General features: G+C 53.6%; 1 protein-coding gene across 1 annotated transcript; it reads right to left on the bottom strand.

The window, feature by feature from the left end:
* Positions 1-28751: 28751 nt before the first annotated feature.
* LOC114014129 (BCL-6 corepressor-like protein 1) lies at positions 28752-60552 on the bottom strand. The gene is given in 18 exon segments (XM_055817688.1): positions 28752-29037; positions 29039-29120; positions 31486-31639; positions 36454-36531; positions 37473-37618; positions 37799-37965; positions 38057-38260; positions 38373-38602; positions 43396-43818; positions 43977-44057; positions 44303-44468; positions 44785-47349; positions 47623-47713; positions 50632-50775; positions 55663-55776; positions 56906-57021; positions 57856-58003; positions 60417-60552. Coding segments are annotated over 15 exon segments (4674 nt in total). The 5' UTR covers positions 55671-55776; positions 56906-57021; positions 57856-58003; positions 60417-60552; the 3' UTR covers positions 28752-28902.
* Positions 60553-67879: the final 7327 nt, after the last annotated feature.

The following is a 67879-nucleotide window of genomic DNA, read 5'->3' on the forward strand; positions in this document are numbered from 1 at the left end:
ACTGCGTGCAGAGGGGCTGGCCGTTCCCTGGACACCCCTCCCTGGGGAAAGCCCTCGGTGGTGGGGAGCAGGCAGGACCTTGCCCATTACCTGCCCAGCCCCTTGCCTACAGCTCTCCTTCTTCCACAGGCATCGCCGCCCTGCCGCACACCCCAGCTCGACGGCGACGGCCCTCCCTCTTCCGCAGGGTGCTCAGGGCTCTGCGCAGGGCTTTCTCCTGTACCTGCATCACGGCACAGCGAGAGCAGCAGCGCCCTGCTGCCAGCGGGGCCCATGAAGGTGCCGGCTGCCCCTGAGCCCGTGCTGCATGCGGAAGGTGCAGCGCAGGGAGGCACTGGAGGGATGGCTGCCGGGACTGCGCCTCACGCATTCAGCTGCCCTGAGGACATCGTGGCGCCAGCCTCTGCTGGCCCCTGCATGCTTTCTGAGGCCAATAAAAGCTGACCATTTTCCCCCAGGGCTCATGTGTGCCTGCTCCACCCTGGCAGAAAGACCCGTGCAGGCAAGGCCCACGCCAGCAGGCAGAGCTGGAGAGCCCCTGTGCTCCCTCTTCTCCACGCTGAGCAGAGCCTGTGCCCTCGGCCTCTGCCCATGCCGCTGGCATTCCAGCTCCCAACCAGATGGGGCCTCCGCTGGCCTCGCTCCACGGGGCCCGTGTCTGCCCGTCTTCCTCTTGCTTGCTCTTTGCTCTTGCTGTAGGTGCCCGTTTGCTGCGGTTCTAAGCTCCGGTTCTTCACTTCCTGTTCACTTACTTGTCATTTTTGTGGCTGTCTTAAAGGGACACGACTTTAAGACAAGTCTTTAAAGTCAACTAACGCATCTGCAGTCACGCTGCAGACCCCAAAAAATCCCCCTTTTTGGTTTTGAACAGCTAGTACCAGGTTTGCTGTGTGCTGCAGGGTCCTTTGCAAACACAATGGCAAACAAGGCAATAGCAAACAATCAGTCCTGCCAGTCGAGTGAATCGATGCCAAAAGCCCGACATTTTCTCAGATTTTGGTAACATGTTGCTGCAATGGGGCGCCTACAATCAATGCAGCACATGCCACCAAAATACTCTCAGCCATGTCCCTGAGTCAACAACAAAAAGTCAATAGTTGCTCTGTTTTGTAAAACTGCATGTTGTACTCCTGGCAAATCATCAGCTAACAATCCCAGAACACTAGAGGTTTGACTCACATTCTTAACTACCTAACAAAGAAGGTGATTTAACTCTTTTAATGCTTTCCCTGCTGCTGCTCCGGGTAAGCGAAGAGCTGCTGCAATATGTTCCCATCGGTTCCATAAATCAACTACGTCATTACACGCTTCATCTAAAGCTATATGGCGTTTAAGCGCATTATGCTTATCAACATGTTCACGGGTTGATTTATGCGGGTGTCATGGTCCCATCATGGCCTCCTACTACATTAGCATCTACAGAAAAACAACTGTCGGCATTCAAAGTGCCAACAATATCAACTTCTTGCGGTATAACGTTATACAGAGGTAAACAATTGTCCCTAATATCGGAAGGCTTTCAGTAAGGTCCTTCATTCCCCAAAGTCTTTGTCAAAATCGTACGTTCGCTTTTACGCAATGATGTCTGTTAACACACGTTGCAAGTTTTGAGGAAGGCCACATCAACCAGACATGTGTGGAAAGGTTGACTGCCTTGCACCACAGACACACCAAACCAGGACGGGTTCAGCTGCTGTGCTAAGGAGACCGCACATTAGCTGTTGGGTTGACTGGCGGCAGCGGTGCTCCCACGATCCGGCACGCTAAGCTCAGGCCGCACACAGCCAGCAGGTATCCATCGCGGACCTTCATCTGTAGAAACACAAGCATAACCTCTCCCCCAGGTTAACAATCCATGCGGTCCTGACGAATGCCTTTGTGTACAAAGTACAAGGGTCTTTCAGGCGTACTAAGACGCCTTTGTGCTTTTGCTGCTTAGCACCAACTGACACAAAGTGCCGCACAATGGGAGGCACCGCACGGTCGGCAGAGATTTTCAAAAAGATCAAAACGTAGCGTGCTTTCTCTAAACGTGCCTCTGGGGTCATTCCCTTCATTCCTCCTCCCTGTTTTTCAAGCAGGCGTTTGAGAGTACCATTCATGCGTTCAACGATGGCTTGGCCCGGGAGGAATGGGGAAGAGCAAATTTGGGGGAGATCCCTCACAGGGAAAGGAACTGACTGACGGACTTAGAGTTATAGGCAGGTCCATTGACCGTTTTGATCGCAAGGGGGACGCCGAGCACAGACAAAGCACGTTGCCAGGGCCGAATGACCTCACGAGTGGTCTCACCTGTGCGGGCAGGAGCAATCATTGCAGAAGAATATGTATCTGTTGTAACATGGACATGTTTTTGTCTGCCAAACTCGTTGTAATGAGTTACATCTGTTTGCCAAAGCGGTAAAGCTTGAAGGCCTCTAGGATTAACTCCATAATCGGGCACGGAGGTAACATTTTGACAGTCTGCACAGGCTGCAGCAATACTGCCTGCAGCAGCCTGAGAGAGACCCTTTTGACCAAACTGATGATACAAGGATCGCCAATTCTGATGATAAAATTGGTGGGCTAACACAGCCTGCTGGTGGACATCAGGAACAGGCACCAACAGAGCCACAGAAACCAGAGCATCAACTCTAGCATTGCCTTCAATTACAAAACCGGGTAGGGAAGCATGGCTGTTAACATGCGTAACATAAAATGGAGAATGGCGTTTCCGAATCTCTTCCCAAACTAAAGTCAAAAGTGCAAAAAGCTTGGGATTGTTGACATGGCCAAGGACAGCCATCTCTAACTTGGGAAGGAGGGCTGCCACACAGGCTGAATCAGTAACGAGATTAAGAGGGCCTGGGAAGGATTGAAATGCCAAGGCCGCAGCCCGCAACCCTACAGCTTGCGGGCATCCTTCCCGATACACAATTTGGGAATGCCATTGCCCATTCTGTTTGCAAGCAACTACGGCTTTCCCCGTTTTTTCCAGACCCGTCTGCAAATACTGTGCCACCTTTGACTGGTCGTCTCTGACTCAGTTGCCGTGGCTGCAAAGTTAGATCTACAGTCATTTTCAAAAGTGGGTGAGGTGGATGATGGTACTGAACTTGCCCTTGAATATTGGCAAGAGCCACTTGGAGGGCAGTAGAGTTTGACAGCGCCCATTCAAAAGAGAATTGTTGTACGGGGCTAATCACAGCTGACGCATCAACTCCAGTCCACTCTAAACATCACTTTGGGATTTTTATGATCAAATCGGCAACAAGTTTGTACCATCCAACAGCGGTTTTCTTAGGCTGCAAAGGCAGAACCAACCACTCAAGCACATGCAGTGGATCTTCCCAAGCCTGCTTTCACTGGGCCAGCATAGCATAAGGAGAAGACTGGTCCATTAAAATAAAACCACTTAAAGGAAGCGTGATATCTACACGCCACACATGTCGTGCAGAGATCAACTGTTTGACTTCTTTCACAAGTGCCAAGGCTGCAGGTGTTAAATGCCTTGGGGCTAAAAGATCTGTGTCTCCTTCTAAAAGTTGCCAAAAAGGTGGCCTTTGTTCATTAGTAAGGCCTAAATAATAAGGCCGTAGCCAATTCAGCATTCCTGCAAGCTTTTGGACATCGCTCAAGGTCTTTACGTCCAGTTTCAATTTGATAGGTTGTGGAGACACAGTTCTCTTCAGCACATTCATGCCCAGATATTTCCAGGGCTCTTGCCTCTGAACTTCTTCAGGAGCTACAGTCAATCCAAACTCTGCTAAACTGTGCCTGGCATCCTTCTCAACTGTCTCCAGCAGCTCTTTTGACGGTGCTGCTAGCAAAATGTCATCCATGTAACGATAACAGTAAACATCTTGGTATTTGTCTCTCACTGAGCTCAGGGCTTGGGCTACAAACCATTGACAAATGGTTGGCAGGTTTCTCATGCCTTGAGGCAGCACGGTCCAGTGGTAGCTTTTTGTGGGCTCAGAGCTACTTCTAGTTGGTACTGTAAGGGCCAACTTGGCTTTGTCTTTTGGATCTAAAGGAATGGTAAGAAAACAATCTTTCAGATCAGTAACTAAAATGTCTCACTCCACTGGTGTCACGGTGGCAGACGGCAATCCTGGCTGCAAGGCCCCCATAGAGGCCGTCACTGCATTGACTTTACGCAGGTCACGCAACAATCGCCATTTACCTGATTTCTTTTTTACCACAAATACAGGGGTCTTCCACGGCCTATGGGATTCTTCAGCGTGGCCCGCGTCTAATTGCTCCTTAACTAATCCATGCAGGGCACACAGCTTTTCCTGGGGCAGGGGCCACTGATCTACCCATACTGGTTTATCGGTTAACCAAGTGAGACCAAGGCTAGGCTGTTTCGCTCCCTGTAGAACGTTGGTCCCAGTTAAAAATCCGTGGTGATACAAACTCCCCATTTGACGTGCGGAATTAAACTCTGTAACTCAGCATAGGCTATAAAGCAGGCACGTTTAATTCACCGGCGGGCATCAGGGTGGATAATTCCAAAAGCACCTGCTGCCCCGACCTCTTTGTGCACGTGTGATTTCAAGTATACATTCATACATATTCAATAGATGCCCAAGAAGAGGTTGGGTTAGGATAATGAGTCTACCCAGAAGTCACTAACATAAGTTTCCTCCCATTTGCACTTGCTCACTGCCTCTTGGTGGTGCTCGCGGGGGGTCGTTGAGGATGAAGGCTTAGTAGTCTCCCTCGCTCTGAACTTTTCACCTTCACTCTTCGCGCAGACTCAGTCGTGTCTTGAATTTTTTCCAATCCATAAAACAGGACAGATCCAGTTTTCCTACCTCAAGGCACAGAGGTTCGCATACCGGTGTCTTCTTATCGGCACACAGAGCATCCCAGGTCCACCTTATCAGTACAAAGGGCCCCAGGACTGGGCCTAATTTGCCAAGTCCTACTGTGAAGCTCCTCTTTGTGCAGACAATGAGAATTTTAATTATTCTAAGTTTTCCATCTCCTGTTAATCTAGTTATTTCTAAGCTTTCTGTCACATTGTCCTAAGCAATCTCGGCCCCACAAAGTGAGTGGTGCGGTGGTAACATATGGCCAGACGGAGGCGGTCTGTCCATCTTGTGTTTTGATCTGTATAGGTTTTACAGACAAGCAGCTAGTAGTCATGCCCCCCAGACCTACAACTCCCGCTGCGTTATTTACCAAAGCCCTTTGAGGCGGCAGTCTTTGCTCCATATGACAGTTACGTCTGCTCCGGTATCCAGAAGACCGACCGCTCAACTTCACTTGTGCAGGAGTACCTCCCGATGACGCCACAGTGCAGGTCAGGTTAGGTCGTTGTGGAGATAGTTCTTGCGTCCAACACGCTTGAGGTATTCCTGTGGAGCCGAATCCTTCATCACCCCGCCATGCGGGCTCTGTTCGGGAAACACAACTCACAAAAGGCACAAGTTGAGCAAGGCCTGTATTTTTTGGAATTGTAACAGGAGGCACCCGTGTGGAAACTAAGGCACATATTTAACCTGTGAAGTCTGCATCAATAACACCAACATGGACTTGGATCTTGTGTAAAGTAGTACTAGATCGACCTATTAGTAAGGCACTAAGGCCCTTCCCTGTTGGCCCCTGAGCATTCAGACGGACCTTAAACACTCCATGGCTGGCTAGAGTTACCGATTCACTGGTGCATCCATCCATCCCTGCTGATCCTTGGGTCCTCCCTGATAATTGCTCACATGAGGCTGGCTGGCTGGTTGGTGTGGCAGCCAGAGGTACTTGTGTCATTGCGCGCCTCCTCGCGCTCTTGTGAGCATTTCCCTGGCCCGGTGCGTGGAATCCTTCTCTATCAAAACGAGAATGACATTGCTTTGCAAAACGTCCTTTCTTTCCACAGTGGAAACAAGGAATTTCTGACGTGGACAGTCTAGGTTTTGCCACGCATTGTTTTTTGGAGGGGCAGCCCTGTTTAAGGCGTGCTGACTTACCGCAAGAGTAACATTGCATTTGCACAGCAGCCATTACTGCTATTTTGCGTTCCAAGGCACCTACCTTGGCACAGGCTGATATCACAGTTTCTAAGCTGGGTCCTCCTGGCAATCCTTCGATTATTTTTTGACAATCAGCATTAGCACGATCTTTGGCTAATTGCCTTACTAGCATGGCACGCAGGTGAGGGTCAAACACTTGAGAGGCAACAGCATGTTGCAACTTTTCCACAAATGGCAAAAATGGTTCTTTTGGGCCTTGCTTAATTGCTGGATAACGCTCATTTGACTCTGCTAATTGTGCAGTTTTCATTATTGCTTGCGTGCCTATATTTTTTATTTGATCAAATACTGGGGGGGGGGCACTGAGCCTGATGTTGAGGGTTGGCATACTGCCCAGTACCCACCAACACATCAGGCCCATTACCAACCCGGGGATCATCTTGCGGAAGGTTTCGATTCGGCAGCCCTTGCTGTTGCGCAGCTACCCGCCAGGTTGCGTGGAAGACCGCTAGTTGCACAGGCTGGGACATGATCTGTGCCGTCTGAGAACTATCAAAAGGAGTCCAAGTGTCCGTGGTAAGCACACGCAAGAATTGCATTGTAGCCGGCGAATTCACCCCGTACTGAGAAACAGTGTTTTGCAAGTCCTGCACTATTTTCCAAGCAAACGGTGTATGAACGTTAGGATTACCAGCAGCCCCGCATCTCCTGTCGTAACAGGATATGCATGCGGCGCAGCGGTGGAAGGAGTAGTAACATCAAGGAGCGGTCCGTCTATATGTCCTACTAAATCCCAGTTCCCCTCTTGTAGTGCCCCATCTTTTACAGCCTGCCAAAATTGCCAAGGGTTGCGCGGCGTTACCGTAACGTTGGATACTGGATTACTACCACCTCCACATTCTTCACCGCCTCTGACTGATAACCTTGTCATAGCTGGGCACGATTCCGGATTTTTGGCGTTTCCATCCTGTGGAGGCAGGGGAGGAGCTGAGGGGGCAGGCGGGAAAGGAGAAGAAGCTGGGGGGAGGAGGGAGTGTGGGCTGGCACAAATGCCGTTGGGACTCAGGGGGGCAGGGATCGGTCCACCGAGGTTTCTCCTTGTTGTCCTTGTCCTCGGAATCGCTACCGAACATAGGTCAATGCTGCTGGGCTTATTTAGGGGCTTTGGGACATTGAGGAGTGGCGTCTGGTAAGGGGCACGGACTCTCCCCCTCCCCCTCCCCCTCCCCCCTCCCCCTCCCCCTCCTGTCTGTAGTTGGAGGGGGATCCGGGGCAGGTTTGGGTGATACACCCCCGCTCGCGTCTTGCTGACTTTTCAAGCCCCCACTCACATCTTGCTCATTTTTTAAGCCCCCCACAGCATCTCTAAGCAGTCCCCGTGTAGCCAAATGCCCCGACGCCTCTTTGTCCTCTTTCATCACAGCTTCCGACAGTGTTGATCCTAAATTGTCACAGGTCAACACACTAAGAGCAGTCACGGTGGACGTTTCTACTCCGTGTCTCTTGGCCCTCAATACCATACTGCCTAACCGCAGCCCATCTAAAGTAGCTCCACATTTCTGTAACACTAACTTCCACATTGACAGCACAGTGGTATCTTCCTTAGAGAACTTAGTCCCCATGCTGTCCCTGGTGGCTCACCTTACCGGCGTCACGTTCTCCCGGGATCTAGCAGCCGCCTGCTGTGCTATTCCGCTTCACCAGGCTCCACCTCCCCAGCAACCCGCTGGTCACAGCCTCAGGATCTGCTCCTGACACCCCTTATCGGGGGCACAGTCTCAGGGTCTCCTCCTGATACCCCTTACTGGGATCATATCGGCACGTCGAGGTGACGCAAGTCAAGACGGACATAAAAACACTGTATCTACGTGGCTGGGTTCAGACAAAATGGCCAGAATGGCCTTTATTATCTGTACAGATTGCTTATATATCTTAGATAGTACGTGTGTCAGACCCTGATAGGCTTGCTGTCGTCTTCCTCTTGCTTGCTCTTTGCTCTTGCTGTAGGTGCCCGTTTGCTGAGGTTCTAAGCTCCGGTTCTACACATCCTGTTCACATACTTGTCATTTTTGGGGCTGTCTTAAAGGAACACGACTAAGTCTTTAAAGTCAACTAACTCGTCTGCAGACACGCTGCAGACCCCAACACTCCACCTCCAGAGGAAAGGCACTGAAGAGCAGCCCGTGAGGGACCATCCATGCCAGTAAGCAGCTGTCAGCTGGGCTCAGGATGCTGAGCACCGCCCCCCGCCAAAGCCCAACTCACCGGCCAATGCACCACCCACCCCTGGCACTGGTCACGGAGCCTCCCCTCTCTGCTCAGTCCCGCGGCCAGGGGCAATCCCAGAGAGCCTCAAGCCTGTCTGGCACCACTGGCCCCAGGGAGAGCCCAGCTGGCTCTTCCAGAGCCCTGCTCCTCCAGCATGGCCCTGGGAACGGTGTCCAGGAGCGTTTCTGCCAGCACCTTCCCAGGAACGGACCAGCCTGGAGGGTCTCCTACCGCTCCCCCTTGCCCTTCTGGAAGTTGGTTCTGGTGATTGGTCGGGTCACCAGGAGTCTCCCCGCATCAGCAGGCCCTTCTAGAGAGCGGAGTGTGGCTTCACACTGGCACAGCACGGCTCCCTCCAGCCCTTGGATGCTCCTCAGCCACTCACACCGCCACTTGGCAAACGGTATAATTAATACACTGAAAGGACCACGGCTGACCCGAGCTGGAGGTCACCCACTGCTCTGCTTGGCTGCCAGTCTCTTGTCCCTTTCTTCAGCAATGGTCAGGCAGATACCCTTTCCACGGGGCAGGGAGATCCACGGCTTGTTGCCCTGCGGCAAGAGACAAGAAGCCACCTCACATCATGAAACACAGACTCTCCCTCTTTGTGGGGGGAAAGCAGCACAAGCCCCTTAGGAAGGTGCTGAAGGCGTACAGGCCTACATCTGCCCCTTCTGGTCGCGTCCATCAATTACGCACTTCAGCCAAGACAGAAACGCCACCCCCTTCCAACCTGGCAGGAGAGCCCATGGCAGACAGCGAGACAGCAGAGGCATCGCAGGGGAAGGGCGCTCTCAGCCAGAGCAGCTGCCCCGGGCACACCCAGAGCCCAGCGCTGCTCGGCTCCCAGTACTCAGAAGGTTTAGAAAACCACAGGGCTGCTCCTCAGAAACATCCCCATTCCTACACTCATGGATGCTTCCCCTTCCCAGAGCGCTCAGCCCGGAGCAGGCAGAACCACCAGGAGCAGAGCCACAGCTGATGCCAGTGCTGAAGCTTCACCGTGTGGGAAGGCAGCTGCCCACGGACAACACCCACGCCTCTCGGTGTCAGCCAGCAGCCCCCAGCAACGGGAGAGAACCCACCCGCATCGTGTCCGTGCAGGCTTACTTTGCCAAAAAACAAAGATGCTGGAGAGCCTGGTGGCAAAGCTATTGCCATTGGCGTCCCTCACCAAGTGAGACACTTCAAAAGGGGCGCAGGTGCTCACGGGTGGGGCGTGGGCGTCTCCACAGCCATTGCCCAGGGCTTTGTGATGCAGGCAGCGCATCATGCCCAGAGGCCAATGTGATGCGGGTCTCCACGGTGACCGTGGGGGTATTTAAGGGGCGAGAGCCCTGGGGTGTCCACTCCCAGAAGAGCGACTCCCTCAGGAGGCAGCATCTCCCCTGGGTGACCATGGCAGGTCAGCGGCAGACGCCGCCAAAGATGCCCACGCATGAGGAGGCGAACACCCGCCCCCAGCACCAGAGCCGGCTGCCCAGGCTGCAGACCCTGCACCAGGTGAGAGATGGGGCAGGACGGGGTGGTGGCGGTGGGACGGGGCCACATGGATCTTTCTTGGTGCTGCGGCTGGGCTTGCCAGCACTGGGGGGGCCGCTGTGCCAATGTAGCCACCTCCATCACCTGACTCATGCTCTTCCTGCCCACAGGTGGGCCATGGGCAGCCGCAGGCAGCAGCACCTTCCGAATCTTCTTCCCAGAGCAGGGAAGCTGCCAGCAGACCCCGACAGCTTGTCCCATCTCCTCGGGTCTACTGTGGTGAGTGGGATGCAGCCGGCAGGATGCAGAGCTGCAGGCGTGCCCCATGCAGCCCCACAGCCAACACCACAGCTGCACAGGAGACAAACCGGTGCCTTTTGAGGGATTCAGAAAGCAGCATGATGCTGCTGAAAAGGACAAGAAGAGATCAGGTCCGGGCAGCCAGGAGCAGCAAGGCCCCTGCACCTAAGCCCGTGCATGACCCCCATGAACATGGGAGCACCAGTGCTGCTGGCAGGGTGTCTGTGCCAGCTTCCATGGGTACGAGGCTTGTGGGTCCAGGGCACCAGGCACGAGCAGTACAGCAAGGCTCCAAAGCACCAGTGGGACGCTACAAGTGCATGCTCATAGGCAAGTCGGTGCGGAGCCAACGGAGGGCTCTTAGGAAGCCGGAGGATGTGACACATGGGGCACACTGCTCCAGGAAGGAGGAAGATCTGCCAGAACTGGAGTGGAGACAGCTGGCCCGCAGGCAGCACCCGAGGAGGGGAACTCCTGCAACCATGGCAGCCCATGTCCACGGGAAGCACTGGGCGACGGCCGAAAGGGCCTTAGTCCCACAAGTGCCAAAGAACCACCCAGGGGCCCTGGCCAAGCTTGATAGCTGGGAAGATATCAGCACCAAAGAACTGTCCCAGGAAGAGGACATCAAGATCTACAGCATCTGGGTCAACCCTTTGTTCCCAGAGCTTTTGGAGGGGTCCCGCCGTCCCAGCAGCTCTGGCACACACGCGGCAGGAGTCACAGCTGGGCACCAGCAGGATGCGTCTCCTGACCAGGCACGTTCCACAAACACCGAGCCAGCAGCTGCTGCCCTGGCTGCAGCTGCTGAGGAAGAGGAGCAGCGCTCGCCACTCGCTCCCACAGAACAGGAGGCGGCGAAGGCAGCGGCTTCTCTCTTCAGCAAGCAGGGCACAGCAGCACAGACAGGGAGCCAGGCACCTGCCCCACACAGCCCCACAGCCCACACCGTGGCTCTGCAGGACACAGCTCAGTGGGACGTAAGTGAGGTCCGGCACAAGAGGCCAGCGGAAAAGCAGGACTCAAAAAGCAGCATGATGCTGGTGGAAAGGGCAAGAAGAGATCAGGTCCGGGCAACCAGGAGCAGCAAGGCCCCTGCACCTAAGCCCGTGCATGACCCCCATGAACATGGGAGCACCAGTGCTGCTGGCAGGGTGTCTGTGCCAGCTTCCATGGGTACGAGGCTTGTGGGGCCAGGGCACCAGGCACGAGCAGTACAGCAAGGCTCCAAAGCACCAGTGGGACGCTACAAGTGCATCCTCATAGGCAAGTCGGTGCGGAGCCAACGGAGGGTCCGTAGGATGCCTGAGGATATGGCACATGTGGCAGACTGCTCCAGGAAGGAGGAGGATCTGCAGAAGCTGAAGTCGAGATTCCTGGCCCACAGCCAGCACAGGAGGAGGGGAAGTCCTGCAGGAAGTCCTGCAAGCATGGCAGCCCATGTCCGCGGGAAGCACTGGGCGAAGGCAGAAAGGGCCTTAGTCCCACAAGTGCCAAAGAACCACCCAGGGGCCCTGGCCAAGCTTGATAGCTGGGAAGATATCAGCACCAAAGAACTGTCCCAGGAAGAGGACATCAAGATCTACAGCATCTGGGTCAACCCTTTGTTCCCAGAGCTTTTGGAGGGGTCCCGCCGTCCCAGCAGCTCTGGCACACACGCGGCAGGAGTCACAGCTGGGCACCAGCAGGATGCGTCTGCTGACCCGGCACATTCCACAAACACCGAGCCAGCAGCTGCTGCCCTGGCTGCAGCTGCTGAGGAAGAGGAGCAGCGCTCGCCACTCGCTCCCACAGAACAGGAGGCGGCGAAGGCACCGGCTTCTCTCTTCAGCAAGCAGGGCACAGCAGCACAGGCAGGGAGCCAGGCACCTGCCCCACACAGCCCCACAGCCCACACCGTGGCTCTGCAGGACGCAGCTTGGTGGGACATGAGTGATGTCCTGCACGAGCTTGAGGCTGTGATCCAAGAACGCAGCCAGCAGCTGGTGGAACAGCGGCACTCAGCACAAAGCATGGATGCGGCGATGGCAGTAAAACCACGTGCAGCAACTGAGGATAGCGAGTCTACATTGGCTGCAGAGCCTCGGGGAGAGCCCAGCACAGCCTCTCCTGTCCCAGACGAATGCCAGGATGGAGAACACATGGCTTCTCCCATGTCTGGAGACCATCCAGGAGAGGCTAGTGCAGCCATCGTCTCCCCGGCAGCACACGATCATGAAGGGGCTTTTTTGTTGCCTGAAAATGCTGTGGACAACACCGCCACACCACACCTTGCCCCAGCAGCAGAGAACGGAGACAATGAGACAGCTTGTCCCCTGCCTTGGGAGCCTTGGCACCAGGTGAGCCAGGGGCGCGTGGCCAGCACCGAGCATCCCCAGGTACCGGAGGCAGGCGCGGCGCCCAGGGCATGTGTGGCAGGGACATGGCTGGTGGACATCCTCTCCATCTCCTCCCCACCACCACCACCACCCCGGCCCCCGCCCCCGCCTTTAGTCTTGCTCTCCCCATGCAGGCGACCTCCCAGCACAGAGGCGACACGCAGCCCTCCTCTGGCTGCAGGACCGTAAGCCCAGCCAACCCGACACCTAACACTGCCAAGCCTACCACGAAACCCCATCCCCAAGCGCCGGTTTCTCCCCGCATCCAATGATGGATGCTTAGCTCTCCCTTTGTTGTTCCTGTTTTTATAGGAGGCGCCAGGGGTCTTGGCCAAGGAGGACGACAAGTGGGAAGACAGCCTGGAGCTCTTCCAGGACCCCCACGCTGTTCCCCCGGAGGGCCAGGCAGCCTCCGAGCAGAGTGGTAACACATCGCCCTGCTCCGGCTCCAGGGATGAGCCCGAGGATGAGCCAGGTACGTCCGAGTCGAGCGCTGCCTCGGCCAGGGCAGGCCCGGTCCGGCTGTCCCGGCGCCCTGCACCCAGGCCAGGGCGGCAGGACTGCGTGCAGAGGGGCTGGCCGTTCCCTGGACACCCCTCCCTGGGGAAAGCCCTCGGTGGTGGGGAGCAGGCAGGACCTTGCCCATTACCTGCCCAGCCCCTTGCCTACAGCTCTCCTTCTTCCACAGGCATCGCCGCCCTGCCGCACACCCCAGCTCGACGGCGACGGCCCTCCCTCTTCCGCAGGGTGCTCAGGGCTCTGCGCAGGGCTTTCTGCTGTACCTGCATCACGGCACAGCGAGAGCAGCAGCGCCCTGCTGCCAGCGGGGCCCATGAAGGTGCCGGCTGCCCCTGAGCCCGTGCTGCATGCGGAAGGTGCAGCGCAGGGAGGCACTGGAGGGATGGCTGCCGGGACTGCGCCTCACGCATTCAGCTGCCCTGAGGACATCGTGGCGCCAGCCTCTGCTGGCCCCTGCATGCTTTCTGAGGCCAATAAAAGCTGACCATTTTCCCCCAGGGCTCATGTGTGCCTGCTCCACCCTGGCAGAAAGACCCGCGCAGGCAAGGCCCACGCCAGCAGGCAGAGCTGGAGAGCCCCTGTGCTCCCTCTTCTCCACGCTGAGCAGAGCCTGTGCCCTCGGCCTCTGCCCATGCCGCTGGCATTCCAGCTCCCAACCAGATGGGGCCTCCGCTGGCCTCGCTCCACGGGGCCCGTGTCTGCCCGTCTTCCTCTTGCTTGCTCTTTGCTCTTGCTGTAGGTGCCCGTTTGCTGCGGTTCTAAGCTCCGGTTCTTCACTTCCTGTTCACTTACTTGTCATTTTTGTGGCTGTCTTAAAGGGACACGACTTTAAGACAAGTCTTTAAAGTCAACTAACGCATCTGCAGTCGCGCTGCAGACCCCAAAAAATCCCCCTTTTTGGTTTTGAACAGCTAGTACCAGGTTTGCTGTGTGCTGCAGGGTCCTTTGCAAACACAATGGCAAACAAGGCAATAGCAAACAATCAGTCCTGCCAGTCGAGTGAATCGATGCCAAAAGCCCGACATTTTCTCAGATTTTGGTAACATGTTGCTGCAATGGGGCGCCTACAATCAATGCAGCACATGCCACCAAAATACTCTCAGCCATGTCCCTGAGTCAACAACAAAAAGTCAATAGTTGCTCTGTTTTGTAAAACTGCATGTTGTACTCCTGGCAAATCATCAGCTAACAATCCCAGAACACTAGAGGTTTGACTCACATTCTTAACTACCTAACAAAGAAGGTGATTTAACTCTTTTAATGCTTTCCCTGCTGCTGCTCCGGGTAAGCGAAGAGCTGCTGCAATATGTTCCCATCGGTTCCATAAATCAACTACGTCATTACACGCTTCATCTAAAGCTATATGGCGTTTAAGCGCATTATGCTTATCAACATGTTCACGGGTTGATTTATGCGGGTGTCATGGTCCCATCATGGCCTCCTACTACATTAGCATCTACAGAAAAACAACTGTCGGCATTCAAAGTGCCAACAATATCAACTTCTTGCGGTATAACGTTATACAGAGGTAAACAATTGTCCCTAATATCGGAAGGCTTTCAGTAAGGTCCTTCATTCCCCAAAGTCTTTGTCAAAATCGTACGTTCGCTTTTACGCAATGATGTCTGTTAACACACGTTGCAAGTTTTGAGGAAGGCCACATCAACCAGACATGTGTGGAAAGGTTGACTGCCTTGCACCACAGACACACCAAACCAGGACGGGTTCAGCTGCTGTGCTAAGGAGACCGCACATTAGCTGTTGGGTTGACTGGCGGCAGCGGTGCTCCCACGATCCGGCACGCTAAGCTCAGGCCGCACACAGCCAGCAGGTATCCATCGCGGACCTTCATCTGTAGAAACACAAGCATAACCTCTCCCCCAGGTTAACAATCCATGCGGTCCTGACGAATGCCTTTGTGTACAAAGTACAAGGGTCTTTCAGGCGTACTAAGACGCCTTTGTGCTTTTGCTGCTTAGCACCAACTGACACAAAGTGCCGCACAATGGGAGGCACCGCACGGTCGGCAGAGATTTTCAAAAAGATCAAAACGTAGCGTGCTTTCTCTAAACGTGCCTCTGGGGTCATTCCCTTCATTCCTCCTCCCTGTTTTTCAAGCAGGCGTTTGAGAGTACCATTCATGCGTTCAACGATGGCTTGGCCCGGGAGGAATGGGGAAGAGCAAATTTGGGGGAGATCCCTCACAGGGAAAGGAACTGACTGACGGACTTAGAGTTATAGGCAGGTCCATTGACCGTTTTGATCGCAAGGGGGACGCCGAGCACAGACAAAGCACGTTGCCAGGGCCGAATGACCTCACGAGTGGTCTCACCTGTGCGGGCAGGAGCAATCATTGCAGAAGAATATGTATCTGTTGTAACATGGACATGTTTTTGTCTGCCAAACTCGTTGTAATGAGTTACATCTGTTTGCCAAAGCGGTAAAGCTTGAAGGCCTCTAGGATTAACTCCATAATCGGGCACGGAGGTAACATTTTGACAGTCTGCACAGGCTGCAGCAATACTGCCTGCAGCAGCCTGAGAGAGACCCTTTTGACCAAACTGATGATACAAGGATCGCCAATTCTGATGATAAAATTGGTGGGCTAACACAGCCTGCTGGTGGACATCAGGAACAGGCACCAACAGAGCCACAGAAACCAGAGCATCAACTCTAGCATTGCCTTCAATTACAAAACCGGGTAGGGAAGCATGGCTGTTAACATGCGTAACATAAAATGGAGAATGGCGTTTCCGAATCTCTTCCCAAACTAAAGTCAAAAGTGCAAAAAGCTTGGGATTGTTGACATGGCCAAGGACAGCCATCTCTAACTTGGGAAGGAGGGCTGCCACACAGGCTGAATCAGTAACGAGATTAAGAGGGCCTGGGAAGGATTGAAATGCCAAGGCCGCAGCCCGCAACCCTACAGCTTGCGGGCATCCTTCCCGATACACAATTTGGGAATGCCATTGCCCATTCTGTTTGCAAGCAACTACGGCTTTCCCCGTTTTTTCCAGACCCGTCTGCAAATACTGTGCCACCTTTGACTGGTCGTCTCTGACTCAGTTGCCGTGGCTGCAAAGTTAGATCTACAGTCATTTTCAAAAGTGGGTGAGGTGGATGATGGTACTGAACTTGCCCTTGAATATTGGCAAGAGCCACTTGGAGGGCAGTAGAGTTTGACAGCGCCCATTCAAAAGAGAATTGTTGTACGGGGCTAATCACAGCTGACGCATCAACTCCAGTCCACTCTAAACATCACTTTGGGATTTTTATGATCAAATCGGCAACAAGTTTGTACCATCCAACAGCGGTTTTCTTAGGCTGCAAAGGCAGAACCAACCACTCAAGCACATGCAGTGGATCTTCCCAAGCCTGCTTTCACTGGGCCAGCATAGCATAAGGAGAAGACTGGTCCATTAAAATAAAACCACTTAAAGGAAGCGTGATATCTACACGCCACACATGTCGTGCAGAGATCAACTGTTTGACTTCTTTCACAAGTGCCAAGGCTGCAGGTGTTAAATGCCTTGGGGCTAAAAGATCTGTGTCTCCTTCTAAAAGTTGCCAAAAAGGTGGCCTTTGTTCATTAGTAAGGCCTAAATAATAAGGCCGTAGCCAATTCAGCATTCCTGCAAGCTTTTGGACATCGCTCAAGGTCTTTACGTCCAGTTTCAATTTGATAGGTTGTGGAGACACAGTTCTCTTCAGCACATTCATGCCCAGATATTTCCAGGGCTCTTGCCTCTGAACTTCTTCAGGAGCTACAGTCAATCCAAACTCTGCTAAACTGTGCCTGGCATCCTTCTCAACTGTCTCCAGCAGCTCTTTTGACGGTGCTGCTAGCAAAATGTCATCCATGTAACGATAACAGTAAACATCTTGGTATTTGTCTCTCACTGAGCTCAGGGCTTGGGCTACAAACCATTGACAAATGGTTGGCAGGTTTCTCATGCCTTGAGGCAGCACGGTCCAGTGGTAGCTTTTTGTGGGCTCAGAGCTACTTCTAGTTGGTACTGTAAGGGCCAACTTGGCTTTGTCTTTTGGATCTAAAGGAATGGTAAGAAAACAATCTTTCAGATCAGTAACTAAAATGTCTCACTCCACTGGTGTCACGGTGGCAGACGGCAATCCTGGCTGCAAGGCCCCCATAGAGGCCGTCACTGCATTGACTTTACGCAGGTCACGCAACAATCGCCATTTACCTGATTTCTTTTTTACCACAAATACAGGGGTCTTCCACGGCCTATGGGATTCTTCAGCGTGGCCCGCGTCTAATTGCTCCTTAACTAATCCATGCAGGGCACACAGCTTTTCCTGGGGCAGGGGCCACTGATCTACCCATACTGGTTTATCGGTTAACCAAGTGAGACCAAGGCTAGGCTGTTTCGCTCCCTGTAGAACGTTGGTCCCAGTTAAAAATCCGTGGTGATACAAACTCCCCATTTGACGTGCGGAATTAAACTCTGTAACTCAGCATAGGCTATAAAGCAGGCACGTTTAATTCACCGGCGGGCATCAGGGTGGATAATTCCAAAAGCACCTGCTGCCCCGACCTCTTTGTGCACGTGTGATTTCAAGTATACATTCATACATATTCAATAGATGCCCAAGAAGAGGTTGGGTTAGGATAATGAGTCTACCCAGAAGTCACTAACATAAGTTTCCTCCCATTTGCACTTGCTCACTGCCTCTTGGTGGTGCTCGCGGGGGGTCGTTGAGGATGAAGGCTTAGTAGTCTCCCTCGCTCTGAACTTTTCACCTTCACTCTTCGCGCAGACTCAGTCGTGTCTTGAATTTTTTCCAATCCATAAAACAGGACAGATCCAGTTTTCCTACCTCAAGGCACAGAGGTTCGCATACCGGTGTCTTCTTATCGGCACACAGAGCATCCCAGGTCCACCTTATCAGTACAAAGGGCCCCAGGACTGGGCCTAATTTGCCAAGTCCTACTGTGAAGCTCCTCTTTGTGCAGACAATGAGAATTTTAATTATTCTAAGTTTTCCATCTCCTGTTAATCTAGTTATTTCTAAGCTTTCTGTCACATTGTCCTAAGCAATCTCGGCCCCACAAAGTGAGTGGTGCGGTGGTAACATATGGCCAGACGGAGGCGGTCTGTCCATCTTGTGTTTTGATCTGTATAGGTTTTACAGACAAGCAGCTAGTAGTCATGCCCCCCAGACCTACAACTCCCGCTGCGTTATTTACCAAAGCCCTTTGAGGCGGCAGTCTTTGCTCCATATGACAGTTACGTCTGCTCCGGTATCCAGAAGACCGACCGCTCAACTTCACTTGTGCAGGAGTACCTCCCGATGACGCCACAGTGCAGGTCAGGTTAGGTCGTTGTGGAGATAGTTCTTGCGTCCAACACGCTTGAGGTATTCCTGTGGAGCCGAATCCTTCATCACCCCGCCATGCGGGCTCTGTTCGGGAAACACAACTCACAAAAGGCACAAGTTGAGCAAGGCCTGTATTTTTTGGAATTGTAACAGGAGGCACCCGTGTGGAAACTAAGGCACATATTTAACCTGTGAAGTCTGCATCAATAACACCAACATGGACTTGGATCTTGTGTAAAGTAGTACTAGATCGACCTATTAGTAAGGCACTAAGGCCCTTCCCTGTTGGCCCCTGAGCATTCAGACGGACCTTAAACACTCCATGGCTGGCTAGAGTTACCGATTCACTGGTGCATCCATCCATCCCTGCTGATCCTTGGGTCCTCCCTGATAATTGCTCACATGAGGCTGGCTGGCTGGTTGGTGTGGCAGCCAGAGGTACTTGTGTCATTGCGCGCCTCCTCGCGCTCTTGTGAGCATTTCCCTGGCCCGGTGCGTGGAATCCTTCTCTATCAAAACGAGAATGACATTGCTTTGCAAAACGTCCTTTCTTTCCACAGTGGAAACAAGGAATTTCTGACGTGGACAGTCTAGGTTTTGCCACGCATTGTTTTTTGGAGGGGCAGCCCTGTTTAAGGCGTGCTGACTTACCGCAAGAGTAACATTGCATTTGCACAGCAGCCATTACTGCTATTTTGCGTTCCAAGGCACCTACCTTGGCACAGGCTGATATCACAGTTTCTAAGCTGGGTCCTCCTGGCAATCCTTCGATTATTTTTTGACAATCAGCATTAGCACGATCTTTGGCTAATTGCCTTACTAGCATGGCACGCAGGTGAGGGTCAAACACTTGAGAGGCAACAGCATGTTGCAACTTTTCCACAAATGGCAAAAATGGTTCTTTTGGGCCTTGCTTAATTGCTGGATAACGCTCATTTGACTCTGCTAATTGTGCAGTTTTCATTATTGCTTGCGTGCCTATATTTTTTATTTGATCAAATACTGGGGGGGGGGCACTGAGCCTGATGTTGAGGGTTGGCATACTGCCCAGTACCCACCAACACATCAGGCCCATTACCAACCCGGGGATCATCTTGCGGAAGGTTTCGATTCGGCAGCCCTTGCTGTTGCGCAGCTACCCGCCAGGTTGCGTGGAAGACCGCTAGTTGCACAGGCTGGGACATGATCTGTGCCGTCTGAGAACTATCAAAAGGAGTCCAAGTGTCCGTGGTAAGCACACGCAAGAATTGCATTGTAGCCGGCGAATTCACCCCGTACTGAGAAACAGTGTTTTGCAAGTCCTGCACTATTTTCCAAGCAAACGGTGTATGAACATTAGGATTACCAGCAGCCCCGCATCTCCTGTCGTAACAGGATATGCATGCGGCGCAGCGGTGGAAGGAGTAGTAACATCAAGGAGCGGTCCGTCTATATGTCCTACTAAATCCCAGTTCCCCTCTTGTAGTGCCCCATCTTTTACAGCCTGCCAAAATTGCCAAGGGTTGCGCGGCGTTACCGTAACGTTGGATACTGGATTACTACCACCTCCACATTCTTCACCGCCTCTGACTGATAACCTTGTCATAGCTGGGCACGATTCCGGATTTTTGGCGTTTCCATCCTGTGGAGGCAGGGGAGGAGCTGAGGGGGCAGGCGGGAAAGGAGAAGAAGCTGGGGGAGGAGGGAGTGTGGGCTGGCACAAATGCCGTTGGGACTCAGGGGGGCAGGGATCGGTCCACCGAGGTTTCTCCTTGTTGTCCTTGTCCTCGGAATCGCTACCGAACATAGGTCAATGCTGCTGGGCTTATTTAGGGGCTTTGGGACATACAGGAGTGGCGTCTGGTAAGGGGCACGGACTCTCCCCCTCCCCCCTCCCCCTCCCCCTCCCCCTCCCCCTCCTGTCTGTAGTTGGAGGGGGATCCGGGGCAGGTTTGGGTGATACACCCCCGCTCGCGTCTTGCTGACTTTTCAAGCCCCCACTCACATCTTGCTCATTTTTTAAGCCCCCCACAGCATCTCTAAGCAGTCCCCATGTAGCCAAATGCCCCGACGCCTCTTTGTCCTCTTTCATCACAGCTTCCGACAGTGTTGATCCTAAATTGTCACAGGTCAACACACTAAGAGCAGTCACGGTGGACGTTTCTACTCCGTGTCTCTTGGCCCTCAATACCATACTGCCTAACCGCAGCCCATCTAAAGTAGCTCCACATTTCTGTAACACTAACTTCCACATTGACAGCACAGTGGTATCTTCCTTAGAGAACTTAGTCCCCATGCTGTCCCTGGTGGCTCACCTTACCGGCGTCACGTTCTCCCGGGATCTAGCAGCCGCCTGCTGTGCTATTCCGCTTCACCAGGCTCCACCTCCCCAGCAACCCGCTGGTCACAGCCTCAGGATCTGCTCCTGACACCCCTTATCGGGGGCACAGTCTCAGGGTCTCCTCCTGATACCCCTTACTGGGATCATATCGGCACGTCGAGGTGACGCAAGTCAAGACGGACATAAAAACGCTGTATCTACGTGGCTGGGTTCAGACAAAATGGCCAGAATGGCCTTTATTATCTGTACAGATTGCTTATATATCTTAGATAGTACGTGTGTCAGACCCTGATAGGCTTGCTGTCGTCTTCCTCTTGCTTGCTCTTTGCTCTTGCTGTAGGTGCCCGTTTGCTGAGGTTCTAAGCTCCGGTTCTACACATACTGTTCACATACTTGTCATTTTTGGGGCTGTCTTAAAGGAACACGACTAAGTCTTTAAAGTCAACTAACTCGTCTGCAGACACGCTGCAGACCCCAACACTCCACCTCCAGAGGAAAGGCACTGAAGAGCAGCCCGTGAGGGACCATCCATGCCAGTAAGCAGCTGTCAGCTGGGCTCAGGATGCTGAGCACCGCCCCCCGCCAAAGCCCAACTCACCTGCCAATGCACCACCCACCCCTGGCACTGGTCACGGAGCCTCCCCTCTCTGCTCAGTCCCGCGGCCAGGGGCAATCCCAGAGAGCCTCAAGCCTGTCTGGCACCACTGGCCCCAGGGAGAGCCCAGCTGGCTCTTCCAGAGCCCTGCTCCTCCAGCATGGCCCTGGGAACGGTGTCCAGGAGCGTTTCTGCCAGCACCTTCCCAGGAACGGACCAGCCTGGAGGGTCTCCTACCGCTCCCCCTTGCCCTTCTGGAAGATGGTTCTGGTGATTGGTCGGGTCACCAGGAGTCTCCCCGCATCAGCAGGCCCTTCTAGAGAGTGGAGTGTGGCTTCACACTGGCACAGCACGGCTCCCTCCAGCCCTTGGATGCTCCTCAGCCACTCACACCGCCACTTGGCAAACGGTATAATTAATACACTGAAAGGACCACGGCTGACCCGAGCTGGAGGTCACCCACTGCTCTGCTTGGCTGCCAGTCTCTTGTCCCTTTCTTCAGCAATGGTCAGGCAGATACCCTTTCCACGGGGCAGGGAGATCCATGGCTTGTTGCCCTGCGGCAAGAGACAAGAAGCCACCTCACATCATGAAACACAGACTCTCCCTCTTTGTGGGGGGAAAGCAGCACAAGCCCCTTAGGAAGGTGCTGAAGGCGTACAGGCCTACATCTGCCCCTTCTGGTCGCGTCCATCAATTACGCACTTCAGCCAAGACAGAAACGCCACCCCCTTCCAACCTGGCAGGAGAGCCCATGGCAGACAGCGAGACAGCAGAGGCATCGCAGGGGAAGGGCGCTCTCAGCCAGAGCAGCTGCCCCGGGCACACCCAGAGCCCAGCGCTGCTCGGCTCCCAGTACTCAGAAGGTTTAGAAAACCACAGGGCTGCTCCTCGGAAACATCCCCATTCCTACACTCATGGATGCTTCCCCTTCCCAGAGCGCTCAGCCCGGAGCAGGCAGAACCACCAGGAGCAGAGCCACAGCTGATGCCAGTGCTGAAGCTTCACCGTGTGGGAAGGCAGCTGCCCACGGACAACACCCACGCCTCTCGGTGTCAGCCAGCAGCCCCCAGCAACGGGAGAGAACCCACCCGCATCGTGTCCGTGCAGGCTTACTTTGCCAAAAAACAAAGATGCTGGAGAGCCTGGTGGCAAAGCTATTGCCATTGGCGTCCCTCACCAAGTGAGACACTTCAAAAGGGGCGCAGGTGCTCACGGGTGGGGCGTGGGCGTCTCCACAGCCATTGCCCAGGGCTTTGTGATGCAGGCAGCGCATCATGCCCAGAGGCCAATGTGATGCGGGTCTCCACGGTGACCGTGGGGGTATTTAAGGGGCGAGAGCCCTGGGGTGTCCACTCCCAGAAGAGCGACTCCCTCAGGAGGCAGCATCTCCCCTGGGTGACCATGGCAGGTCAGCGGCAGACGCCGCCAAAGATGCCCACGCATGAGGAGGCGAACACCCGCCCCCAGCACCAGAGCCGGCTGCCCAGGCTGCAGACCCTGCACCAGGTGAGAGATGGGGCAGGAGGGGTGGTGGCGGTGGGACGGGGCCACATGGATCTTTCTTGGTGCTGCGGCTGGGCTTGCCAGCACTGGGGGGGCCGCTGTGCCAATGTAGCCACCTCCATCACCTGACTCATGCTCTTCCTGCCCACAGGTGGGCCATGGGCAGCCGCAGGCAGCAGCACCTTCCGAATCTTCTTCCCAGAGCAGGGAAGCTGCCAGCAGACCCCGACAGCTTGTCCCATCTCCTCGGGTCTACTGTGGTGAGTGGGATGCAGCCGGCAGGATGCAGAGCTGCAGGCGTGCCCCATGCAGCCCCACAGCCAACACCACAGCTGCACAGGAGACAAACCGGTGCCTTTTGAGGGATTCAGAAAGCAGCATGATGCTGCTGAAAAGGACAAGAAGAGATCAGGTCCGGGCAGCCAGGAGCAGCAAGGCCCCTGCACCTAAGCCCGTGCATGACCCCCATGAACACGGGAGCACCAGTGCTGCTGGCAGGGTGTCTGTGCCAGCTTCCATGGGTACGAGGCATGTGGGGCCAGGGCACCAGGCACGAGCAGTACAGCAAGGCTCCAAAGCACCAGTGGGACGCTACAAGTGCATCCTCATAGGCAAGTCGGTGCGGAGCCAACGGAGGGCTCTTAGGAAGCCGGAGGATGTGACACATGGGGCACACTGCTCCAGGAAGGAGGAAGATCTGCCAGAACTGGAGTGGAGACAGCTGGCCCGCAGGCAGCACCCGAGGAGGGGAACTCCTGCAACCATGGCAGCCCATGTCCACGGGAAGCACTGGGCGACGGCCGAAAGGGCCTTAGTCCCACAAGTGCCAAAGAACCACCCAGGGGCCCTGGCCAAGCTTGATAGCTGGGAAGATATCAGCACCAAAGAACTGTCCCAGGAAGAGGACATCAAGATCTACAGCATCTGGGTCAACCCTTTGTTCCCAGAGCTTTTGGAAGGGTCCCGCCGTCCCAGCAGCTCTGGCACACACGCGGCAGGAGTCACAGCTGGGCACCAGCAGGATGCGTCTCCTGACCAGGCACGTTCCACAAACACCGAGCCAGCAGCTGCTGCCCTGGCTGCAGCTGCTGAGGAAGAGGAGCAGCGCTCGCCACTCGCTCCCACAGAACAGGAGGCGGCAAAGGCACCGGCTTCTCTCTTCAGCAAGCAGGGCACAGCAGCACAGACAGGGAGCCAGGCACCTGCCCCACACAGCCCCACAGCCCACACCGTGGCTCTGCAGGACACAGCTCAGTGGGACGTAAGTGAGGTCCGGCACAAGAGGCCAGCGGAAAAGCAGGACTCAAAAAGCAGCATGATGCTGGTGGAAAGGGCAAGAAGAGATCAGGTCCGGGCAACCAGGAGCAGCAAGGCCCCTGCACCTAAGCCCGTGCATGACCCCCATGAACACGGGAGCACCAGTGCTGCTGGCAGGGTGTCTGTGCCAGCTTCCATGGGTACGAGGCTTGTGGGGCCAGGGCACCAGGCACGAGCAGTACAGCAAGGCTCCAAAGCACCAGTGGGACGCTACAAGTGCATCCTCATAGGCAAGTCGGTGCGGAGCCAACGGAGGGTCCGTAGGATGCCTGAGGATATGGCACATGTGGCAGACTGCTCCAGGAAGGAGGAGGATCTGCAGAAGCTGAAGTCGAGATTCCTGGCCCACAGCCAGCACAGGAGGAGGGGAAGTCCTGCAGGAAGTCCTGCAAGCATGGCAGCCCATGTCCACGGGAAGCACTGGTCGAGGGCGCCCAGGGACATAGTCCCTCAAGTGCCAAAGAACCACCCAGGGGCCCTGGCCAAGCTTGATAGCTGGGAAGATATCAGCACCAAAGAACTGTCCCAGGAAGAGGACATCAAGATCTACAGCATCTGGGTCAACCCTTTGTTCCCAGAGCTTTTGGAGGGGTCCCGCCGTCCCAGCAGCTCTGGCACACACGCGGCAGGAGTCACAGCTGGGCACCAGCAGGAAGCGTCTCCTGACCAGGCACGTTCCACAAACACCGAGCCAGCAGCTGCTGCCCTGGCTGCAGCTGCTGAGGAAGAGGAGCAGCGCTCGCCACTCGCTCCCACAGAACAGGAGGCGGCGAAGGCAGCGGCTTCTCTCTTCAGCAAGCAGGGCACAGCAGCACAGACAGGGAGCCAGGCACCTGCCCCACACAGCCCCACAGCCCACACCGTGGCTCTGCAGGACACAGCTCAGTGGGACGTAAGTGAGGTCCGGCACAAGAGGCCAGCGGAAAAGCAGGACTCAAAAAGCAGCATGATGCTGGTGGAAAGGGCAAGAAGAGATCAGGTCCGGGCAACCAGGAGCAGCAAGGCCCCTGCACCTAAGCCCGTGCGTGACCCCCATGAACACGGGAGCACCAGTGCTGCTGGCAGGGTGTCTGTGCCAGCTTCCATGGGTACGAGGCATGTGGGGCCAGGGCACCAGGCACGAGCAGTACAGCAAGGCTCCAAAGCACCAGTGGGACGCTACAAGTGCATCCTCATAGGCAAGTCGGTGCGGAGCCAACGGAGGGTCCGTAGGATGCCTGAGGATATGGCACATGTGGCAGACTGCTCCAGGAAGGAGGAGGATCTGCAGAAGCTGAAGTCGAGATTCCTGGCCCACAGCCAGCACAGGAGGAGGGGAAGTCCTGCAGGAAGTCCTGCAAGCATGGCAGCCCATGTCCGCGGGAAGCACTGGGCGAAGGCAGAAAGGGCCTTAGTCCCACAAGTGCCAAAGAACCACCCAGGGGCCCTGGCCAAGCTTGATAGCTGGGAAGATATCAGCACCAAAGAACTGTCCCAGGAAGAGGACATCAAGATCTACAGCATCTGGGTCAACCCTTTGTTCCCAGAGCTTTTGGAGGGGTCCTGCCGTCCCAGCAGCTCTGGCACACACGCGGCAGGAGTCACAGCTGGGCACCTGCAGGATGCGTCTGCTGACCCGGCACATTCCACAAACACCGAGCCAGCAGCTGCTGCCCTGGCTGCAGCTGCTGAGGAAGAGGAGCAGCGCTCGCCACTCGCTCCCACAGAACAGGAGGCGGCGAAGGCACCGGCTTCTCTCTTCAGCAAGCAGGGCACAGCAGCACAGGCAGGGAGCCAGGCACCTGCCCCACACAGCCCCACAGCCCACACCGTGGCTCTGCAGGACGCAGCTTGGTGGGACATGAGTGATGTCCTGCACGAGCTTGAGGCTGTGATCCAAGAACGCAGCCAGCAGCCGGTGGAACAGCGGCACTCGGCACAAAGCATGGATGCGGCGATGGCAGTAAAACCACGTGCAGCAACTGAGGATAGCGAGTCTACATTGGCTGCAGAGCCTCGGGGAGAGCCCAGCACAGCCTCTCCTGTCCCAGACGAATGCCAGGATGGAGAACACATGGCTTCTCCCATGTCTGGAGACCATCCAGGAGAGGCTAGTGCAGCCATCGTCTCCCCGGCAGCACACGATCATGAAGGGGCTTTTTTGTTTCCTGAAAATGCTGTGGACAACACCGCCACACCACACCTTGCCCCAGCAGCAGAGAACGGAGACAATGAGACAGCTTGTCCCCTGCCTTGGGAGCCTTGGCACCAGGTGAGCCAGGGGCGCGTGGCCAGCACCGAGCATCCCCAGGTACCGGAGGCAGGCGCAGCGCCCAGGGCATGTGTGGCAGGGACATGGCTGGTGGACATCCTCTCCATCTCCTCCCCACCACCACCACCACCCTGGCCCCCGCCCCCGCCTTTAGTCTTGCTCTCCCCATGCAGGCGACCTCCCAGCACAGAGGCGACACGCAGCCCTCCTCTGGCTGCAGGACCGTAAGCCCAGCCAACCCGACACCTAACACTGCCAAGCCTACCACGAAACCCCATCCCCAAGCGCCGGTTTCTCCCCGCATCCAATGATGGATGCTTAGCTCTCCCTTTGTTGTTCCTGTTTTTATAGGAGGCGCCAGGGGTCTTGGCCAAGGAGGACGACAAGTGGGAAGACAGCCTGGAGCTCTTCCAGGACCCCCACGCTGTTCCCCCGGAGGGCCAGGCAGCCTCCGAGCAGAGTGGTAACACATCGCCCTGCTCCGGCTCCAGGGATGAGCCCGAGGATGAGCCAGGTACGTCCGAGTCGAGCGCTGCCTCGGCCAGGGCAGGCCCGGTCCGGCTGTCCCGGCGCCCTGCACCCAGGCCAGGGCGGCAGGACTGCGTGCAGAGGGGCTGGCCGTTCCCTGGACACCCCTCCCTGGGGAAAGCCCTCGGTGGTGGGGAGCAGGCAGGACCTTGCCCATTACCTGCCCAGCCCCTTGCCTACAGCTCTCCTTCTTCCACAGGCATCGCCGCCCTGCCGCACACCCCAGCTCGACGGCGACGGCCCTCCCTCTTCCGCAGGGTGCTCAGGGCTCTGCGCAGGGCTTTCTGCTGTACCTGCATCACGGCACAGCGAGAGCAGCAGCGCCCTGCTGCCAGCGGGGCCCATGAAGGTGCCGGCTGCCCCTGAGCCCGTGCTGCATGCGGAAGGTGCAGCGCAGGGAGGCACTGGAGGGATGGCTGCCGGGACTGCGCCTCACGCATTCAGCTGCCCTGAGGACATCGTGGCGCCAGCCTCTGCTGGCCCCTGCATGCTTTCTGAGGCCAATAAAAGCTGACCATTTTCCCCCAGGGCTCATGTGTGCCTGCTCCACCCTGGCAGAAAGACCCGTGCAGGCAAGGCCCACGCCAGCAGGCAGAGCTGGAGAGCCCCTGTGCTCCCTCTTCTCCACGCTGAGCAGAGCCTGTGCCCTCGGCCTCTGCCCATGCCGCTGGCATTCCAGCTCCCAACCAGATGGGGCCTCCGCTGGCCTTGCTCCTTGCGATCCGTTTTTTGAGTCAACGTGTCACCAGGGTGTCCCAGCACTGGCTGGGGCAAGCCCTGGGCTGGTGCTGGCAGCAAGCCGGCTGTCTGGCTTGACTACCTCAAGCTCCCTTCCCACTCACCTCTCTGCTATTCAAGCCAAGGACTTTGAGCATTTCATTTGTATCGTAATCTTAAGTCTGTTTTACCTAATGCTTGCCCCATGCCTCATCACCTTGGTATCCCAGGGAACCTCCCCATTGTAGGGGGGGGTGGGAGCATGTACATTAGCCACTTGCCCCTCCATTTATAAGACCCTCCTCCCCTGCTCTAATGCTCACCTGTCATTAGCAGCAAGTGCAGTGCTGCACCCCATCTGTGGTCAAGTCCGTCCCCCCCCCAAAGTGGTGCGTGATCAAGACTTTCCTTCTACTCCCACTGCCAGGGCACTCCTGCTGCCCTTGGTCTCTTCTTCTACAGCCATGTGAATGACCTGCCAGAAGCAATCACAGGCCTTGTGCCTCTCATTCTGAAAGTCATACCCAGGCAATGCTTTGCTTGCAGGGATCAAAACAGGTTTTGTATCCCTGGACCAGCAGCTCTTTTCGTCAGGCTGGAGTACATTCAGGTACCAGCCTGGTGCTGTGCTGCGAGGCTCTCAGAAATCTTGCTGGCTCTGCTGTGTGGCTCTCGGGCTCCTCGTATCAGCACCACTTTGCCTGCAGTATATCAAAAAGCTGAGCTGGCATCCTGCGCACTGCTATGGTCAAGGCAGGGGTAGGTAACAACTGAGTTGCTCAGCCGTGTTACTTCCCATTGCTAAATGTCTGCTGCTGACCTGGATATCTAGTTTTGGTTTGGGGCTTTCTGCTCTCACCAGCCAACACAGTTGGGCCATTTTCTACTCAGTTTTGCCTTTGCCTTTTCCTTTAGCCTCCTGTTGTGACCTTTGGACTTCCAGTCTTCTGAAGTGGCTTTGATCGGCACCAGTACCCACATGGACCTAGTTATAAATCCACGGCTTATTTCTTGCACTCCAGCTTCCCATCTCATTCCCTGTTCCCTTCTTTAAAGCCTCTCTGCATCTTTTCAGGAGCAGTTTCAGGATACAGGTACATCCTGAGCACGTACAGAGGCTAAGCCATCCCTGTGCCTTGGAGCGCACCTGGGCTGGGGAGTAGGGAAGCAGGTGTAAAATGGGTCTTTCCAAAAGAAACAAATAACAAATATTATGCACACTCTGCTCCCAAGGGTGAAGCCAGACAGAAAATGGCTGCCCCACAGCCAGGGTTGCCAGGCACTAAAGCTGGACACAGCTCACTGGCCACCAGCAGTGGGGTTTGGGAACAGCTGGGCTGAGCTGCAGAGCTTCCACTACCAGCACCAGTGCAGAAGCAGGCGTCTGTGCGCTGGGAGGAGCAGCAGAGTCTCCCCAACAGCTTGTCCTAGTGCACCAGCTCCACTGTCTCTGCAGCACCCTGTGCCGGCTCGGGACTCTCCTGTACCTCCTCCTGTGCCAGCACCTGGCTGAGAGAGACCTGACGCTGGAACTCCGCCTTGGGCAGTGTGGCGATCTCAAAAGTGTGGGAAGCGGGCCTGGAATATGCGGGAGGACAGCTTCAGCCGCTTGAGCACATCGGAGAAGAGGAACCAGTTGCAGGGCCTGCAAGGACAGCAAGGGGATGGTGGGTTAGGGGTGGAGGAGTATGCCCACCTCACTGCCTCCCTGCGACACAGCGCCGCTGCTGAGGCCCAGGCACTATTCTCCGTGGGGTCCTCCTCCGCGGGGCCTGGGCAGACCACACGTACAGGACCCAGGCTCAGAGATGCACCTCGCTTTGATCACTATTTTGCAGGTCACAGCTTTTTAAAGCACTCAGGACAGGAACATCGGTGTGGAAGGTATGCCACCAACGGTGTCCCGGCAGCATCCCCACCCAGCAATGCCACACCAGAGGCTCCGTTTCCCACCCGGCCATTTCTCCTGGGTGCCGCATGTGTCCCTCTGGATGGACAGAAATTGGCAGGCACAGAAACTCACTAAACAGAAAAGTAGCACTTTTGTTGCTGCCTCTTCCAAGTCGCCTTTCGCCCCGCTGCAATCCCGGCAAATCCAAGAGCCATGGTGTCAGAAGGGGTGGAGAAGGGAGGACCGCTCCAGCGCTGTGCCCTGATGTAGCCTTCCCCACGATGGAGGGGAAACAATCTACTGGGACCCATCAATGCAAGCCACTGCTGCCCATTGCTGGAGAAAAAGAGGGCTAGGAGCAGCATCAGGAGGAGGAGAGAGGGAGGCTTGCAGCAGGTTTGCACGCGGAGATCCTTTACTACCCCCGCCTGCTCATTGAGGGCGGCCAGGTCTGTCCCAAGCAACGCAGGTTGCCATGCTGCCGCACAGCCAGAACTCTGCAGGAACGTGAGCAGCAGGACCCCAAGAGATGCACACTGCCAGACGCTGACTGCATTCCTACAAGGCCCTGCCTCCAACCCAGTGTCTCTAACCTGAATCTGAAGGAAAAGCACCACCTAAGGTACACAAGCTGCTCTTAACCTCAAGGAGCTGAAATGACTGATATGCTGCTGTCTGTGAAGGGGACACCAAGCCTGTGACCACCTGTGGTACAGAACAGCAGGCATCAGACAGATGACACAAAAACAGCTATTCCTTTTGGCTTTACCTGTGCTGCTTCTCAGTTTTGTGTTAAACAAGTCGTCCCTTAAACCCGTCTTTTCCGAAACCAAAGGGGTCTTTCCTTGCTCGATTCCCCCATGTATAGGTCTCCCTCACCTGTAGTCCCTCATTCTTTCTCCTCTTTTCATTAACTCTGGGGGAGAGGACCAAGGACCAGCCCCATGTTTACTCCTGCCCTCATTTGGATAAATCCTGCCGTCAAGTCTTTGCTGACTGCAACAAGAAGCCAAGGTGACCACCTCAGAGATGGACTTCTGAGAATCACAGAATGACAGCATCACAGAATGGCTGGGGTTGGAAGGGACCTCTGGAGATCACCCAGTCCAATCTCCTGCTAAAGCAGGTTCTCCTAGAGCAGGTTGCACAGAGTCACGTTCAGGCGGGTTCTCAATATCTCCAGAGGAGGCTCCACAGCCTCTCTGGGCAGCCTGTGCCAGTGCTCTGTCACCTCCAAGATAAAGAAGTTCTTCCCTCGTACTCAGATGGAGCTCCCTGTGCTGCAGTTTGTGCCCGTTGCCCCTTGTCCTGTCACTGGGCACCACTGAAAAGAGTCCCATCCTCCTGACACTTGCCCTTAAGGTGTTTGTAGACGTTGATGAGATCCCCTCTCAGTCTTCTCTTCTCCAGGCTAAAGAGACCCAGCTCTCTCAGCCTTTCCTCATCAGGGAGATGTTCCAGTCCCCTCATCATCTTGGCAGCCCTCCGCTGGAGCCCCTCCAGCAGTTCCCTCCCTCTCGAACTGAGGGGCCCAGAACTGGACACAGCACTCCAGATGCGGCCTCACCAGGGCAGAGTAGAGGGGGAGGATCACACAATCAGTCAAACAAATTCCATCTTACCCTATATCTTCTACTTGCTTCTCTGACTTGGGGCTCACAAAGTGTCGTTTCTACCTTCACATTATTCTAAGTAAGAGTCTGTCCAATGCTTCATTATGAGATGGCTCATGACAGGGAGTGTGCCACAAGAGGGTTACTGCTGCAGCAGCAGCAATTTGCTCCTTCTGGGGAAGCTACAATAGCACCATTCCTCAGTCTCTACCTGCAGAACAGGGATAAAGGTATCATCTCCTTTGGAGGAGTGCTTTCTGGTCTACAGGACACAAGTGCAACTCTGTATGGCCTGTCTCCTTAGCACACAGTCAGCTTGGGCTCTCAAAGTTTCCCAGGCGGGTATGAATTTTATATTTCATGTTATCTCTCACCTGGAGAGCAGCCTAAGGCTTTCTTGTACTGTTGCTAGCCTCATAAGCTCAAGGGCTCTGTTCTGTGAGCTCGCCCTCCAGCCCAGCATTAATGTCACCCAAATGCTCTCTGCTCTGGGAAAAGATACTCACCCCCGAGACACTGACACTTGGAGGTTATAGCTGGGAAGCAGTGGCTTGTCTGAGAACTCAAACATGAAGTTGTCTGCTTCTTGCTCCTCTTCCTCCTGGTCTGAACTTCCTGGAGGGTTGAGCAGAAGATCACATCCAATGCTATCTTTCCCCTCTGCAACAAGCAAAAGAGACATTGGCATCACTCACAGTTTCACACCAGACAGTGCTCATCACTCCCTGGGGAACAGCTCTGCCCAGCTGAACCGGCTACCACTGCAATTTCCCATGAACCTTCCCACAACATCACAGCAACTGTAAGAGCCAAGTCCCGGGGGCTCTTCCTGCTCTCCTTCGAGCCCCTCATCTCAGAGGAACTCTGTGTGAGCGCTGGCTGCTCTGCACAGCAAGACTCCACTTGGTGACCGCATCAGGTAGAAAGAACATCTTATGTCATAGCAGCAACCTTTAGGTTTACACTGATCCCGCACACAAGACGAGGCACGGCCTGCTTGCAAAACGAGCCACTTTGACTGGTAGTCTTTTCTTGGGCCAAACACGTGCTGGCCCCCAGGCTCTCCCTGAAACAGCCTCAGTCCCCTCTGCTTTGCCAGCACAGCTGTCCTCAGAGCCTGCGCCAGAGCAGGAGGTGGATGTATGAGGTGCTTTTTCTGCACAGATCCTATAAAGGAAGGCACTGCGCTCTGCTTGTTGAGTACTTCTCCATCCGGATTCCACTCTTGACAACTGTCAGCAGGTTATCTAGAGGTGTGTGCCAGCAACCGTGTCTAAGTAAGGACTGCAAGGCTGTGCCACCAAACTGAGCAGCAGATCTAAAGACTAATACAACCAAACAACACCAAGCATGACTTCAGAGAATCAGCCCTGCAGATTTCTGGCTTGAAGCTGGCTGTTCCAGGAGGTACCTCAGCTTCAGCGGGATTTGTGTCCATAAGAGATGGCAAATAGCGCACTTGATCCATCAGCCATTTAAAAGCAGTTAAATTTACCATTCACTAATCTGAATTGAAAAACCATCTGTTGAAAAACAGCTTGCTGTCTGGATTTCATTGTTAAGAAGTATCAATAGTCTTAGGTTTGCAGAGTGGTTTTTGTCCCGCTGAGATAAAAGAGAGTAACTCCAAAAACTTCCAGAAAATAGAGTTCAGATTCTACAGAAAGAAGTCAGACCAAATGTGCTAGTGAGCAAATAAACCAATCACGCAAAAGTTCAATACCACCTGCAAGAGAAAAGGCTGGGGAAAAAAAGAAATCTTATGGTGTGCTGCATGAGAAAGCTCCACGCACCATACTGCTCTACAAATCAATCCAGCACCCAGTGAGAATGTTATTTTAATAAAGAAACAACAGCAGATGACAGGAGATACAGGCTCAAACAGGGTCTCAGGAAAAAAAAGAAGGAATTTCTTAGTCCTGCCAAGGGAAAAAAAAATCCCTAAGAAACAGAAAAACAGAGTACTTAAATCTTCAAAACTCATTGTAGAATAGGACAAAAATAAGTGACATGAGTATTGGTCTGACATCACTGCTAGGCAAAGCTCAGATGCTATCACCAAAAAAATTCCAATTTCTTGAGCAACCCAGGAAAAAAAGAATTAAATGCATTTAATGCGGCAACACAGTCCAATGTCTGTCCTGAAAACTCTTCACACTCGGTCCTGTCCGTTAGCCCAAGTGAAAGCTGCGACAAGAACAGAAACATTCTGTACCACTGCAGAGTAACAGGGAGACAATCAGACACAACAATGCTACTCCCAGGTGTAGAACAAGACCCTGGCGTGGGACTTTGTATCTGGAACTACAGTAGTGTGAAGTCCAAGATGCTGATGACTTTACCAGACTCAGACCTCAGAGATCCCACACCCTGGCTTCCCTCATTATCTTTTGGCTCCCAGAGATGTGCAGACCTAAAGGAAAATGTGGACAACATTCTTGCCTCAAAGAATAAAAACAGATCAAGCAGGGGCCTGGGATTTCTCCTCCACCCTGAGGGACATGCAATGCTTTGTGCTTCAGTTAGTGGACCTGATGGAAGGCAAATTTTGAAGGACTGAACCACTGAAGGAGGAGGACTTTTTTCTGCTGAGCTGGTTTGCTGCCTATGACAGCTGGGAGCAGCTCGGTTACTCCAGAGCTGAATGAGGTAATCCCCTGCCCTGGGCAGTATTTGCTCCTGGTGACCCGAGGTGACTGCTGAAGGTAACCAAGCCAAAAGGACCCATTTCAAAACACTCAGTAAACGCCACTGTAAAGAAACCAACCCCTTCTCACAGGCTCAGGCATCTTGCCCTTCCTTGCCAACTCACACAGTGCCCTGGCAAAGCACAGGTGACAGTGGTCTAATGCTGCCATTTCACCACTGCTGTAAGCTGATCTAGGTGTGGATGGAAAGGAAGGTCCCTTTCTGTGCCCGCTGAAAACAGACCTGGCAGGATAAAGGATTACTTCCCAACTGAGTTAGTTCCTTGCCACAACTTGCCACGCAGCCTCCCAAAGGCAGTGTCAAGGGCAGCACTGGGAACACTCCCTGCTGAGGGGCAAAAGAAGGGGCGGTGTGACTGAGCCTCTCACTGCAGCGTGGTGGTGATTTGGCTTGGGATCTCTGTCACCCTCTCTCCAAGCCAGAGACAGAAATATCCCACATCATCACCAAAGCCACAGGGTTTCAGAACATTTTGCATCACTGACATTTCTGCAGGGATATTCGCTGATGTCTGGGAGGAACCTATGTTCTCCCAAGAGCTGTGCAGAGGTAACTGTTAAAGTTTGAAGCACCTGAGATGCAAGCATCAGGCCAGTCCACACTGGAAGGATCTTTACGGCAACGAGGATGAAATGACATTTCTAGGGAAGGGTACAGGCAGATAATGTGGGATTTGTCTGGCTTGTTAACCAGCTTCAGGTAGCACAGGAGAGATGGAAGACAAAACCTGACAGATGGCACCACATGAATTACAGAGACCCAGCCGAGACGTATCCACAGTGGCCAGGATTTAGTGTGAAGTCCCAATGCAAGAGGTAGGACATGCCTGACAGGGAAAGTAGTCTTTTTCCACCCTCAATTGAAGAAATACTCTGAAAATCTCGACTAAGGTCCAGGGGAAGGAAAGGAAGTGCAGTGCCCAGCGCTCCCTGGGGAGATTTTCCATGTATTAGCCAAGTGTCTCAGCAAGGCCTTTCTGAGTGGTAAACTGCCACTACCGATGGCATCCCAGCACTCCTGCATTCCTCCAAGAAACACCAAAGACTCAATGGTGGTTTGCTTATTGAAAAAAAAAAGCCTTTTTTTTTTTTTTTTTTACCTATGGGGTGGAGGACAGAAATGTGGGAAGACATGATGCAAGACAAGATATTTCAAGACAAGACAAGGGCTAGGGAAATGAAAGAACTGAGACAAGCAGCTAATTTGAACAAAACACAATTGGCTTGCTTTTCCAAGATCCACCTGTTCCATTTCAGGCATTAGGGTATATGAAAAACAAGATGGCACATTTCTAAATTACTTGCATGTGGCAGTGGGCCTCCTAGAGAGGGTATGACAATTGGCAGTCTAAATCTCATGCCAGGATCCTCAAGAGGAAAGGACGCTGATGAACAGGACACAAGCAGATACTAGAACTCAAGCACATCAGCTCTCTGGGCAACCAAGAACTCAGCATGCTGTAGTAATCAAAGCAAGCCAAACTCTCCTACCCACAAAACCACACACAATTTTCCTCCCTTGTTTATCAAGAGGAATCCAAGTGGGAAACAGTGACAAATCAAAAGAGGTAATATCTTTACTTTTAAAATATTCAAGTCAAAGAATAACTATTTTTCTTGTGGTAAAGAGGCTTCTTCTTAAAGGACTGCAATAGTTTCAGGAGTGAGAAATTCAGAGGAAGGAGGTTGTGGTTTGAACAGTCTTCTTGGTGCGCCTGAGGTGCAAAAGCCTACAAATAAAGTGTTCTTAGGAGTAAAGAATTTCTTTTACTCTGAAATGAAGAGACACCACGGTCCTCCAAGGATAAGTCCTCTACCAAGAGTACCCTTCCATATGTATCTGATTTTTTTCATTTCTAGGAGGATGTCGGGAATGACTATGTGAGCAACTAAAATCAACAGCCTTCTAGCTTGCCAGCATACGTAACCCAAGTCTTTATGAAGGGCTTGACAGTGCTGATCTCCTGTCTCAGAAGTGGTTGGGAGGGACACTGCAGTCTGCCCAGTCCCCCAGCTAGATCCAGAACATCTTCACTCATGGACCCCTGGGGAACGGAGCAACACAGGGAACAATTTGTGGACCTTGTGCCTGTATCATTTCAAGAAAACTTCTAAGATGGTAACCACAATTTCAGAAAGTGACAGTAAAAGGTACAAATCATGCCTTCACTGGGAAATGCCCAGCACTGTAAGAAGAGGACCTCACCTGGATGAGTGCCTCCCCTCCAAAGCGGAGGAGAGGGATGGGCAGCTCTGGGAACCTGGAAGTTCAAGACTTCTACACCTCGAAGGAATAAGTATGTCCTCTGCCTTCCTTGGGTTTATCTTGATGACTGGTTAGCTGGGGAGTAGCAAGAACTGCTACAAGAATAACATGCTCCTGGATCGATACCCAAAGACCCTCAGGAGGCACAGCAGCATGTGGATTCTAGCCTTGCACACCGTGTTCAGCCTATTTGGAGGGATCTACACGTGCAGCTTCCCAAAGAAAATGTCCTTTTCAGGAGCAACTACCAGCATGCAACATGACAGCAAGATCTCTAAGACATGAGCTGGGAAGGACACGGACAGACCTGAGTGAGTGATGTGTCATTACCTAGCATTACTTCTCTCTGCTCTGGACTTTGGGTATTAGCTTTTCCCCACCCCACCACCCCACTGCCCATGTAAAGCAATATAGGATCAAACAAGACGAGGCTTCAAAGTTTTAGCCCCTTCAGTAATGTATATATGTACAGTACATGAAAGGGCATAGAATGAGCTCACCTAGTACAGAGCTGCTGTAGAAGTCCCACGCTGTTCGAGGATCCCCATCAGTGCGCCCCTGGAGATCCAAAAGGTAATCTAAAGAGAAAAAATGGAGAGGATTAACGTTTAGCTACTGGTCAAAGCATGACCCTGGCATGCATATCCATTGATCTGGGGTGAGCCAGTTCACCTCTGCTGCTTTTCCCCACTTTGCAGTTAGGCATTATGGGGAAAGCTGAAACCTGACTTGCAAGAAGGGTACCTCAGGAGAGGACAACGCGACCCTGTGCCTGAGAACATGAAACGGAAGTTGAAAAGAGAAAATGGACAACACTAAGTGGCTTGGAAAGAAAGGTTCTTAGGGTGGATTTGAGTTCAAAATTACATCTCCGACACCTGCATGTATAGTTAAGCCTGGAGGAGCTCAGACAGACAGTGGCAAACAAGTTTTTTTCAACACGGGAGACTTTCTGCCTTGTATCTTTCTGGGAACCACTGCTACTCTAGCTGTCTCTTCCTTGCTGGGATGTAGAAGACGCAACACTCATCTTGCTTCTACACAAACAGCACAGAAAGCGGGTACGCTTCATTCCCGGCCATAGGGAGCCAAAATGGTCCTTTCTAACAACAGCAGGCAGGCAGCATTTGGGCAGAGCTGTTTTCAAGTAGAAGGCATCACCACTTGGCAGCAAAAATATGCTCACTCAGGTTATGCAGTGCAGTGTAACTGGGAACTGTGGAACAGTCTCCAAGCCTCATACACAGTACTGTCTTCAGTTGTGTGACCACGAGAGGTCACTGCCACCTCCTTGCACGTTAAAGACTGAAAAGTGACTTGCATCTTATTTGGAAAACCATATACAATTCTATAATCAAGGTTTGGGTGGTAAAACAACATACACATGACAGGACAGAACTAAAATTATTCAGTCACCTGCTGCTCAAGTACTTCTAAAACATCTGATACCTAGATTTGGTCCCGTATGCTGCCAGACAGGACGGATGGAAGCACTGCTGCTCCCAGGCTTGGCACCTACCACAGAGGAAGCACTTCATCACTTCACTGGTGGCAAGCTTCACAGCTGTCTGCCCAGAGTAAGTGGCCAGAGTGGGATCAGCACCATAGGAGAGTAGAAGCCACATGGTTTCCAGGTTGTCATTTGCTACTGCATCATGGACAGGCCTGCAAGGACAGAAGCATTAGCAGAAAAAGAAGAGACTGGATGGGTCCGCAAAGCAAACGCTCTGTTTTGAGTTAAAACAAATCTAGCAATGACCAACAGCTCATCCTGAAAAACACGCCCTGCTCCCTGCCCCTACGCTTCTCAGTGCTTCCCCAGATGTTCCCCTCTCACTGGCTTGCCTTGTGCCATCCTGTGCACTGCAGTTCACGTTGGCACCGTGTTCTAGCAGAATGTGGAGGATGTCGATCCAGCCTCGCGCACAGGCTTCATGCAGAGCTGTGTAGCCAGCATTGTCACGATGGTTCACATCACTGCTCTTTTTCTGCAGGCAATACAGCACTACGTCCTACATGGACAAAAGCATTGCGGGCCTGGTTACACACAAACCCAGACAAGGCAGCCCAAGACACAGAGCAGAAAAGGGCACCAAAACTCACCTTATAGCCCAATCGAGCTGCTCGCTGCAGAAGGGTCTCCCCTGCATTTTTGTTCACAATCAGCCGCCGAGCTCCAGGAGGAATGTTCTGGGCCATGGGCAATTCAGGGGAACTCCCTGAGACCCGACGGGACTTACAAAGCGTCCACAAGTCTTGGGGCTTCTTCAGAGAGCGCATTTTGGGCTGGTTCCAGCAGCCCTTCCCCTGAAAAATAATGGAATACAACTCCTTGGCACATGTGGCCGTGTCTTACTAACAGGAGTCCCCTTCTCTCTCTTCTCCCCACACGTGTTCCCCTCATCTGTCCAAGCCATACCTTCCCCTCATCACAGATCCCTGCCAGGTGTTTGGTTTTACATTTGCGTTTTCCTGATGGTTTCTCCAGCTCTTCTTGGACAGGAGAACTGTTGGAGGGCTCCAGGAAGAAGCCATTCCGAAAGTCTGGGCGTCCTTGAGATTTTCGAGGGGGTGGGGAAAGCCTGCTCCTCAATCGTAGCTCTGTGCCTTTACCCTTCGCAGACTCCTTCTGCTTCCGGTACCTAAAGTCTAAAGGAGAAACGGGAATGAGAAGCTTCTCTAGGTATGGCACGGAAGGCCAGCAACCCAGACCTCTGCCCCCAGGCAAAACAAACTGCCAATCTTTGATGGCTGCAGATCCATGGCGGAGGCACTGCAGTAAGTAGAAGAGAGTGAGTGCACAGATTCTCCCCACCAGGGATGGACTCAGCATGGACACAAGACACAAGTGGTCCTGGTCCAAAAAGGCCAAGCTTAATGAGAGCTGGGGCTTGCACACAACTGACTAAGGCTTTTCCTTGGGTCTAACAGGAAGCCCAGTACAAAACAATCCAGCTCGTCAGCACGCTTCCCAGTAGTTTGATAACTGCATGCTGCTCTATGGTGTGTTCCCCTACCTGTGAGGCCGAGCAGGACTCACATGGGATACCCCTTGGAGCGACAGAAAATTCTGGAGGCATCCCCCTTAAGCTGCCTGCAAACAGTCATTGTGTTGCTACCCGCAAAACCAGACCTTGCCTTGCCCTCTCACATCTTCCCCTTAACTTAGTAGCACACTGCAATTTCAACTAGTATGCATGCAGGTAGGAAGTACCATGAGGCCTCAAGGGAAATCCAGTCTTTTCTCCCTTGTGTTATACAGAGTTGCAGGGTTGCTCATTACAGAGTCCCATGCATCGTGCAAGGACAAGCGCTCTGCTTCCCTGAAATAGCAACATCCCGTAGCAAGGGCACGACAGCAGCAGGAAAACAAAGTATGGAATAAGAAAGCAAAGCCCTGTGAACAAATAACCACCCAGACTTGTATGATGCCATACACCTCCCTCTGTGCAGACGATCAGTGCTGGAATAAAAAAGGTTACAAAGGAAGAGCCCTGCACAGACCAAAGGACAGAGGAGGCATCTATGCACAGCTCTGCAGTGTCTCTCAAGCCTGGCTCTCCCCGCAGCTTTGGGCACTTTGTTTGGGAACAAAGACTTTGCTTCATTTCTAGGTGAAGAGCTAGGAGATGCCCCAGTGGATCACTTCAAGGAATCGAAAGGATAAACTCCAGGAACAAAACTTTACGTCTGTTAGGGACACTGCTGCCTTCAGTGCCAAGGCAGGTTTTGCAGCACTCCAGTAGCAGCATCTTCAGCTTCCAAGGTACGCCGAGACTCTAGATTCTCCATGTCAAGCACTGCAATATAACTTCCATTTATGTTTTGCTACTGCTAGGAAGCATGGGCCACAGATCCTGCACAAAGAAATGGGTTTGGCCAAAATACCAAGGTAGAACCACAAATAAATCTCAAAGCAAGCACATCTCAAGTACTGCTGTGCTGTTCTGTCTCCACATCTCAGGAAGAAGAGAGTGGAAGTGGAGAAAGGCAACCAAAACAACGGAGGAGTGGAAAAGCTGCCCTACAAGAAAGACTGGGATTCCTCAAGCTGGAGAGGAGAAGGAAGAGGAGGATGTGACCAAAATCTGAAAGAATCATTCCAAGGTGGATCAGCTGTGTGGAGGAATCCTGTTCACCCAATCCTGCAGCACAAGACTAAGGAGCACTCCATGAAATGAGTAAGGGGTCAGTTAAAAAAACAGACAGAAGAAAGGACTTTGCACAGCACAGAGATTACTTCAGGGCTTCATTGCCACTGGAGGTGATGGAGGCAGATGTTATCTGCAGGACAAAATAGGACTTAGGCAAATCCATGGACAACAGACCCATCAATGAGCTGTAGAAGGCCTGAGCAGGGACAACCCTAGTTTAGCTGTTCTGCATACTGGGGAAGCCTAGGCAGCCGAAGTCCAGGAAGCAACCGTGCTCAAGTCCTGGCCCTGCACAGCCTCTGTGCTTGCCGTGGTCAGAAGAAAACTGCAGGCTAGACAGACCCCAACACAATGCAGCATGCAGGATTGTACTTAGGCAAGGAACAGGAGACATCTCCTTGCTCTGAACAAAGTGGAGCGCACCCATGAGATGTGGTCTGGGGCAGAAGTTCTGACTTCCACCACACAAAACACGGCATTTGTTTTCAAGCTTAAGCACAACTCTCAGGCTACAACTAAGCAAAATTTTAGCAAAGAGTGCAGCACGAAGCAATCACTAGCCTGCTTGCTGTTTTGGAAGTAATCACTGGACGGAGATTTCTGCTGGGCTGTCTGTAACACTGTCCTCCTCTTTTACAGCACTGCAACACTTTCACAACTAACCCAGGGCAATATACAAGGACTTGAGATGCTCCTTCTCCGGTATCTGATTCCTTCTGCCAGCGTGCAGTGGCTCTGTATTCTACAGCAAAGCTTTTAAAGTAGCCCATCAGTGTAGGTTAAATACTCCTCACTTGGCAGGTTGCCTGTCCATGTCAGGGAACACCTTCCCAGCAATGAACAGCACCCTTGGGCTGTGGAGGAGTCAGGTAGGAAACGGCATGAACCTAAGAAGAGTCGAGAACATGGCAAGGAAGAGCCAAGTCTCTTGACTGGTATGTGAAGAGAAAGGGGTAAAATGCTGACACATCAGACAACACATAGTGAACGGGACGGTGTGTGCTTGCAAGTGGCGTGCTCCAGCAGCCCCTGCACACACAGCAGAAGGAAAACACAGCAACTCCATCGCTCCTCCAAGCACAGAAAGGAGGTGGACAGTGGGTTCCTCTAGCCCAGAGGTCCAAGATGTGGTTCTGGCAGGGATCTGCATCTATTTTCACTCTCTGCAATAGCCAAAGGAGACAGAGGAACACCACTGGCTTAATGCTTTCACCAATGTATGCACCTCAACTATAGCTGAGCAGCACTGACACTCCAGGGTGTGCACTCCTAGGTGAGGAACAGCCAGTCCAGCTGATTGAGCAAAGCGGTCTTCCTGAAAGCAAGGCAGTATCAGCCAGAGAGGAGACACAGCCAGTGGATTCAAGCATTATCTTCACCATCAAAGGAATAAAAAAGTGCCCTTTATCTAAGTGCTCGTCCCAAAGCCTAGGGGCCTTGCTTGTTTCTTAGGTGCGCTTGATGATGAGGTGATATTAGCAACCAAGATTGCTTGTGTTGATCCCTCTCCTGGAGACGATTCAGTCCCTGTGAGCCAGGCATCTGTCAGTGGATCTCTGCAGCTCATTACCCAGTGGTGACACAGATTTTTTAGCTAGCACAGGACACAGTGGTCTGCTTTCTCCAAACACGTGAGCTGGCCCCCTGTCCCTCCTCTGGCTGCCAGCCAGCTTACAGTGCCACAGTGATGCCCAAGTCCTCATCTCTAAAGCCAGCCATGGTTCTAGGTCACAACTTCTGAATCCAAAATACAGAAGCTCACCTATCTGAGGGCCAAGCAAGCAGTCCCTGAGGACCCAACTCCTACACTCTCCTTAGCTGCATTTCTAGCTAAGAAGATTCTAATCTGTATTTGGCCTAGGCATTTTGCTACCCTTGTTTCACAATAACAGCAAAAATTAATGGTGAATGCCCTTCCTACCTGCATAAACCTGTCTCAGTGTCTTCTGGTGATCTTTTCTGCACCTCTAAAATCTGGACAGAAGACAGACACTCTTAAGATGTGTGGTAAAGCTCCTGGAGAAAACCCTCCTGAATGCTGCTGCACTCAGACTTCCTCCTCAGGCTCTGTTTGGAACCAGCAGCAGCAGCAGACAGTCTGAGAGCACCCTTGAACTAACTGAAAAGATGCCAGGAAGCCCATCAGAAACCTTACTCCTGGTCTCACAGAAGCACCCAGACAATGCAGCAATAGAGTAAAACTGTGCCAGAGAAGAAACATAGCTTGGGAGATCAGCTGGTGGGAGGACAGCAGCCACCTCTACTACTTCTCACAGCGCCTCAGCAGCATCTCAGCCTCTCCTGAAGACTGGCGATCGGAGTCCTGTGGCAGAAGGCAACAGCTCTGTACCCACATCACCTCCAAAAGAAGGGCCCAAGCATATGGAGGGCTGGCAGAAGCACTTCCCCCAACACCACGGCTCAGACATGCTCTTCTGCAGCCCTGGCAGAAGTTACCTGTGGGACGCTCGGACACAGCTACAAGCTACCAGCCAGCTGTCAGCACACACACCGAGATACCAGTACGCTGCTGGATGAATCCCAGCCTTACTCCCAACAGCCTCAAACTTGCCCCACACGGGCTGAGAGAAGGGACCATGGAGACTGCTAAACCTCAGGGAAACACAGATCACAGATTCAGTTTTGACCACATGGTCTGGGCAGTTATGTAAGAAAACACAAGAGCAGAGGTAGAGCAGTGAGTGGGATGCAGGCAGGTGGCACAGCATCCTCCTCCTAGCAAAGCTGCAAATACAAACCATGGTGGGGGATTTTTCCATCACTTGCAGACACTCTAGCTTTGTTAATCCTCTCATCCTTGTGCTCCTTGGTGAAAGCTTGCAAGTTGCCTTAATAAAGCAAGACAAAATGTAAAGAAGCCCAGCTGAATTGTGATGGCTCCATGTCCCTCCACTTCAGCCAGGAATGCTGACTACTCCCAGGGGCCCATTCTTGTCCAGAAATATTTCACTGTGCTACCTCATCCTATTCTCATTTTCCCATGCCCTCTCTCTTAATCTGAGAGTAAGATCAGTATCTAATTAGGCACACAAGCTGCTGTTTCCTACTCCAAAATTTACTGCAATATTTTTGAAAGAAGAGCTGATCAATTGAAGCAGACCACGCTGTGGACATCAAACCATTAATAATGACCGAGTTTCATCATTACCAAAAAAAACTAACAAAATCCCCACCAAAATCCCACATGTAATAAAAAAAAGCAATAAAACAACAACACCCCGTGCTGGGCCACAGCTTGATACTGGAACCCCCCTTCCCAGATTGTACCTGCTTTGGATTTTCGCCTCCTGTGGGGGTAGCCCACTCGCTCCTCCTCTCTCTCGGTCAAATATTCCCCCGTCTGGTATTTCCGACTTTTCTGTCGTCTCCTTTTCTTCCTTTTGATGTGGCTGTCATCTTCCTCCTCCTCGTTGGGCTCCCACAGCTGCCTGGGTGATTCCACTCTCCAGGGCAGCTCCCGATTCCTCCTCGTGTAACAGCTGCTCCTCTCAGACAGAGACCTGTCCCTGGCCCTGCGACTGTGACAGTGTGATGTCCTGTGGGATTTTCGCAGCCTGCGACGTTTCAAGGATGTCTCCTCCTCCCCTTCCTCCTCCTCTTCTTCCTGATCCTCCTCCAACAATGGTAAAATCTCCTGACCGCTCACATCACACTCTCCTGTCACACCAGCAGAAGAGCCAGCGATGCTTCCTGCAACAAAGTGAGATCTCTAGCTGACAAAAAAGCCAAGAGTATCTACAAGAAAACCCCTGCAAGGCAGGACAGAAGGCAGGGACAAGGCCACGTAAAAAGGGAAAGGCTCACAGTCCACCCAGGACTCCCAGCTGGGTCTCCTAGCACCAACTCACCCGACTGACTGCGTGTCCGACTGCTCAGCACCACCGGAATGAAATCCCGAAAGTTGTTCTTGGGCTTCTTCTCAAGGTAACCTGTGGGGAAAACTGCGCCTTGAGAAAACATGCTACAGATCTGTCCATGCAAGTCTGCTGGCCTGGGAAGGGCTGTTCAGCATCACATCGCAGCTCTGTTTTGGATCCCAACCCACTACGGGAAGCCACTAGCTCCAGAGGCTGTTCAGCTTCAGAGTAGCAACAGTTTGGCCACATGGGCATTAGGGTGACAGGAACCGCTGCAGCCTGACCCCGCAATAATACATTGCCATTCACAAGGGTACCTTCCTCGTGGCTGTCCCCATGGTGTGCTGGCGATGGGAACTCCGTCTTTGCTGGCCTCCTGTGCTTACGCTTTACCCTGAGACTGCTGTGATCTTGCCCTGATCCCAGGCTGGTTCGGCCTTCTCGCTTGCCAAGGTCATGCAGATCGTCATGGTGTTTTCGCCACTGTGAATGGAGGACATGGACTGAAGCCTGAGCTGCCAAATGACTGAGCTGGAATAGCAAAGGAGAAGGGACAAAACGCTGCCCCCTACTCATCATGCTGGTGCCCTCCAGCACTTTTGACACCCCAGATCCATTTTTGCTCTAGATAACCTGCAGACACGGGTACATTAATCCACTGCCAGGTAATGCCAAAGAGCATGGGCGGAAAGCCCTGTGCACTCAGCTGTGCCCTCCTCTGTGAAGAGCTCCCTCCTCGCCTGCAACCTCGCCTGCTAACCTTTGCCATAACCCAAGAGGCCCAGCCTATACCACCTACCTTCCGGCCCTGCGCACTCCGGCTCCCCGATTTGCCTGAGGGCTCCTCACCATCCTGGGTTTGACACTTCAGTCTCTTGTGGGCCTGCCTGGCGTCCCCACCATGCTGCCGCTTGGACTTGCAGTGCACGCTGCCCTCTTGCTTGATTTGGCCTGCTCCTTTGAGTTTGACCTCACCAAAGGCCTGGGGAGCAGTCCCAGCTCGTAGACAAGTCCCAGAGGTAAATGACATGTCACACTCCACTCGCTCCTTCTTGACCCTGCACAGATCCACCTGACGCACGCACTGGAGGGGCTCTACTGCTGGTGGCTCCTGGGAGCCTTCGCAGCCTAGCTCCTTGCGCTGACTCTCTGTGGGCACCTCTGAAATCATTCGCAGGCTCTGCTGCCCAGCTGCAGGCAGATCATGCGACAAATATGCTGCTAACACTTGGGTTTTAGGCTTTGCGTCCAACTGTTTGCGGCTACAGCTCCCCTGAGGAGCCTCAGTCTGTACATTACCCTCCTTACTGGAGTCAGCCTCTGGCCGATCACACTCTTGACTCTTCTGTGGAATGTCCAGCTTCCCCTTCCCCCCTTTCACATCCACAGCACTGGTCTGAAGAGATGGACCAGCAACCAGTGGGACTGGATTGGCTGGCTCCTCATAGAGCTTGGGCAAGGCCCGGCAGCTCTTGCTCTTGGCTACAGCTTCCCGTTCCTCGGGTGGGAGCCTGGGCAGCCCCTCCGGCAGGCTCTGGGCAGCTGTGCTGGACTCTGTGGGCTGCACGCTCGGGAATGTTGGGAGCTCACCTGCACCAGCTGGCTTACAGGAGCTGTTCTGGTTTGGGGGCAGCTGCCCTGCTGTAGAGATGCCGATCGAAAGCAGGGGGGTTTGATGATAAGGAGACCAGCCAAGAGGCAGAAGCTGAGGATTGGAAGGCTTTCCATTCACAGGGCATCGTGGGTACACACTTCCCTGGCCAGGATTCCAGGTGGACATGTCCTTGGACTGACACAAAGGAGCTCCTGGAGCAACTCTACCATGAAGTCTCCTGGCGGGATCCTGCTGTCCTTCTGTGCTGACCTGGTTGGATTTCTTCCCACAGGGAACCCCAGCACTGCGAGGCTCTCCCTGGTCAATGATGGAAATAGGCTCCTGCTTGGGAAGGTGGCGCGGATCTCTGCTGAAGCTCATGCCAGGGTCCTTGCTGAGCAGCAGCGAGGCAGGCACCGGGTTGGCGACGCCGACATAGGTGCCTGGAATGGTGCTGATGAGCGTGGTGTTCTTCACCCAGGAACCCTGCTCGCCATTGCGCAGGAATTCAGGGAAGATGACTAAGGGAGGGGTGGTGCCAAGACACGAGGTGACGCTGCTGCCCGTAGTCTGGGCTGCACGCTGGGACCTGGACAGGACTGTGGTGAGGAGAGCTTTGCCACTGGTGTGCACGGGTGTGAGGATGGGCATAGGAGGTGTTTTGCGTTGACTGGGTGGAGGCAGTTTCTGACGATTGGACTTGGAGGAGAGATCGAGAGGCATCTCGCTGCACTCTGGAGAGGAGACCATCTCACGCTCGAGCTGTGGAGGGGACTTCAGAGGAGAGAGTGAAGTGGCAGCCCCCGGTACTTGCGGCTCGGGAGCTGCCGGGGCTCTGGCGTGCGCACCAGTGCCAGAAGACGGAGCAGCACTCCCGCACGATGCTGCCAGCGCAGCCTGGCTGGATGAGAGGGAAGGGCCAGCGGTGCATGAGGGAGCGCCCTCAGCAGCAGCCTGGGCACTGCTTCCACCCGAGGGCGAGGGGCAGCTAAACTGATTCACCTCCACAGACACCACTTTGGCGTCTGAAGCCAAGGGTCTGGTGACAGAGAAGGGGTAGGGGTAGGAGCGCAACTCTGGGGAAGCGATAATGCCTGGCAGGCAACGCTCGTGTATGTAGGAAGGCAGGACAGGGAGGGTGAGGGTGGAGGAGACCCCCAAGGTGGCTGGCAGCGTAGCCACACTGAGTGGCTGCCCGCAGCTGGGTGGTGGGATGTACACCAGTGACTGGCTCGGGCTCAGAACTGCCCCAGCCTGAAAGGTCAGGGGTAGTTTTTGCATAGCAGGGGCCTGAGATGTGGGAAAGCACACTCTGTTCAAAGTAAAAGTAGCAGGAGTGGAGGCAGAGGTGTTGCAGCTGGAGACAACCACAGACAACGTCCCTTCTGCCAGCGTGCCTGGCCCCTGTGCTCCAGTGCTTGGGGTGGTTTTCTCCTTCCCAGCAGGCTCGCTCTCTGGAGCCACGGAGCAGGCTGGAGGAGCATCAGCCTGCTTGTCACTGTGAGGCTCTGCAAGTGTCCAGGCAGCATCAGCACCACCGCTCTCCTGCTCAGCAGCTCTGGGGACTGGAGGCTCCTGCCCTCTGCCATCCTCCTGGCTCACCAGAGGGCCCAGGGCATCATCTTTCACAGTCTTTCCCACACGCTCAGGGTTTGGGTTGGGATCAGGTGGCTGCTCTTCCAGTTTGGGCCCCAGCTTTTCCTCCACCTTGCCATCAGCATCCAGCCCCTGGGCACTGCTGCCACCACTGCTGACTGCTGTGAGCTCCACCTGCAACAAGAAGGGAGAAGAAGGTGTTCCTGAGAGCTGTGAAAGTGGCTCCTAGCAAAACAGGCAGGACCTCCTCTCTATGCCCCGCTCAGGACACAGAGGCAGAAATGGCAAACAGTTCTTGCCAAACTAGAGCGCTGCTTTGCCTTACTGCACCTAAGTGCACCACCTTCAAGAAGGAGCCTGCGGGACCCATTAGGGTAGATGCTTTTGTTTAGCTTGTTCCACCAGGGAACGCCTTCTTGAACCCAGATGTGCACACGAGGAGCTCACCTCGGAAAGGCTGCTGCTGACGCAAAACTCTTGAGACCCCAAGTGCTGGGAGCTGCTCGTTTTAGACTCCTCATCAGAAAGGGGGGCTCTCCTAGTCGAGGAACAAGACACAGCATTACGAAAGCCCAAGACACCCTCCCAGGATCCTACCCCTCCCTGTCCCCGCATGGGACAGCAGATCAGCTGGCAGCCTGAAGCAGCATGCCTGCTCCAGGTAGCTAGCTCCTCATCAACACAGGTTATGTGGCCACTGCAGGCTGAGGGGATGAGGAACACTGCTGTCCACTGTGGCCTCCCTCTCCCAGAGCTCTGCCCGCTGGATAGCACCTCCTCACACAGAAATGCTTACCCTACACCACCTACGGGCCTGACAAGACCTTCTCTGTGGCACAGCAGCTCTGTGCACCCTCCTTACCCATGGCCATTTTGGCACACACACCCTGGTGTCACCATGGGCCAGCCCAGCCCTCCCTGGCTGCGCTGCATCACAGTCCGGCTCCACACATCCACTCCCAACCCCTCCGCTTCCTGTTCTGCCCCACCACACGTTTCCAGTCCCATCCTCCCCCGAGCCCCAGCCTGCCCCTCTCTTCTTCCACAGGCACCTCCGCACTCCCCATTCCTCTGTCTCCCAGCCACGCTCACTCCCTGCCCTGGGACTCCCCAGCCCAGCCCTGCTGCTCCCCGCCAGCCACAGGTGGACATCTCCCCCCAGCGCCAAAGCTATCTGGGCTCAAGCCGTCCGTAACAGAAGCAGCAGGTGCGGGCAGCCGCCTCGGTGTGCAGTGCCCTGCTGGCCTGCGCGTCTGACCCTTTCGCTTTGGAAGACAGTTTCTGAGCGGAAAGCCTGAATTTGGGGTACGGACTGTGAGCTCTGTGGAAATGGAGCACACCGAGGAGACAGTTGTTCTTGGCATCTGCGAGAACCCTGCACAGGAGACAGCGCTTGTGTCTTCAATGCCCTGGCCTGGGACACTCCTGCCCCAGCAGTATTTACCCCACAGGGATTCTCTGCTCTCGAAGGAACCAACCTCCAGCTCAGCTTCTGCTGCTGACATGATTTTTCTGGATTTGCTCCCCTAACCCCCAGGCTTTCACCACAAAGTAATGGACACAAGCTACAGGAGCCAGCTTTCTCCTCAGGCTCCCGCAGCCCCAGCACAGGCACCCCGCTCCGGGCTGCCTCACAACCCCCGTGACAGCCTGGTCCCTTCGAGGGGCTCCTGCCCCCTCGGCAGCAGTTTGGCAGGGCCCCTCCAGCCCAGACCGGCCACAGCAGGCCGGAGAGGCCTGTCACTAGCGAGGGGAGATGGGGGGCCGGGCCGGGCTGTGGCGCGGGGGCCGGGCTGGCAGGGGCCAGGCCGCCTCAGCACAGCCGGCGGGGCTCGGGCTGCCGCACAAGGGGGCTCGGACGTGGCCAGGCCCCGGGGCCCAGCCCCGCGCTGGGGCAGACCCGGCCCCGCCGGACCGAGAGGGACCTTTGCGGGGCGGGGAGCGGGGGTCCCGGAGCCAGCCCGCCGGCGCAGCCCGGTCCCCGAGGAGCCCTGCGGCGGCCGGCCGGGCGGAGCGCGGGCGGAGCGGGGCCGGGGCCGGGGCCGGGGCCCGCCACACACAGCCGGGCGACGCGCCGGTGAGACGCCAGGGGGCGCCCGAGCGCAGCTGGCTGCCCGCGGCACGGCGGGCGAGCGGCCGGGAGCTGGACAGCGGGACCCGGCCCTTCCCCGCCACCGGCACCGCCTCCTCCCGCCCTCGGCTACCTGCCAGGGCGGCGGGGCCGGCGCTGCCCCGTGCCGGGCCCAGGCCCTGTCAGCTGCCGGGACGGCCCCGAGGGCAGCCCCGGCCCCGGTGCTGCGGCCTGCCCCGCCTCCGGCCCCGAATGCCGCCGACCGGGGCTCCTCCACAGGCCGGCCCGTGCCGCGGCGTGGGGAGCCCGCCACACCCGGCTGCAGGGCACGGGGACGGCACGGCCAGCCGGTGCCAGCTGCCTCCCACCTGGCCCCAAGCGGGGCGGGCAGCCACGGGACAGCGCTCGGCTGCAGCCGGCCCGGTGTGCCCGTCTCACTCGCACCCCGAGCTTTGATGTTTGTTGTCAACTAGGAGTAGCTCCACGTGGTTTAGGAGAGGCGGAGGGCAACGCCATCCCCAGCTCTTATCTGAGGGACACACAGCAGGCCAAGCGGCTGCTGAGGGCTGAAGATGATCTCTGCCCGCATGTCTGCCTCAAGCCACAGTCTGAACTCTTCCCTGTCCCGCCGCTCTTCTGACCGGCCCTCGGAGGACTCGCCGCCAAAAGCCTCAACACCCACAGTCAGGAACGACAGGTGCGTGCTGCCTTCAAGCCCGTCAAACTTTTCTGGCTCTGGCAAATGCAATGAACACACGTAGTAGCCTCAAGGAAGCCACAAACTGATCAGTTTTGAGAACTCCCCCAAGAGCTGTGGAATAAAAAGGTGATGCAAAGCCACGGGGCAGGCCAAGAACTCATCTTGATCGATTCTGCCTCCCAGTCACTAATCCTCCCTAATCTCCTATTTGGTGGCGTGTCACAACTCTCCCTTCTAATCATTTGGTCTGTACTAACCCTCCTGGGTCACCGCCGACAGGTCGTAGCTACTTGGCTCGCAGCGGGTCAAGCTCTTCCCCTCTCTGGCAGTTAAGAGCACACGTCTGCTGAAGCCAACAGCACATGCAGACGACTCAGCCTCATCACCCACCAATGGCATGGATGCACTACAGCTACACGCAGCCAGCAGCTCCTCTGCAGAGAACTCCAGCATGCTCTGCTTGTGCGCCCTCCTTGTTGGAGCACGGGATGTGGGGACCAGCACAGAATGCCACTGTTTAACCACACACCCATCCCCTCCCTGCAGCTCTTTCGCACCTCAGTCCATTTTACACCATAGGAAGAACAGGTTAAGCCAGCACCAGCTCCCTTCCCGTAGCCTTTCCCGATCCCTAACGCACTTTCTCCACTCTCTTCCTCCTTCCCCTACCACGCCGCCCACGCACCTCACCTCTCCTCGTTGAGGCCACACATGCGAATCCGGTCTGTGCTGCTCCAGTTGTGCACCCCACTGTAAAGAGGTGCTGTAGAGATCATGACAGCTGCTCGTCACCAACCGGGACTTGCTGGGGCTCACGGGGCCACTCTGCCTACAAAAGAAAAACAGAGGATTAGTAACTCTCCCTGGGATGCTCGCATTCAACCATGCTTGAAAAAGAGCCATCCGCAGCTTCGCTGTCAGGCAGGTTTGGTGCAATACCCAAAATGCTACACCTGTGCCTGGAAGATGGCTAGAAGACATCAGTAGCGCCTTGGGACAGAATCCACGGTACGCTCATCCTCAGATTAAACAATGTTACTGCCAAAAACCTCTAGCTACCCTGAGAGTTTCACACAGGTGTCTTTGCACACATATGCACCCCTCAAAAGAGTCCTCCACTCTTCTTCTCCCCCTTCCAGAGGAGCCTCCAGACCCCGGTAGTGAGCCGCAAGACCAAGCTTCTTCATGATGGTCTGTTACAATGCTGGCATCCCCATAGCTTCATATAACTTTCATAAACCGGCACACAGCGGGCTCAAGGGGGAAAGCCTCAAACAAGAAGGCAGCTGGGGTGCCCTGCAGGGGAGCAGAGGTTTGCCAACAGGGCCGTCAGTGCCATCAAGTGATTATCCCCTCCCTCTGTCAGGAAGGTGCTGGTATTCAGTATGATTACGGGTGGAAAACATGAGGAAATCCAGAGATCCATGAGCATCCAAGATTCACCGTCGGCTGGAGGAGCTTTTGAGGGAGAACGTTGCAGCCAATCGTGCAGCACTGGGTGTTCAAGCATTAAGGCAGCTTTGCTGCTCAAGTCCTATCAGGGAAAAAGCAACGAAGGAAGAGAGGCTCTACTGTGCTAACAAGTGGACTTGGTCGAACCAAGTAGGACTGATGCCAAAAGGCAGAGAGAGATGCTGTCAAAGAGGTTCTCGCTTCAGAGAAATACTAAACACACGAAAGTAAAGCAGGCATAGAGCCACAGCAATGCTCTTGGTGCAGCGGGTGAGAGTGGGAAGAAGCTGAAAGTGACACATGATCCCAAATCTCCCTCGGTTGTCTTTTCCCTGAAAAACCTCCTGGTGACAGAAGGACTGAACAGGACAAGAAGCAGCTTGCACCATCCGTTCATGCTGAAACGAGCCACGCAGGGATCTACCAGGCAGCAGCTCAAGGGATCAAGATGTGGAACTGAATGACACCTCTGAACACAGCTGCTGCCAGCCATCCTCACCCCAGCCCAAACATGCCAGTGAGGATCCTCCAGACAGGAAAGAAGGGTCAGGCACCCAGGAGAAATCGGGGCAAGGTAGCTTGTTTGCGAAAAAGAAGCAACTGACCCATCTGCACATATGAGGGCACAAGTGAGCAAACAAACTAGGGAAATCAGAGGTCAGGAGAAGAAGGGGAAACCTGCTAAAAGACACAAACCGTAAGATGGAAGAAATACTGTATAATGGAGGGAGACCCAGGCAGACGCTAAGACAGAGAGCAGGGTCATACCCAAAGAGAATGAGAGGTGGCTTGGAGCAGGAAGGGGAGGAGTCTTGTGATGCTTGGAGAGAAATGCAACATAAAGGAAATAGGGGAACAAACAATCTGCGGGGATTTCACCACCTTAGGCTAAACTGAAAGAAGGGAAAGAGAAAAGTTCTGCCCCTGAGCACAGTGGCAGGACAGATGCTTCAGAAGATATCAAAAGGGACCTTCTGTGCAATGGGGGAAGGGGATGCACGCGGCTGCACGATGTAGAACAGGAAGGAGTTGGAGATGAGCTGAAGCCTCAACTAAGCACAGATCAGGCATGACCTGAGAACGGGCTTGGCAAGGGAAAAATGATAGTGGCGTGGTACAAGGAGCTGGGAGAAACAGCACATTTTGAGTACTTGAGTGAGAACCGGTCAACAGAGGAGGCACAATGGCCACGAGAAGACAGCCAGCAGGACATAGTAACAGAGATAGTAACCTGCAGCAAAACCAGGTGGAAGAGGCTTGCTTTGAACCAGACGTCAGGAGTTTCCCTATGCTGCAGCTCGGTCCATGGGCCATGTGGTCCATATGGAGGTACCGTCCAGATCACTGGGTTATCCTTAGGTCCATTTCAGATTTCACAAACTGACAAGGCATTTTTACTTGCACACTACAAATAACCCTTACACCAATACAGCTACGAGTATAACAGCAGTTACAGAATGCTGTGCAGGAAGTTTCGGAAATTGTAGCCACATAAGGTAGACGCTCCTGATCTGGCTCTGGTCAAGCTGGGATGAGCACTGGGAACCACAGAACTTGGCCAGCACTCGGTCTATTAGGAAGCAGGTTAAATGAGGCAAAGGAGAAGCTCACAACTCTGCTGAGCTGGGTTCTTGGCACCAAGGTACCTCTGTGACACCTTCACTGTGCTGCAGTGTAAACTTGGCCTGTGATTTTCAAAAATTGAAGATCCATCTTTAAAATGCAGCTCCTGGGACAATAAAACTGTTGTGTCAAACAAGCACACGCACCCCTCACCAATGGTGTTTTGGGTTTTTTCTTCATACCTTTGCTGCTTCGGCACAAGCCAGCAGTACAGAGGGCTTAGGATACAGCTACGAAATGTGGCTTCTGTTTTGGGAGCTCTAACTAAACATGCAATGGACAGTCTTTAAGTTGGGAAAGCTTACAAAAAGCTTAAAACCAAATAAAATACAACACTTCTTTCATTTTTATAGAACTCCTTAGATTTGTATTTTTTATATAGAAATGAGAAATCAGGGGTTAGTCATGCTTTTTACGCTGTCTAAAGGCTTTATTCAGCAGTGCCTCCCCTGTCCATTGAGAAGAGCTTGTGTCCATCTTTTTTCAGATTCTCTGTAGCTGGAAGAAGTTTTTTTGCCAGCCACTGCAGACGAGTTTTCCTAAAAGGCACAACTGGTCCATTTATGTATTCCTTCAGCATGATAATGATTTCAAAACTGCGCCTGCTGGTCTGAACCTTGATTTCATGTTCTAGTTCCCCCTAACAAAATAAATATAACGTTCTTTTCTGTAGCTGCCGCATTGCAACAGGGTCTCCAGGAAGGGATTCTGCATCCAGCCCATCATAAAGAATCACACAGAATTCAAGAGACTATTTTAAGACCAACATGCTCTACACTGATTATACACCTCAGTGGTGAAGATGAGAATGAGGAGTACAATGAAGAGGAAGAGAACTGTAAACCGTTTTTTTCTTTCTTTTACAAGGAAGAAGAATGGTGGGGTTTTTCCAACTTTTGCAATGCACTGCACAAATGATTTCTTAAAATAAGCATTACATTTCTAGAAAAGAGCTGTCAACAAGTTTTTGAAATAGTTTGCCACTAATCTTCAAAATATTGGAGCTGATAGCCACCCCCTGTAGCTGACACAGTCTTTTCTAATTCCTGTGAAATGCCTAGCTGCCTATTTCCATAGTGGTATCATTCCTAAATCTCCATTTCTTTAAAGAGAGTTTAAAATGGGATCCACCAATCAGGTGATCAGGTCCACAATTCAGATGGTCATCAAAGAGTCTGCAAAATTTCTCAAATTTCAGGTACTTCTTTATGGGAAGCATACTCTTTGCTACTTTAACAGAATGTGTATGTGTAGGTGTAGGTATTTACAAAGAGGCGTTTTGTAAAACGTTAGTTAAAACGTTGACTGTCTCTCACTTAGAGATGAGAGATTCTGAGGGAAGGAATGGATTGCACGTTCCCAGAGAGTGAAAGCGAGAGAACACCCTGCTCCCACGCGTTCCCTCCGTAAATGCCTGTGCTAGTTCTCAGGCGGCCCCAAGCTGCTTTTCACATCCCCCCTGCCCTTCAGGCTGGCTGGCAGGGCTGCCTGTTAGCACTCCCTCACTGCCTTTCAAGCTGCGTAAGCCCCAATCCCATCAACAAGACAAACGGGAGGGCTTTGCTATCCTTATTATCCTCAACGGAGACAGGGAAGGAGCACTCATGTCACCAGCTCTGCTGGCAGGCATCACAGGACAGCAGGTCTGAGCAGAGGGTTTGTGTCAAGCCCTCCCTGGGGACACGTTGATCCCAAAGGTTTCCTTTTGGGTGTCAAAGGGTGATTGCTTAGAAAAGGAGCGCTGAGGATGGCTTTGGAATCATTTAAGATCAACAAAGAGTAGCTTCTGAGTACGTGTTGGGCCTGCAGTTCCGTTGCACTTGGCAAGAGCTGCTGTTAAGGACTCCTTTTCCTGGCCAGAAGCAGAGTTTGTGGGCAGACAAAAACCAACAGAAAATCCAGAACCAACAGAAAATTCTTAAATCCCTTGCTGAGGAATTATCAAAAGCTTGACTCCGTTTAGTGCTTCTGGGTCTGAAGCTGAATTTCAGCAAGCAAAAGCATCTGCGACAACTCTTAGGTTGTGTGTCCTTTTGATGCTGCAAAACATAAATAATGCTACTTGCATGCATCTCAGTTAAATGTACCGTGGCTAGCTTCTTCAACCAGTCTGGAGCTTAAAGGTCAGCTTCAAAATGCTGCCTGGTGTACTTTTTTCTAAACATAGCTTCAGTCCGCTTGGAAGAAAATGCGACTGGCTACACAAGTCTTGATGCAAGGTAGAAACAAAGCCTATTTGTAGCCTAACGTGAGCATCAAATAATAATTACCTGATCAACAGACTGACAACCTGGCTGAAGACAATGCTACCAAAGAGGATAAAGTACAGGCTACGATGATACAGTCTTGCTGTGAATACAACCCAGTCAAGTAACTGTCAGGTATGTTCTTTGAAGGTTATGGGAACATTGTAGAGATGTTTGTTTTAAGAAGATAGATACATGCATATGTTTTCCTTTTTTTTTTTTTTTTTTCTTTTACAAAAAACTTCTAGTTACATGAAAGACCCCTGGGATCCACGTCCACCATCAAACATTTGTTTTTGTTGTGGAAACCCTGGCCACAATAGAAAGAATTGCCCAACAAAATGGGTCAGTTTGTGGGGCACTTCTGATGCTACCGAACATTTTAGGGTTTTTACCTTGGCATTTATGTGACAAAGACATGAACACTCCCAGTCAGAATTGTTTCTCTTGGGGTGAAATACAGAGGTTATATGGCAATGTTGCAAAGCCCTTCCAAATTCAAGGGAAGCCTGGAATTATGAATTACAGCAAAGCAGTAGTTAAGTCACAGTGCAATTTGATGGCATCACATGAATTTATCAGGACATTTAAGCTTTTGAAAATACTTCAAGGACAAAATGCTTAAAAGTTTTTACAATGGCTGGACAAAAAGTGGGATGATGCAAAAAACAAGGGTTCCTTTTGTCACTTTTCACTAAGCTTGCAGAATGTAACTTATACAGAGATACTATAAAATGGTGCATAGGCACAGCATGTTAACCATAACTGAGGATGTGTGTCATAGGTAAAGCGGTTGATTTGGTAACACATCTGTAGTGAGAATGATGTTGCTGTCTGCTGGGAGAGGGGGGGAAGAGAGTAAGACATTCTGCCCCTCTACGCCTTGCCCTTAACATATTGTTATCATGCCTGAGACAGATATTTTTTTTTTTTTAATCTAGGAAGAAGGAGATTGAGTTCAAATCTCTATTCTGTGTGCTGCTTTTTAAAACCCCAGGGCATCTGTCCTTTTTGGAGTAAAATGGTGAGTCTAGCCTATAGCAGGCCAGGGAAAGGCTGCTGAGTACTTCCTTCCCTGCGTTTTCTCCTGCCCTTTTTGACTGTGGCACTGAAGGCCACTGCTGCTTGGGAGCCCCCATCCCTAATACAACAGCCCAACATTCCTGTTGAAGCTGAGTAAGCTTGGTTTTGGTTAGCTAACGAATATGAAGTCGTTCTCCTGAAGCAAGTGGTGGAGTCATAGTATACTACCGCGTGTGGGTTAGTGTCCCACAACCCAGGGGAAAAGTGTCTGAGCTGCAGCAGCTAGCAAACTAGTTGTCCAATACAACAGTTGAAGGGAAAGTCTGGCACTTCCCCTGTTCCAGCCTTGTAGTCCTGCTACTTCTTGTTGTGCGTGGTGAGCATAAGGACCGCTGAGCTGACTGGAATTGGCTGAAATAAGGACTGGTCGAGCTGACCAAACTTTTTTCTAGGTGAGTCTCCCCTAGAAAAAGACCATTACTATAGTCATAGAGCAAACACCCTAAAAATCATTCTTCTTGTTTAAGTTTTGTAAGAAATATATATATATAAATATAAAGAAATATTTATAGAACTGTATAGATCTGTGCTAGAAAACCTAGGACATCTACTTACAGGTAGCTCAGTAGAACTCCTTCTTACTGATTCAAAACAATCCATCCAAGACACAAGCTGAGGAAAAACTTCTTCTGTTTTTGAGTCGATTACTGTACTCTGGCAGCAGCACATTGCTGGAGACAGAAGAGGAGAATTAATGTCTTCTGGAAGAATACAGTGTCCAAAAGAAATGCAAACCCAGCATCATTAAATCTGCACCCCAATCCAGAATGTTAACTGTGTCCTCAGCAGCATCAAAACAGGTTTGCAAATGCATGAAATTTATAACTATTGCATGTATTGTTGCGATGACATAATGAAAATAAAAGGCATACCCAGTGACTAATGTTCACTCTGATTGAATACTTATTTCCATTGAATTTTAAACTCATTGGGTAAAAAAACTTGCTCAAGTTTTTTTTTTTTTTCCTGGAAAGGATCCCTTTAGCAAGTGTTGTGACCATTCCTTAAATGGTTTTCAGTTCATCGGTTCCCCTAAAGAATTCTCCAGTTAACCTCATTCTATTATGCACGTGTGAAATATTTTTTTTCCTTCCTAGCCTGAAGTTTTCTTTTAACCTAAACGTAGATAGCTTAAATTGATATCACCTAGGCTCTTTTATCTTTATGCTACTCTTTTCCAATAGCCATGATGTTTTGTTTGCCTCTCAGATGGGAAAAGTGTGTGGTTGTAGAATGGTAGTGCATTTTTGTCTGTGGGGCATATTGGAACCCCACGGTTACAGCTCTGAACGTTAAAGCTTGATCTGTTCACGCATTCCTGCTTGGCAGCATTTAATCCTGGCACAGAAAGGGAATTCTGAAGTCCCTGCGTAGGTGATACTCAGTTCAGTTGAGTAGCTTAGCAGCAGGCTACTTCTAGATCTAACAAAAAAGAGTGAACAGAATAGTGATTTGAATTTTAAAAAAACAAGGGACGGACACACACCAGAATACAGTAATATTACCCAGAAATCCTGTGTCTTTGCATCTCACGTACATTCTCATTGTTTCTTCACTCCTTTCCTGTTTGCACAGGTGAAATGGATCAGCACTTCATCTGGCAAGTTGTTTTTCTTCCCTTCCTCCTGAAGGGGAGGCAACTCCCTGAAACTCCTGGAGAGCAGACAGAGATAAGGAGCATTAGATGCGGGAGCTGGAGCAGTATCAGAAGACTGAGGCCTATGAAGTCTTTAGCAGGAGAGCACAAGACAGACAAAAAGGCAAATCACACAGACAAGGTATTGAACGGGACAAAAAGATGTGCCTGGAACAACAGAAGATTCCCAGCTGGCTGTGCAGACTGACTCTCGTTTACAGCCTTTGATTTAAAGGCTTGTTAAAATGTGGATGCTCATCTCAGGGAGCTCACCTGTGGGCATGAAACAGAACATTTTTATTCCCGCAGATCCAGGTTTCATAAACATGGCATATAGCAATATACACTAGAAACAGCAATTGTCATCAGCAGTGGCCAAACCATTGTTAATTGTTCTCCATTGTTCTGTTATTGCTTGTTAAAGACAATGTGTTTTGAATTAGGAAATTTAAAGTGCTGAAGCAGCTAAAGTGGCAGAACCAGGCCTCGTCCCCAGTATAGCCCTAATCCAAGCCTGGTTTAACACCCAGTCCAGTTAATCAGTGGGAGAACAGAGAAACAACAGATCATCCATTTGTGCACACAGGTGCACAATTTCTAGAAAAATTAGTAGATGTGACTAGGAATTGCTTGTTCAAAGACTAAGTGTGCTTGAAGGAGAGGAGTGTGTGAGTTAAAGCTGGCAGAGATCACGATCCGAGGAGGAGCCTGGAACCCAGGCAGAGACTGGAACCGAATATATCAGTCAGCTGGGACAGGGTCAGGTGAGGGATTTGCAGAACTGACACGACCAAAGGAAACTTCTAAAAACTTCGGACACTGACTAATGATTTGGTAAGTGTATATAAGCCGTGCTGTATCCCTTTGCTCTGCCACTCGCTGGGGTGGTAGCCCAGCTCTGAGTTGTGATTAAAGCAAACCAAATTTAACAAAGTTGTGATTATACCAAACCAAAGCTGCCGGCAACTAGGTGAAATCACCTGATGAGACTTGGACATGGGTAATTCCAGACACAGACCTGAAAGTGCTCTTGCATTTAAATTTTAAAAATCGCAGACTGGTGAGGAAGGTAATCAATTTGATAAGAATGGAAAATAGACCCAGCATTGGAAGGGGGGCAGCCCTTGCTGAGGTTTTAGAGAACTGGGAAAAGATACCCCTGGCACAGGCTTTGCTGAAATGAAAATTCATTATTTTGTGCCAGGAGGAATGGCCATTCCTGACTCGTACTAGAGGAGGACCCATGGATGTGTGGCCTCCTAGAGGAACTTCTAAGCCTCATAAACAAAAAAATGTTGAGAGTAATTTTAGAAGACTTTGGCAGCCAGGATATTGATTATTGGTATATTCGGTATAATTTGGCACAGCAAAGACATGAATCACCTAGAAGAAGGGTCCTAGCTAATGCAACTGCAAATTATTTTTTTTATTTGTTAGTTGTTTAACTTATTCTCACCCTCACATACCCTTCCCCTGAGTCGTTTGCCTCAGTATCATGTGTATTCTGTGTATTAGTTAATAACTGTTAACTAGTTATTTTGCCCCTTCCAAATCTTTCATCTTTGTGCATTACATGCCCAAAATGTGGGTGAAAGGACAGGATAGAGGCTTTTCTATAGGCTTGCTTTCCAACTAATCACCACCAACAGAGAGAGGAACAAACTCCAAAGCAGGGAACATCTTGAGGTTTGCCTGTGGCACACTGTGAGCTCACAGGAATGACTTAATTGCCACTCATCCTCTTGGCTTCATACTACTACTATAGCAACCTCTGGACAACACTTTTCTTATGGTACATACGCACAACTGTTCCAGTACTTCTAATCTCTCCCCAGATCAGCATGTCCCTGACATCAAGTTAGTTTCAGTTTCCCTTCTGGAATTTAACTACTACTTTTAATTAAACAAGGACCTCACAGATGAAGACAAACTACAAGAAGGAATGTCAAATGCATCTATCAAAAAATAAAACCCCAAGCCACTTTCTTGTCAAACTTTAGTTCCTTCGTGTTTTACTCACCAAGAATCAGTGCGGGATGGCACACAATGTATAGTATAAAGCAGTAAGCATAATGCCTTCAAAGACACCATGTACTCCCAGAGGAGTACAATGTCACTTTTCTGACTCACAAGGGAGAAAATGAATTGTGGCCGCTGAACATCCAGCATTCAGAAAAAGACGGAATGCAGCACCAGCCTGCGGACGGGGCTGGCTGAGCTGGAGGGACGCGTGCTGCTCTCTGTACACGAGGCCAGCCAGCTCTCCCCAGCCAGCTGCGTGCAGCTGTGCAACACAGGAGAAAACCAGAGGCACTCAAGAGATGAAAACGGCAAATGGATGAAAATTTGTGATCCTATCGCAAAAAATCTGAGGAGGTAAGGCATACTTCAAGGACAAAACTCCATGCTTTTGCTCCGGTGAGAACTTACTGCTATTTCATCTCCCCTCCTCAGGCTTCTGCTCAGCGTTTCCAGCAGGATCAGAGGGCTCATTCTGCAGCTGCCGAACCTGGGACAACTCCTCTGCCCCATGTGGGTTATTCACTGACTGTCAAGTTCCACCACCGAACGAGCTCGTCTGAAAAAGCCCAGAACAGCAAAACCCTTGAACCGTCGATGCCCTGCCTGGCAGCCACCCTGACAGCGGCAGCTGCATTTTACCCGAAAAAAGCCTCCTGCAGCATGTGCGCTCCCGTGAGGGGCCCGTTCTCTCTAATCCCCCCCGGAGCAGTCTCCCCCCGTGCCCGGCCGACCCCCCCCCTGCCGCGGGGGCTCCGCAGGCGCCGCTCCCTGCCCGCACCGGGGCTACCGGCACCCGCGCCAAGGCAGCGCCCGGCGCACCGGGCCCGGCTGAGCCGTCACGGCAGGGCCGGGGGCGGGGGGGCTGCGGGCCCGGCTGCGGGGGGCAGCTGCGCGGGGCGAGCGGGGCAGCGGCAGGCTCGGGGGAGCTCTGGGGAGGCGCCAGCCGCCGCCGCCCCCCCCCCCCGGCTCTCGGGGCCCCCGGGCCGCCCCCCCCGGGGCCGCGGCGGAAGGAGCCCCCCCCTCGGGCCCGCTCGCCGCCCCCGCCGGGCTCGCCCCCCGCAGCAAAGCGCCCCCGGCGCCGCTCCGGCCCGCAGCGCCGCCAGCCCCCGGCACGGCCCGGGGAGCGCGGCCGCAGCCGAGTGCCGGCAGCCGGCACCGCCCGGCGCTCCCGACACGGCGCGGCCGCCCCCCGGCAGCGCTGCCCCCGGGCCCCCAGCGCGGCTCCGGCCCCCCCCGGCCCCGCTCCCCGCCCCGGCCCGGGCCCCGCCGCCCCCCCGGCGCCCTCCCCCGCGCCCGCCGCTCGCCGCCCCGGCCCCCGCTCACCTGCCCCGGCGCGGCCGCGGCCCGGCGGCGCTCAGCGGCCGCTCCGCTCCCCGCCCCGGCCCCCGCCGCCGGCAGCCGCCCCGCTACAGGGAGGGGCCGCCGCCGCCGGCCCCGCTGCCCGCCCCGGGGTCCCCTCGCCCCGGGGTCCCCCCGCCCCGGCCCTCAGCCGGAGCCCCGCGGGGAAAGGGGCCCTGGCCCGACCCCTCCCCCGGGCTCCCTCGCAGCCCCTCGCCCGGCGCTGCGGCGAATGAAGAGACGGGACGCAGCTTGATGCAAGCAAGTGCCCATTTATTAGTGATTTTCTTACAATTATATATGTTGCTGCCTTCTACATATTACACACTGATTGGTTAAATCTTAAGCGTAAAAAACACTGATTGGTTGATATTTAAGGCACACCGTTAGAACAACAGGTACTTACTAGTTTATCTTGACCTAGCAATAATTTTTATTCCAAGGTTAGGGAGTTTCTTTCTACGCGGCTTTCTTAATTACATATTGGCGCCATCGGTTCCCTTATCTGGCTACTTGTTTCTCTGTCCGTCTGGTTGCCTCCTCAACTGTGCTGGCTCAGGGGTCTGCAGTTAGCTTGTTCCTTTGCTCCCAGGGCTTGTGCCCTACAAGTTCTAACAAGTCTCTATTCATCAGGCTCTCAGTACTTGGACTCTTGTCCTTGAGGCCTTGTCCTACACGGCGCCGAGGGGGCGCGGACGCAGCCGGGGGCGGCGGCGGGGAGCGAGCCCCGGGAGCGAGCCTGCTGCGGGGCTGGAGGCCCCCGCGCCCCCCCCTGCCCCGGGACGCCTCGGCCGGCGTTCCCCGAGCCGCGCTCGCCGTTCCGGGGGGCTCGGCGACGCTCCCCTCCGTGCCCGCGCCGGGACGGGCTCCCCAGGGCACGGACGCCCCCGGCCCCAGACCCGCCCCCCCCCCCCCCCCCCCGGCATGTGGGCACATGAAGGAGACCCCAGCGGGGCGCGGAGGGGCTGGGGCGGGTGCGGGGCGGGTGCGGGGCAGGGGGAGCTGAGCTGAAGGGGGCGCTGGGCGAGCGGGGCCGCTCGGAACGCGGCGCGTCCTCTCGCAGCCCGAGCGGGCTGGACTCTGAACGCCGCTGTCACGGCTGCTCGTTGCGGGTTTGCACACGTGCCTGGCACAAAAGCAAACGCTCCGGCTGGTGCTGGAAAATGTCTTATCCCTTCCGTAGCTGTTCCGCCTGGGACAGAGTTAATTTCCCCCTGGTAGCTGGCACAGACCTGTGATTTGCTGTGGGATGAGCCCCAGGCTAGTAACACGCTGTTGCGTGCTGCCCGGCAGCGCCCTCGCACCAGCGAGAGGGCTGGGGGCACCGGAGGCTGGGAGGGGACACGGCCGGGACAGCTGACCCACTGGCCAAAGGGCTGTGCCATACCTTATTTCATGCTCAGTGTATAAACCGGGGGAAAGCTGGCCAGGGGGCCGTGCTCGGGAGCCGGCTGGGCAGCAGTTAGTAGGGGGCGAGCAACTGCGTTGTGCGTCACTTGTATACTCTAATTCTTTTCTTATTCCACTTCCTTTTCTGTCCTGTTAAACTGTCTTTATCTCAACCCACAGATTTGACACCAGCAACACTCCGCCACCACCCCCCCAGTTCTATCCCCCAACCCGCTGGGGTGGGGGGGCATGGGGCAGGACAAAATGAGCCAAAGTGCCACCTGTGTGGTATTTAGCTGCTTGCCAGGTTCAACCACACCACCGCCCTTGCAGCACCGCTCAGGGAGATAACCCCATGAGGCCGCAGGACGAGGCTGTACCATCATCAGCATCCAGGCTTACGGATCCACCGCAACAGCCACAGCCCTTGTGCTGCTGCTGCATGTCTTGCTCGCTTGGTCAATAAAGCCCAAAGTGTAAAACTTCAAAGAGCAAAATGAAAAATAAAGAACAAATCTCGGTAATTCACTTTCTACTAAAAAAAGTGTGGGTATGTTTATGTGCATCCAATAAAAATACTTACAGTGTGGAAGTGTTTGATTTTTGTTTTGCACTATTGGAACTTGCATAGCTGTGAACTGGTACTATTAAATTACCCATCTCCAAAATACAGTTATAATTTGACTAGGGTGGGGTTTTTTGTTACATAGTTGGGAGTGACATCTGGCCAGCTGTGCTGCCCAAGAGAGATGCTACTGATCTGCCAGGGAAATGTGCCATTGCAAGAAGGAGACAAACAAAGTACTTCGGAGCACTCCTTCAAAACATCTGGGAAAATCCCATAACATTCAGCTGCACCTTTTTAAACATTGATGCCAAAATGGCACAGAGTAACGGCTCCGAGACAAATTTTGTCTGTAAGTAGCAGCTGGTTCACACCGGACAAACTAGCCCCAAAGTTTTCAGTGAAAAGTCAGGTAATTTATAGTTTTCATGAGAGGTTACAAAATCTTTACATACATATTCATTTGATTTCTACATCTAATCATTCTATTCATAATAGGTGGGATCTAGGTGGAGTAAACCTTTCAATTTTCTTTGTTCAACGATCTCTTGACTCAGGGTCTCCTTATCTCCTTCAGGTGCTCACCTTACCTTTTCTAGTTATTCAGAGTACATTCCTTTAACATGGTCAGTGGAACCTTTTCTAATTATTCAGACTACATTCCTTAACTTTAACACCGTCAGTGGAACGGAACAGGCCAGCCATGCCGTCTTCACCTTATCTCAACACAAAGTTTTTCATCTTACCTCACACAAACGGAGCATCACCCAGAGCATTGTACCAAACCCATCCTGACTGATCTTTTTAAGACCTTGCTCTGTTTCAACATTGAGAACAAACCCCTAACTGCTTAGGGACACCTAATAAATTACGTGCTACCCCCCCACTCGACCCCACCCCCCAATCGACCCCACACCCCGACTCGACCCCACAACCCCAACTGACTCCAGCCCCTACACTTGACACCACCCCACACTCGACCTTAATCACCAAATCGACCCCACCCCCCCACTCGTCCCCACCCCTCGAATCGACCCAACCCACCGACTCGACCCCACCCCTCACTGGACACCACCCCCGACTCAACCCAACTCCACAACTCGACCCCACATCCCCACTCGAACCCACCCCCCGACTCCACCACACCCCCGACTTGACCCCTCCCCCCCATTCGACCCCACGTGCCCACTCGACCCCACCCCCCCACTCGATCCCACCCTCCCTCTCAAATCCACCCCCCCACTCGACCCCACATCCCCACTCGACCCCGACCCCTACTTGACCCCACCCCCCCCATTCGACCCCACCCCCCCAACAGGACCCCTCCCCCCCACTCGACCCATCTCCCCCACTCGACCCTGACCCTAACCCTAACCTAACCCTAACCCTAACCTTAACTCTAACCCTAACCTAACCTAACCCTGACCCTAACCTAACCCTGACCCTAACCTAACCCTAACCCTAACCTAACCCTAACCCTAACCTAACCCCAGCCCTAACCCTAACCCTGACCCTGACCCTAACTCTAACCAACCCTAAACCCTGCTGCAGTACCCAATTTCTGTCGCTAGATGGCAGCAGCGCCCCACCAGCCCTGTGCTGAGCACCGGCCGGGCGAGCACTGGGCGGGATCTCAGCCCAGTTTACACCACCGGACCCCGGGAGCGCTCGCTGCGGCTGCGGGGTTCCCTTCGCTCTGCCCTTTGCCCACTCGCAGCCCGGGCATTAATGCTTATTGCCTCCGTATGCAAAAGCACCCACGTGGCTCAAGCTGTTAAATGCTTTCTGCATGACGCATTCCATTTAGCTGTGGGAAACAGGGGTGCATTTGCTCTGTTTGCATTTGGAAGCACGTTAGTAACAGCGATTTTAAATATATTTTATTGAAATAGAAGCGATTTTGCAGGAGTGCACTTTATGAGTAGGACAAAGCGACTGCTGTGAATGTGTGGCTTAAGAAAAGCTCATACAAGTTTTCCCCTGCACAAGTAAGCCATTAGGAGCTGCTGCACGGTTTAACCTCTTGAGCCCATAGCCGTTCCCTGTGAGGGAAAAGTGAAGCGTTACCGGAATGAAGGGGTGCGGAGTACGCGGCAGGGCTGGAAGGTGGGACAAGGGAGCGGGGTCTTTCCTCCGCCTGCCTCTCCCCGTCCCCCCCTCCCCCAGGCAGCCGCTGTGGGCACAGCCCGCGCCCCGCGGGCGGCCTCCGCAGAGCCCCGGGGGCCGGCAGGCCGAGGGAAGCCCGCGGCGGCACCGAGCCCCTGCCCGCCCCGGCGCGAAACGGCAGCCGCAGTCCCTCCTCGACCGGCTCCGGGCCGCGCTGCCCGGCGGGGCGGGGGCGGGGCCGGCGGGCGGGGGCGGGGCCGGGCGGGGGCGGGGCGGTGGGCGGGCCGTGGGCGTGGGCGTGGGCGGGGCCGGGGCGGGAGGGCGGGGCCGGGGCGGGGAGGGCGGGGCCGGGGGCGGGAGGGCGGGGCCGGGGCGGGAGGGCGGGGGCGGGGCGGGAGGGGCGGGGGCGGGGCGGGAGGGCGGGGGCGGGGCGGGAGGGCGGGGGCGGGGGCGGGAGGGCGGGGGGCGGGGCGGGCGGCCCCGGAAGGTGGGTTCATTTCCGGCCCGCGCGGCACCCTGGGGCGGCTGTGGCGGAGCGGGGCCTTCGCCGGGAGCCTGGAAGACTTTCGGGCCGGGGCGTGCGCCGGCGCGCTGGGTGAGCGGTCGGGCTGTGGGCGGCCGGGGACCGGTGGGCGAGCCTGGGCGCGGCCGTCGGGCAGCGGCCGCCTGGGGGGGGACGTGGCGGGCCGGCGCTCGGCCGCGGCAGGGAGCGCCTGGTGCCGGCGGCGGACGGGCTGAGGTGGGCGGCCCGGCCCGGGACCGGCGGGGCTGCCGGCGGTTCTCGTCTCCCCGGCAGTGGCGGCGGTCAGCGGGCTGCTCACGGTGCTGCCTTTTTTTTTTTTCTCGGAGCTGCACCGCTACCTCAGCGAGGAGGCGAGGAGCGGCGGCGGGGCGGCCCCGGTGCTCCCTTGTGGCGGCGGGGGCCCGGGAGGGGGGGTCGGCCCGCGGCGCCCTGCCGCCCCCCCCGCCGCCTCCGGGCTGCCCGGGCAGCCGCTGCAGCCGCCGCAGCTCTGCGCGGGGCTTTGTCTTTCCCCCAGCCGCTGGCCGGGCCGTGGCAGCGGGCTGGGGCCGCAGAGGCTGCCTTGGGGCCTGCGGTAACGCTGTCGCAGGGGGGTGGCTCAGGAGCCTGTTCAGCCCCTGGGAGCGGGCAAGGGAAGGAGAAGCAAGCCGCCGGCGGAATCCCCACCCCTCGCCCCCGAGTGCTGATTTCTCTAAGAAGTATTGCAAAGGGCAAGCGTTTAACTGCCGGGGAGGGTTGGGAGGCAGCAGCTCAGGTGTCTCGGTGATGCTGTGTCATGACAGTCAGCTCCTGGGCCGGAGCAGCCGAGGGGAAGAGGCCTTTGGATTTGCTTCCCAGTGAAACGGGGCTCTTTTGTTTTTCCTTTGTACTTAGGTTCATCTGGAATTGTACGTTGACAAATCAAGGGGAGCTAAACTGAAGGTCAATCTAGATGTTACTTTTCCACATGTGCCTTGTGCTTGTGAGTCAGACTGCTGCCTGTGAAGGGATAACTTTTGTACTTAGGGGTAGGGACATGCATGACTTCTGCCTACTAGATGCTTTAATCACTCCTACCATCATGCAGATGATTGTTCCTGAGTTGTCAAGGAAGTTGGTAGTAAAGACAGTAGCAACAGCATAGGAGGCAGTAAGATTTTCACTGCTGCAGCCTCATATTTGATGTCCTACACTAAAAGCATAAAGAAAATCTGAGATAAAGTGATAAGTTGTGTGCAATTACATAGATGAACTGAAAACTTAAAGCCAACACAGGAAAACACAAAGTGGTATGCATTTTTCAAAGAAAAGACAAGGTTTGAGTCTGAAATATGGACTCTTGCTTATAATTTTGGTTAAAAGCCATAGAAAATAGGCTAAGGGAGAGGAAAGAATTGCCTATTTCAGCATTTGTAATCTGTCAAGGTGTTAGGAAAATTAACACTACCACAGAATATACAAAAGAAAGACATAATATTTTAGCTTGGTGACTCCATAAACTGCCTGATTCCACATATGTGCTCCTATTTGCTTCTTAAGATGTTATTTTCTTTTTTAAGATGGATACAATGATGTTTGTGTTATCACTTCATTCACAGTGCATTTCTTCAGAATATGCTCCTTTGGAAAAAGAAAGTCATTACCAATTTGTATCTTTCGTGGAGGCTGATCTCACAGCTCTTAAATCACATTGAAGGAAGAATGTGAATCTTCAGACTTGTTTGCAGAATGGGGTGGGGGTGTGTGTCTTTCCTTTGATATTTGGAGGCATAGCAACAGATTACTCTCCTCAAGAGCATTCAGAAAATGGTTTTACTTAAGTGATCTATGATCACTCAACTCAACAAAGTAAAAAACCCTAGTGCCACAAGCCTCTAAATACATATGCATGTAACTGCATTTGAGCGCACTGTTAAAACCAGTGGTCCTACCTCTAAATATAAAAGTTAAGGAGGAAGAGAAGTTTGTGGTGCA

The sequence above is a fragment of the Falco peregrinus genome, chromosome 13 (genome assembly GCF_023634155.1).
Source record: "Falco peregrinus isolate bFalPer1 chromosome 13, bFalPer1.pri, whole genome shotgun sequence".
Taxonomy (NCBI): domain Eukaryota; kingdom Metazoa; phylum Chordata; class Aves; order Falconiformes; family Falconidae; genus Falco; species Falco peregrinus.